We start from the raw sequence: 72,089 nt of genomic DNA, 5'->3' as shown, positions 1-72,089 counted from the left end.
CAAGAGAAAAGGGACATTGTCAACCCCCACTGAGCCTTGAAGGAGGGGAGTGATTGGAGGTTGCTGACAAAGGTGAAGATAAACTTCTGAGTTCTCTTGCTCAGTGGGAATCTTAGCCATCCTTGGACAGAAGGGCATAGCAGAAGCAAATCATTGAATCATCCCTTGGATAAAGTTCCAAAATCTATTATCCATTGTTTCTCTGCTTGGGGACTCTTGGCTGGAATCAGTTAATCAGAAACACTTCTCAATAGGAAAAAATGCTTTTAATTTTAACCAGATTGTATTAATTAGTGACATTTAAATGGAACTTGCTATGTCTTCTTACAATACTACATTTCCAAATGTACTCTGTTTTGAAGTGAGGTGTTACTTTATGGTATTTGTTCATTAGTTCATTTATTCAATAAGTACTTTTTGTTAACCATATGTATATCTTCTTTGGAGAAATGTCTATTTAGTTCTTTGGCCCATTTTTTGATTGGGTCATTTATTTTTCTGGAATTGAGGTGTAGGAGTTGCTTGTATATTTTTGAGATTAGTTGTTTGTCAGTTGCTTCATTTGCTATTATTTTTTCCCATTCTGAAGGCTGTCTTTTCACCTTGCTAATAGTTTCCTTTGTTGTGCAGAAGCTTTTAAGTTTAATTAGGTCCCATTTGTTTATTTTTGCTTTTATTTCCAATATTCTGGGAGGTGGGTCATAGAGGATCCTGCTGTGATGATGTATGTCAGGGAGTGTTTTGCCTATGTTCTCCTCTAGGAGTTTTATAGTTTCTGGTCTTACATTGAGATCTTTAATCCACTTTGAGTTTATTTTTGTGTATGGTGTTAGAAAGTGTTCTAGTTTCATTCTTTTACAAGTGGTTGACCAGTTTTCCCAGCACCATTTGTTAAAGAGATTGTCTTTAATCCATTGTATATTCTTGCCTCCTTTGTCAAAGATAAGGTGTCCATATGTGTGTGGATTTATCTCTGGGCTTTCTATTTTCTTCCATTGATCTATATTTCTGTCTTTGTGCCAGTACCATACTGTCTTGATGACTGTGGCTTTGTAGTAGAGCCTGAAGTCAGGCAGGTTGATTCCTCCAGTTCTATTCTTCTTTCTCAAGAAAGCTTTGGCTATTCGAGGTTTTTTTGTATTTCCATACAAATTGTGAAATTATTTGTTCTAGTTCTGTGAAGAATACTGTTGGTAGCTTGATAGGGATTGCACTGAATCTATAAATTGCTTTGGGTAGTATACTCATTTTCACTATATTGATTCTTCCAATCCATGAACATGGCATATTTCTCGATCTATTAGTGTCCTCTTTGATTTCTTTCACCAGTGTTTTATAGTTTTCTATATATAGGTCTTCAGTTTCTTTAGGTAGATATATTCCTAAGTATTTTATTCTTTCCGTTGCAATGGTGAATGGAATTGTTTCTTTAATTTCTCTTTCTGTTTTCTCATTGTTAGTGTATAGGAATGCAAGGGATTTCTGTGTGTTGATTTTATATCCTGCAACTTTACTATATTCATTGATTAGTTCTAGTAATTTTCTGGTGGAGTCTTTAGGGTTTTCTATGTAGAGGATCATGTCATCTGCAAACAGTGAGAGTTTTACTTCTTCTTTTCCAATTTGGATTCCTTTTATTTCTTTTTCTGCTCTGATTGCTGTGGCCAAAACTTCCAAAACTATGTTGAATAGTAGTGGTGAAAGTGGGCACCCTTGTCTTGTTCCTCACTTTAGAGGAAATGCTTTCAAATTTTCACCATTGAGGATAATGTTTGCTGTGGCTTTGTCATACATAGCTTTTATTATGTTGAGGTATGTTCCTTCTATTCCTGCTTTCTGGAGAGTTTTTATCATAAATGGATGTTGAATTTTGTCAAAGGCTTTCTTTGCATCTATTGAGATAATCATATGGTTTTTATTTTTCAATTTGTTAATGTGGTGTATTACATTGATTGATTTGCGGATATTGAAGAATCCTTGCATCCCTGGGATAAAGCCCACTTGGTCATGGTGTATGATCTTTTTAATGTGTTGTTGGATTCTGATTGCTAGAATTTTGTTAAGGATTTTTACATCTATGTTCATCAGTGATATTGGCTTGTAGTTTTCTTTTTTTGTGGGATCTTTGTCAGGTTTTGATATTAGGGTGATGGTGACCTCATAGAATGAGTTTGGAAGTTTACCTTCCTCTGCAATTTTCTGGAAGAGTTTGAGCAGGATAGGTGTTAGCTCTTCTCTAAATTTTTGGTAGAATTCAGCTGTGAAGCCGTCTGGACCTGGGCTTTTGTTTGCTGGAAGATTTTTTATTACAGTTTCAATTTCCATGCTTGTGATGGGTCTGTTAAATTTTCTATTTCTTCCTGGTCCAGTTTTGGAAAGTTGTACTTTTCTAAGAATTTGTCCATTTCTTCCACGTTGTCCATTTTATTGGCATATAATTGTTGATAGTAGTCTCTTATGATCCTTTGTATTTCTGTGTTGTCTGTTGTGATCTCTCCTTTTTCATTTCTAATTTTATTGATTTCATTTTTCTCCGTTTGTTTCTTGATGAGTCTGGCTAATGGTTTGTCAATTTTATTTATCCTTTCAAAGAACCAGCTTTTGGCTTTGTTGATTATTGCTATGGTCTCTTTTGTATTTATTTCTGCCCTAATTTTTAAGATTTCTTTCCTTCTACTAACCCTGGGGTTCTTCATTTCTTCCTTTTCTAGTTGCTTTAGGTATAGAGTTAGTTTATTTATTTGACTTTTTTCTTGTTTCTTGAGGTGTGCCTGTATTGCTATGAACTTTCCCCTTAGGACTGCTTTTACAGTGTCCCACAGGTTTGGGGTTGTTGTGTTTTCATTTTCATTTGTTTCTATGCAAATTTTGATTTCTTTTTTGATTTCTTCTGTGATTTGTTGGTTATTCAGCAGCGTGTTGTTCAGCCTCCATATGTTGGAATTTTTAATAGTTTTTCTTCTGTAATTGAGATCTAATCTTACTGCATTGTGGTCAGAAAAGATGCTTGGAATGATTTCAATTTTTTTGCATTTACCAAGGCTAGATTTATGGCCCAGGATGTGATCTATCCTGGAGAAGGTTCCATGTGCGCTTGAGAAAAAGGTGAAATTCATTGTTTTGGGATGAAATGTCCTATAGATATCAATTAGGTCTAACTGGTCTATTGTATCCTTTAAAGTTTGTATTTCCTTGTTAATTTTCTGTTTAGTTGATCTATCCATAGGTGTGACACTTATTCCAAGGGCTATTTCATACTCTGCACAAAATCACGAATCACATTGTTGGTACTTACATTACTAGAGTTCCTGTTATGTCCCTGCCAACAAGTTACTGTGTGATTTGGGGAATTTGCATAAAATTCTTTGGGCCTCATTTTTATCATGTGTAAAATTATGGTCTTTGATCAGAAATAAAATATATTTATATATTTTAAAGTTCTGTAGACATTTTTGTAATACTTAGTACTTCCTTTCTCTCTCTCTCTCTGTACTAGGTCTTACTATTTTAGCAAGTAGAATATGCGTACCACATGAAATATGATGTTAAAACTGTGATTTTATGCACATGTTTGGTGGCGTTAGTGGTAAAGAACCTGCTTGCCAATGCAGGAGGTGTAAGAGATGTGGGTTCAATCCCTGGGTTGGGAAGATCGCCTCAGGGAGAGAATGGCAACCAATTCCAGTATTCTTGCCTGGAGAATCCCTTGGACAGAGGAGCCTGGTGGGCTAAGTCCATGGGGTTGCAAAGAGTCAGACATGTTTGAACGACTAACACTTTTAATACTTTAACTTTTCTCAGCATGGATTATCATTTTTTCAAAGGAAAAGTAACAGTGCATAAGTTATAAGATAGTTGAAAGGATTAAATAAAATAATATAAGTAAGCTGTTGATTGAAATGCCTGAAATGTTGCATTTCTTTCCTTTTTCCCTTGACCCTCTCCTCTCACTACGCACTTTTTTCCTTTCCTCCTTCTCATACTTCTTCCTTCCAAATGTACTTTATATGAAAGTTCAGGGCTTATGTTTCAGGAATACTTTTTAAAGGGAAATAAGAACTATGTTCCAAAAAGTTTAATGGTGAGAACCACAAGGAGATGTAGGAGTGCAGGAATTCCTGTCCACTGTCATTGTTTCTCCAGAGGATGGAAGAGATGAGCTAATGTAATGTGTCACCTCTAATCTCCATGATCATTGCTTCTGGAACTGATACAAGGGCCAGATGTGGTTCAAAGAGAAAGTGTGCACTTGGCTTTGGAAAGCCTTAGAGCTTTTAACAACAAGAATGTTTGATTTAACCTTAGAAAGAAACCCAGGGGACTCCCAAAGACCTGCTCTGTGTCATTTTGCCCATAAAGAATGTTTTGGAAGAGGAGAGATGAGATTGGAGGGAGTAGGAAAGGAAAAGTGTAAGTATAGTGTCAGAGTGCTTCTTATAAAAGTATAGTGTCAGAGTGCTTCCTGGCATTCTCAAGTTGTCAAGCTGGTTATGAAGAACTATGAGAAGATAATGAGAATGGCTGGCACTTTCGGAAACAAGTGACCTAAATCTTCTCTCATTGTCCACTTAGAATAGAGTCTATTTAGAGTCAGCTGGAAGTTTCCTAAGCAGAGCTGTTGCCTTGGACATCTACAGGAGCATCATTTGCATTGTAATCTATGTGAAAGTTATCCCTGGGGTTGTGCAGTTGTGCAGTGCAAAGCCTGATATATACATATTAAATCCAGCACCTCGTTTGTAAGTAAAAGAGCTTTGAGACTCAGAAAGGGCAAGTCCTGGGCCAAGGTCATGTAGGCAGTTGCAGAATTGAATAAGAAGCCAAATTTCTATACTTTCAGTTTAGTGATCTTTCAATTAAACTCCCAGACTTTGGAGTGCAGTTCTCTAAGAACCATGCAGTTGTTACAGGTACAAGGAGTTTTACATATATTTGTTTCCCAATACATGCTAAAAGTACAATTATTATCATGTACTAAACTTTTTATAGTTTTTGCATGAAAAAATGATTCCTCCTTTAAGATAAGGTTAGGAAGTACTGCTGAAATCATTTTGCCTGTCAAACTGCTAGTTTATATTGTTGTTCAATTGTTGTTTTTTTTTTTTTTTTTTTGCTAAAAAGAGAATATAAACAATACCTTTGTAACACAAGATTTTGAGATATACCTATCAGACACATCCTTCCTGTATGATGATAGAGAATCCAATGAGAGTATTTTACTGTATCTTGAAAATACATCACAGTATTCCATTCATGGAAAATGCTTCAGATTCAACTCTAACTCTGTAAATAACTGTGTGACCTTTGACAAGTCACTTACCCTCTCTCATTTATTTAATAGGCAATTATTTAGTGCTCACCAGGTACTAGGAATTTTCCTGGTGTGAAGAAACAGATAAAAGAAACCTTTATAACTTAAGAGAGATTGAATTCTAATGAGAGATAAAGAGAGAGAGAGAGATGAGAAAACATTTGCCATATATCATGGTAAGTTCTGGCATCATTTTTGTAAAAAACTACATTTATTTATTTACTTACTCAGAGGTAAACTCAGAGGCTTTTATGTGAATCCTCATGGACTCACTGAAGGCAGTTCTCTGGATATTCCTATTTTTGAGAGAGAAGGCTCAGAGCTGGAAAGTTCTTTCTCAAAAACACACAGTGAGAGCTAAGATTTGAATTCTGGGTCTGATGACTGAATACTCCATGTTTCTCTTAGAAAATTCTCTCTGGAAGCCAGAGTGGACTGGGGCGGAGAAGGGGACATAAAAGGAATCTGAGCTGGGATCTAGGAGAGAGGAGATGCAGCCATGTAGATGGAGAGGAGCAGGACAAACTGAGATCCATTAGTACTTAGCTGGGAAAGAGAATGCTGAGTGAAGGGAGAGTGGAAGCCCAGAAGGAAGTTGATACCAGTGCCTTGATTTCTGGCTAGGTACTTAGATGGTCAGAAGACTGGTTTTCCAAATCATCAGTGCAGTCTTCCTCACTTATCTTTACTCCACTGAATTTCCTCACTGTCCTAGAGATTCTGTGTCCTCTAAGTTCTAGGCTGACCTCCCCTGTGGGGGACACTTAGAGACAGTGTTCTAAAGAGACTGCTAGAGGGTCAAGTTATGGGGAAGGCTATCCCAGAGCTAACGTGTTCAGGAGGTCTATGCAGCAGTGTGGTTCAAATTATCATAAAAATATATGTTTTAAATTGTATGATGAACTTCAGGCACAGAGATTTGAACAATGATATTTCCAGTTTGCAGCTTTTGGTTATCATTGGTTTGTGCAAGGTCCTCTTATTTAATAAATTTATTCTTGTTCTTTAACCTTTTTTCCTTTTTGTTCTGACAATTTTTTAAAATTTCCTTTTTAAAATTTTTAATATTTTTATAGTTTTTTTCCTTCTTTTTTTCACTGGAGGACAACTGGTTTACAATATTGTGCTGGCCTCATACATCAACATCAATCAGTCACAAGTATACATATGGGCTTCCCAGGTGGCCCTAGTGGTCCTGCCAATGTAGGAGATGCAAGAGATGTGCATTAGATCCCTAGGTCAGGAATGTCCCCTAGAGGAGGAAACGGCAGCCCGTTCTAGTATTCTTGCCTGGAGAATCCCATGGACAGAGGAGCCTGGCAGGGTACAGTCTATAGGGCTGAAAGAGTTGTACATAATTGAGCAACAGAACACACATACATATGTCCCTTCCCTCCTTAACCCCCCTCCCATCTCCCACCTCATCCCAGCCCTCTAGGTTGTCACAGTTTTTAAAAAATACTTCATGTGTACCCTTAGATTTGTATGTGTTCTTGCAAGTTTTTTTTTGTTTTGTTTTGTTTAATTGGAGTATAATTGCCTTTCAATGTTGTGTTACTTTCAGGTGTATAGCATAGTGATTCAGTTATGCATATACATATATTCATTCTTTTTCAGATTTTTTTCCTATTATAGGTTATTATAGCTATTGAGTAGAGTTCCCTGTGCTATAGAGTAGATCCTTGTTGATTTTCTATTTTATGTAACTGTTAACAATGGGAGCCTATAGGAATGAAATCTACCCTAGATCTGGGAAGGGAGGTGGGTTTTAGGATATTCTTCCCAGAGGATCCCATTCAGAAAGTGAATTGTGAAGCAGAATTTGTCCCCGGCAAATGAAGAAGGAGGAAAAGGAAGACTTTGCTGACAGAAGGAGCGCCGTGTTCAAAGGCAGAGCAGGATGAAACTCCGTGTGCTGTCTGGCTCTCCTTTTGAACCTCCTTAGAACCTGAAACTGCTAAGGAGAAGCAAATTGGAAATCTATGAGCTGTTTTACATATTTCAAGGAACTTAAGTAAAATCACATCTCAAACTTAAGGACTGCTGAGGCTAAAGTGTCAAATTGTTTAGCCTTTGGTTTAAAATTGGTTTACATTTTATCAGCTGAGTTAATCTCTCTGTGTATTTTATGTCAATCAGAAGTATCATTTGAGAGTGCTATATAGAATTGATTTGTAATGAAAACATAAACATGTTACTTAATAAATTAAATTTTGTAGACACAGTTTTTTTCAACTATAGGATGAATAGAGGAAGACAATTAAATACATGAAGTCCTAAAGTACTCATGTTTTTGGGAAACAGGACATTCATCAATATGCCTGGATGATAGATATTAATTCAACATGTGGGATTAATAAATAAACAGATATCTAGGTTGTAGGTTATATTGCTTGGAGAGTTTCTTAATTCCTTTGTTGTTCATTAGCTTTCAAATCTAAGTTTAATTTACTCCTTCCCCTATTTGAGATTCATGAATCAAGAAGCAGATGCCAAAAATACATATCAAAATGTCTCGATTGCCATCTTTCTCCTAAAACAATTAAATTTACAATTAAGTAAATTTACCAACCTAGGATACTAGACTTTTGCCTCAAATAAAGACAGTAGAAGATCCTTACTAGGATAAGCCTTCTGTCTATTCTGAACTGTAATTCAGTTTAGTGACAACTTGCTTAGACTATGAATACTTAAGAAGTTCAGGATACAAGACCTGACTTAAAGGGATTTATGAGTAAATTAGGTGCAAATAAATACAGATAAGACATTTCAAGAGGAGAAACTAGATAGTCATGATGCTCCATTCCTCCCCACCCACTTCCAGTTTCCCAATTACCTTCAAACAGATGCAGTCTTTAGTTATGGCCAGAACTGTACCAATACATCACTTTGCCATCTATATTATAGTCTCTGTAGTACTACTTGGTTTTCTTATCTGGTTAAATAGGAATATCAATATAATACTAACTTTGTGAATTAAGGCGGCTAAAAAATATTTTGTACTGTCTTTCTTCCTAATAGTTTTGCAGACACTGTCATTTCACATGATCCAACATTCATGCATTAAGCTTTAGTGTGTACTTTGTCCCTAGTAAGAAACTCACAATCACATAAAGCCATTGCATTCAGTGGTTATGATATTCTTAAGTCCTTTTGAAGACCTTCATCTTCATCACCTACAAGTTCTAGGTGATGCTAATTCTCCTATAGCCCTATCATACTTCCAACTAAACTCCTCACCGTTTTACAACCTATAAACTAAATGGAAGCTATCAATACCAGTAATAGACCAAATATATAATAGTGGAAAAAGATAAGATTAAACTAGTATTGATTATCTTAATTATTCTTGTGTTTAAAACAAAGAAGATATAGGAGACCAAGGTATTTCATTTCCACACATGATGTATTCCCTTAATCTTCAAAACAACACCTCAGCTAGACAGGGATTCTACTTTAGGAAATGTGATCTTCATTCTTGTAGGGTTTGAGTCCTTGGTAGTCTTGCCAATGTGAAATTGAGGTCATTTTCCATTAACCTCTCCCTTGGATGTGATGATACAAAGAATTACTCAGGTGGCCTCCAAGTTCTAGGGGTCTATCCATACTCTCTGCAAGCACTGAATATAGTAGAAGCCAATGACCTCTTTAGACTTAGCATTAACAATTTGGCCAATACTGGCCCTATTTCCCTATAGTTCCATCAGTGGCCCAAGAAGTTAGAAAAGTCCACATGGCAATCTGAACTGCAGTAAGAATTACATTGTACCTAATTGAATATGTCATTCTCCTGGGAACAAAAAAGCTACAGGTCACCAGAGTTCAGAGTTATTGGGATAGGAAACAAAATTTAAAGTGATTGATTCTCAGATCTGTATAATTTGGCTATGTAAGAATCAGCACCAGTTGTATATTTAGTTGTTACGATACTCAGGTTAGCCAAGGTGAGGTGCCCCTGTAAATCTCCTGTTACTTCTAGTATCAAATTTTAATCCTAAATATAGTTCTCGTTTTGTTTATGGATTTCTACTGGCATTTTTATTTTAGGAAGGGATAGGGGTCACCAATGTAAAACAAAACAGAAGTTTCTCATCTCTAATGAATGATACCTGTTTTTTCAGGAGAAGAAAAGTTCCAGTAAATCCCAGTTTTTAGTTCTCAGTTACAATGATGATGGCCTTCCCTGGTGGCTCAGATGGTAAAGAATCTGCCTGCAATGCTGGAGACCTGGGTTTGATCACTGGGTCAGGAAGATCCCCCTGGAGAAGGGAAAGGTAACACACTCTAGTATTCTTGCCTAGAGAACCCGTGGACAGAGGAGCCTGGTGGGCTGCAGTCCACGGGGCTGCAAAGAGTTGGACGCAACTGAGTGATTAAAACTACTACTACTACAGGAACTATTTGGAGGCCCTTAGAAGCTAATTTTCACTGGGATGGGAAACTATGGCAGTCAAATTACAGTATTCAACAATGGAATGAAGAAATAAAGATATGAGTATGATTACCTTTAGGGAAGTGTGTCAGTGTAAAGGGGCAAAATGGGGTCTTAACATGCAGAGATGGAAGTTCAGGTTAAGGTCCTTACAAATGAAAAATGAACAATTACATCTGAAGCCAGAGGTCACATAACTAGAAAAGAAGGAATGGATCAGGAATCATGAGTCCTGGTCTCAATTCCATGGTTACCTGCATGAACTTGGGCAATTTGTTGGGTGTCTCTCTGCTTTAGATTGCTCGTTTGACAATGATAAACTAACTCCTTTCCCCAAAGTTCACCAAAATAATTGCATCTGATCTGGTCTCATACAAGTTTTCTGTGTAAACTGGAAGGAAAGAAGGGGTTATTATTTTTGTTTGAGATCACGTTGTCCTTGATAACCCCTGGAATTCTGCCCATTTAGGATTGAAGTATATAAATAGCTATGAAAAACATCTCTTTGGCTTGGAAGGTATATAATTGGTGGCCTTTCACAAACCTTAGCTAACATCCTACACAGAAAATGTCCTACTGCTGCCAGCCCTGCAAAGACAGCACCGTGTGGCTGAGCAAAATGCATTCTGTTCTGCATCATGCATCATCAACAAAATTGCCACTTAAGGCCTGATTCCAGAATCTTTATTGTTGGTTCTAATTTATGAAGCAAACATCGGAACACAACTTGATTTTTCAAATGCCAAGATGAGTTGGCAGTTGCTAAAATCTTGTTTTCACTTACAAATCGATTGTAGTAGAGCTTAAAGCTATGAAGAATCCACAAAAAGGAGACACCAATGTCCTGTGGAAATTCCTTGATTTATTGCTGTAGCTTTTAAACCTTTGGAAGTGGTGTTTGTGTTAGGATTGGGAGGTATCCTTGCAAAATTATTTTTATATTAGTTTACTATTTGAAAGTGAAAGTCATTCAGTCATGTCAGACTTTTTGTGACCCCATGTCTATACAGTCCATGGAATTCTCCAGGCCAGAATGCTGGAGTAGGTAGCCTTTCCCTTCTCCGGGGGATCTTCCAAACACAGGGATCGAACCCAGGTCTCCCACATTGTAGGCAGATGAGTCACAAGGGAAGCCCTAATATTTGAATGAATGACTAAATAAATAAATAGTGTTAGCACCTGAGTGTACATTGAATTGTTTCATTGATCAAGATAAGGGGTTACTATAGGGCTAGGAGCTATTAGTTATCTGGAAAACTAAGAATTTATTTAGGTCAAAATGATTGACATTATTCAAGAGGAGGAAATTATCAGGACTTCCTGTAGATTGTAGAAAGCATATGTCCATGAATAGTGGTTTCAGAAGGGGTTGTTTGAGACAATCAATCAATCTTCCAACTGTTCATAAGAACTTCTAGTTTGAAATGAGGTTTGGGAAAAAGTTTAGGGAAAGAAGGGGAAAGACTCTTCAAGAGTAGCTCTCTAAGGATCTGGGGATAAGTGCTACCTGAGTTTGATTTTGGCTTAAAGTTTGATTTCAGGGACCACATTACCTCCTTATCTGGTCATTCAAGTCTTTCTATAACCTCACCTCATCTCACTTCCCTTGTTTTCTTTCATGTGGATATCATATGACAACAATATATAGAAATCCTACAGTCTCTACTATATGCAGCCTGCAAGGGGCATTCCAAGTATTACCTCAATCAATTTCTATAAGAAATCAACAATGTGGATTGCTATTGTCCAGTAGCTAAGTTGTACCCAAATCTTTGTGACTCCATGGACTGCAGCATGCCAGGCTCCCCTTTCCATCACTATCTCCTGGAATTTTCTCAAATTCATGTTCATTGAATCAGTGATGCTATCTAACCATCTCATCCTCTGCTGCCCCCTTCTCCTTTTGTCTTCAACAATGTGGATATTATTATCTAAATCTGTTATTATCTGAATGAGGAAAATGAAGTCAAAGGAAGAATAATTCATTGAATGAAAGTCACACAGTATGTCCGTGGCACAGCCAGGATTAAAAATTAAGCGTAAATCCCTGGATTACAAATGTAGAATAGACATGTTATAATATTACTAGTGCTCAAGGAAACTGAAAGAATAAGGCAGCCCTACTTTCTAGCATAATACAGTTGTTTCAAGACTGGTAGAGAAGTTCCCCTTACCTCCCACATCAGCATGAGCAATATATGTGGAAATCCAGAGCCAACCTCCCAGCAGTGGGTTATATACAGTAGTGTTAGTAGGAAGGCCAATGAGGTAGATAAGAAAGAACAACAGGAAACAAAAAAATCCAAGACTAACACATTATGGTCATGACAAGACCAGTTCACATCATTGCTCAATACAGTAAGGGAACAGAATACAGTATTTTAAAACACTTTATAGTGCCAAATAGAAAGAATGTCTCTAGTGGCTGCAGAGGAAACCATTTATGGCTATGCTAGACAGAACAATAGTCCCTCAAAGATATCCATGTCCTAACCCCCAGAATGTATGAATATGTTATTTATATAGTAAAAGAAAATTGGCAGATCTGATTAAGAATGTAAAGATAGGGAGATTTTTCTAAACTATCCAGGTGGACCCAATATAATCACAGGATCCTTAATAAGGGGGAAAGTGACATATGAATGAAAGCAGAATTGAGAGAAAGAGACTGAGGGGAGAGAGGGAGAGTGAGGAAACATTTGAAGAGCTGGGTTTGAAGATGGAGGAAGGGGCTGTGAATCAGGAAATTCAGGTATTCTCTGGAAGCTGGCAAAAGCGCAGAGTGAATTCTCCCCTTCAGAGGAAGACAGTAGTACCAGCACCTTGGTTTTAACCCAGTGAGACCTATTTCAGACTTGTGATCTCCATAAACATAAAAAAACCAGATTGTGTTGTTTTAAGCTACTAAGCTTAGGGTAATTTGTTACTGCAGGAACATAGGACACCCATCCAATGGCCAACAAAAAGACTTAATTTTTGAGACTCCCTGAGAAGAGACACTTACATGTGGGGGCACTACAGAGTTAAACAATGATTGTGTGTCGAGTGAAGGGAAAATGGGGAAAACAATTAATAAAAAGAGAAATCCCTAGAGTAGCGAAGTGAAGTGTTGGTTCTTTGTTTGTTTTACATTTTCGTAATTCCTGAGAGAGCAGTTGTTTGCTGCAGGAATTACTCAAGTGTATCCTACAATTAGAAGAATTCAAAGGAATGACTTCCTGTGGGTGTATCTGATGTGTCAGAAGAAAGGTTTCCCTGTGTGGCTCAGGCATGGAGCCTGAAATGATAGCTGCAAAGCCTGTGGCTTCCACATGTCAACAGGAATGCGTTTCAAAAGTACTGAATAATATTGATCTCAGGAGACAATCAGAGAAGGCTTCCCTGAGTCAGTGCTAAGAGGAAACCTGAAGGATTAATAGAAGAAACTAGATCTAGTGCAAGGGTCTAGGTAAAAACGATATTACAACAAAAGAGGCAGAATGCAAAGCTCAGAGCAAGAAAGCACACGTGTGAGGTCTCAAGTCAATATTCTTGCTTACCATGGCTTGTGGTGCTGAATACAGAGAAGGAGGTGATGGTGAGTGATCAGAGATAAGACTGAAGGCGAAGTAGGTTTCTGGATGTGGAGAGTATCTGGCCACTGGAACTTCTATATTTGAAAGCTCATTTCTGCTAGGTAGTGAGTTTCATGAAGGGAGTGACTATGTTGATCTCATTTATAACTGGATTCTTAGTGTATAGCATAGTTCTTGAAACAAGACTTGCTGCTGCTAAGTCGTTTCAGTCCTGTCCAACTCCGTGCGACCCCATAGACAGCAGCCTACTAGGCTCCTCTGTCCCTGGGATTCTCCAGGCAAGAACACTGGAGTGGGTTGCAGTAAATATTTAAAGAATGAAGGAGTACAAGCTGGAATCAAGATTGCCCAGAGAAATATCAGTAACCTCAGATATGCTATGGAAGAAAGCGAAGAGGAACTAAAAAGCCTCTTGATGAAAGTGAAAGAGGAGAGTGAAAAAGTTGGCTTAAAGCTCAACATTCAGAAAATGAAGATCATGGCATCTGGTTCCATCACTTCATGGGAAATAGATGGGGAAACAGTAGAAACAGTGTCAGACTTTATTTTTTGGGGCTCCAAAATCACTTCAGATGGTGACTGCAGCCATGAAATTAAAAGACGCTTACTCCTTGGAAGGAAAGTTATGGCCAACCTAGATAGCATATTGAAAAGCAGAGACATTACTTTGCCAACAAAGGTCCGTCTAGTCAAGGCTATGGTTTTTCCAATGGTCATGTATGGATGTGAGAGTTGGACTGTGAAGAAGGTTGAGTGCCAAAGAATTGATGCTTTTGAAGTGTGGTGTTGGAGAAGACTCTTGAGAGTTCCTTGGACAGCAAGGAGATCCAACCAGTCCATTCTGAAGGAGATCAGCCCTGGGATTTCTTTGGAAGGAATTATGCTAAAGCTGAAACTCCAGTACTTTGGCCACCTCATGTGAAGAGTTGACTTACTGGAAAAGACTCTGATGCTGGGAAGGATTGGGGGCAGGCGGAGAAGGGGATGACAGAGGATGAGATGGCTGGATGGCATCACCGACTCGACGGATGTGAGTTTGAGTGAACTCCGGGAGTTGGTGATGGACAGGGAGGCCTGGTGTGCTGCGATTCATGGGGTCGAAAAGAGTCGGACACGACTGAGCGACTGAACTGAACTGAACTGAAGCAAAGGATGCAAGGAGAAAGAGCAATGAGGCAAAGGGAAGGAAGAAAGTTATGGAGGGAGAGAGGCAAGCAAAAAAGACCAGGGTGAGGATAGATGTCACCAGAGGAGGCCCTGGGAGAATGTTAGGTATATTAGCTATATCAGTAGAAGCACTTTCTGCTTGCTTTTGTCTCTGCCCTATATTTCATTGGCTCAGTTCTATTAATCTGCTTTGCACAGGGAGCAGTGAGTATAGACAGGCTCCCAGTTTACAGTCCCAGCAAATTCTGTGGACTGTGAAGGAGATACTTACCTTATTTCTCAGTGTTCTGGACAAACGGCACTGTCTCTGAAGAGTGTGTTGATTTACCTCCTTACTCTTCTCCAACCTTTAAAGATTCAGTGTTTTCACTGATGCTATTGGCATTATGTGCAATGGACACCAAGGGACAAAACAATGGACAGGGCCAGGTAGAAAACACTATGGTAGATACACAGTAGGATCAGCTGGGATTCCATCTAGTCTCTTCTCCAAGGAGGGGACAGGGCCTAGTTCTATACCCCCATCAGGAAGGCTGTAGAATGTATGATTGTCTACAGATAAGGAGCAAATCTAACCAGTGAATTTCTGAGCTTGGGGTCATGGTGGACTTTAGTTAATACTGATGCAGGCTATATGGGTGGCTTTAGATGACTTTCTGAGTTACTTTCCTATTTTAATGCTTGGATGACTGAATGAAATGAATAAGATTCTAGAACTTGAAATTAGATTCTTAAGTCACCATAGTATAGGAAAGGATTAACTTAAAAGGTTAAAATCCTACACAATCCCAAGGAAAGCTTGTTTTTTTGGACTGAGACTTGGCTGGCCTGTGAGAGCTGAGAGCTCTGAGCCCTAGAAATGTCTGCCTGGTGAGTGTTTTTATATGTGTGAGCAGACCTTGGGGCATGCTGTAACAGTGTGATGAGAGTTTAACAATGTGATTTACTGTGAACATCTGTTTTGCTTTGGGGTACTGGAGTCTGAGTAGCCCAGCTACTTGTGCATGTGCTACCTACCTATGTTCCTGACTAAACCAACCCCCCATGAAAACCCTGGACTCAGGCTAGGATGAGCTTCCTTGGTTGGCAACACTGTCGCATTGCCGTGCATCCTTGCTGGGAGAACTAAGTGTAACTTGGTGTGACTACCAGAAGGCAACACTCAGAAGCTTGTCCCTGGCTTCTCCCTGACTCCACTCCATGTGCCTTTTCTCTTTTCTGATTTTATCTGTATCCTTTCACTGTAATAAACCATAACCATGAGTGTACCATAACTGTGAGTGTACCGTAACTGTGAGTGTATAGCATAACCATGAGTGTATACCGTAACTGTGAGTGTACCGCAACCGTGAGTGTACCATAACCACAAGTCCTTTGACTCCTCATGGTGAATTTTTGAACCTGAAAATAGTCCTGCAGACCCTAATACAGTGCTTTTATACAAAACATAATAGAGCTTTTTAGACCATGTGTCCTGGTTCTGTATGGTGACAAAATTATAGAAGTCAGAAAGATTGCACAGTTACTTACTCAAAATATTAAGTAATAAATGTATTAGTGTTCTCTCAGAATGAATTAATGCATCTCTATGTAGTGAAGATGGAAAATATCTTAATGGCTGGAGCCTGAATTCTTTTTAGGAGATAACTCTTTGTTTAGGAGAAAGTCTTGAAAGCCATTTCATATATAAAAGAGACACTGAGTATATGAGTATAAATACAGCAGAGAGCCTTACTGACTGAGTAAGAAAATGGGAGGAATGTGCTCCTGAGAGAGGAATAGAAGAAGAAAGAGAGAAAAGTGAGTGATGGGGGAAAAAAGAGTGGGAAAACAAATTCCAGAAAAATGGCATGATGGTGACATAGTCCTGGGGGTGAAGTGGCCATGGTAAAAAAAAAATACCCTGATGGGAAGGCCAAAGGAAAATTTAAGCCCAAGGAAATCTAATATGCAATTGACAATATGTCCTTCATTAAAGTGTCAACACTTTCTTGATGTCCTTGGATATTCAACAGTCAAGTCATCAGTGAATGGGCTTTTTAAAAAAATTGATAGAAGTCTTTTATCTGGAGTAATACAGTTCAAAATAAAGATAGGTAGCACAATAAAAAGTGTAAAACAAATCAAAGAGTTAGTGCAATCCTAAGAACTTTACCATTCCTTTTCCTCAATAATTCTTTTTAAAAAAAATCAGGGCTTTTGATTTTCCAGTGACATGGAATTAGGATGGGCTTGCATTGATCTTAACTCATTGTCAAGGGTCAGGTGGGACCTGAATTATATGTCAGTTACAGCTTAACATAAACAATTGTTGGACTAAGTGCCTGTGAAGAAAAAAGGGGTTATTGAAAATTATTATCTCCTTGACAGCCAGCTTCCTTGTTTGAATTCCCTATATAAGTGGCCAGTCAGGTTCCCCAGGAACCAGAGTCTAGGACTGACACTTGTTTACAGAGGTTTATTGAGGAGTGCTCCCAGCAAAATTTTGTGTTTCTTTACTTACGTGGGGAGAAGACAGGGAAAGCGGGACTGGGCAAAAAGAGGATGAAACCTGGGTAGAGCAGCAACAGTGGTCCCAGCCAGTCCCATAAGATGCTGTGGAGCTAGAATGCCTGTAAGAGATGTCCTGAAAAGAAGTAAGAAGCCAAGTCCTTGTATCCTTACACAGATCAGTACTTGGATCTGGGAGGCCTATAGGAAAGGAAAATACCCTTGTGCAAACCAGCTTCTTGGCAAAGGGCAGTTCTTGGGGAGAGGCTCATTTGTGAGCCTCATCAGGAAAGCACCCTCTGCAGCTGTGAACATGAATGCTCCCATCTTTAAGAAGAGGATCTGGGATCAGATTTTAGGAAGTTTATGAATCCTACTATGTACCTATAACTGCTAAAGAAATTGTTGCCATGCTGCCTGCTGTAATGATGCTCATAGCCCAATAGGGGGAGATAGATATGTAAAAACAAAGACAAATCAACAATTAAAGAATGGTGTGCATGCTGAGAGAAGGATGCATGGAAGCCATGGAAGTGAAGGGAAGGTGGAATATTGTGATTCAGCAGTACTACTGCTGGATATCTACCTAGGGAAAATGAAGAAAACATATGTCCTTGCAAATAATCTGATGTGAATGTTTGTTCATAGCAGCATCATTCGCAATAGATAAAAGTAGGTTAGGCTAAATGTCTATCAGCTGGTGAATGTGTAAGTTTTGGTGTTTCCATTCAATGCAAAGTTATCAATAAAAATAATGAACATGCTATATCTCAGATGAATCTCAAAAACGATGTTATGCCAAGTGAAAGAAATCAAATGTGGAAGAACACATATTTTATGATTCCATTTATGTAGAATGTCTAGAAAAGACAAATCTTATAGAGTTAGAAAGTAGATTAGCAGTTGCCCAGAGCTGAAGAAAGGAATAGGGAAGCACTGTGCATTTTATTTCTTGAGTGATGCAAATATTCTAAAATTAGACTGTAATGTTGCTTGCACAACTCAACAGGTGATGCTATGTTATATAAATCATTCTTTATTGAAATTGTGAATAAAAATGAGAGTAATGTTAAAATATATGGGAGAGACTCATTTAGCTAAACTGTAGTAGGGACAGAGAACCTGTAAGAGAATTACTACCACCTGAGAAAAAATTTTCAGATTAAATATATTTTTCTTCTGTGTAGAGATTCCAGGAAAAGATATTTCAGGTAGAAGAGAAAACATATGCAAAAGTATGAAAGAGTATGTAGTTCACGAAATGTTTGGGGTTTTCTTCTGGTATGAAGGGTGGAAGGCATGAAGAGTAGTTGGCGTATAATTCATACTTGGGAGCCACTTCATGAGGATGTTTTATGTTGTGATAAGAACTCACACATTTCTTATTGTAAGGCCTTTGCACAAACCTGTTTCTATACTTCAGTGTTCTTCCACTGTTTCTGTTTGTTTCCTTTAATGTCTGGCTCATCCTTCAATCCTTAGCTTAAAAATAATGCTTTCCATGATGTCTTCCCTGATCACTTTATCTCAAAATGTTCTGCTCTCTGCCTACCATTAGTTTCCATCAAAAAAAATACTCCTTGTTCACTTATTTTGTTTCTAGCTTTTCAGTGCCTCATCAAGCAGAAAGTGCAGACTATGTCTGTTTTACTCACTGAAATTAGAACACTAAAATTTGGACCCTGATTTTTCTACATTTTAACTGTGTGACCTTGGGACATCTTACTGAACTCATTGACTTTCAGCTTTTCCTTCTGTAAAATCTGGTAGATTTAACATTTTCTATCATTTGGTCTTATTGTAAAGATTAAGTTTTATAGTAGATGTAAAAATGTTTGTAAATGTTAAATCTCTCAGAAAATTTGTTCAACTATTATCACTGAATAATGAATAATATATTGTTAATATAGTTATCAATAATTTATTAGATGTTAACTCTTCTGGTAAATTTATTAAATCATTATAGCTGCATAATAAAGATATTATTAATAAGTAATTAACACATTATTTATTTAGGATTCAGGGTGTATTTTATATGCATCAATTATTCCTCTGACCTGCATCATGCTAATGTCCTCAAGGACACAAGAATTATTTGCTCTCATATAAATGGTCCCAGGGAACTATAGTTTAGGGAGATGTGCATTTGCTTTTTGTATTTTCTAACTTCTTGTTCCTTCATGTCAAGCTTAAAATTGTATATGAACTATAATTTAAGAGACCTAAAGGACAATCAAAAAGATTTTCTTCCATATGGGTGCTGTCTTTAAAATTTTTAGTATTTTAGATGGAATGATAAGCTCTAGAAAGTTAAAATGCCAGGTAGAAAGAGAACAGTACCATGTGAGTGATGCAAATGAAATATATGTTTGGAGAAGGCAGGAAAGTATCATTAGCTAGAGTGAACAGGGAGGGCTTCATTTAAGTGTTCAAAGTATTTGCCGTGACACTTTGATGATGGATGAATTTTCCACCAGGCAGAGTGAGAGGGATGTGGCTCAGTGGCATTCCAGGCAGCAGAAATACCATAAATAGACCCAGAGATGTAGGCAAATGCGAGATCTCTGTCCAGATAAATTTGGACCATGTGGCTAGGAAGATGGCAAATAGAAATAAAGATAAATATGAAGGAATAAAAAGAGGTCAATGGATTGTTCTGTATAGGGTCAACTGATCACTTAGAGATAGCAGTTAAAGTGGAGTGCTTTGCTCATTTGACAAGCGTGTATCGAGTGTCTAATTCATGCCATGCAGAAGCCAGATTGCACCGCTTGTGCATGTTAATCACATTGCATGAGCTCTGTAGAAGTAACATAGCGTGAAAAAGATACAGATGTTGTATATAAGGTTGGACTTTTAAAAATAGGGAACAAAATGGACAAACAAATTGCCATGCACACAGGTGCACCATTTGATTGAATCACTCGGAGAACTACAAATATTTGAGAAGATATCTGAAAATAAAGGAAAACTGTATTTAAAATGGAGTCAGGAATCCCTGATGGGAAGTTTTTATGCACATGTCACTTTTTGTAGTCTGCGTAGCCAGCAGGAAGAAGGAAGACAAGAATTATTTTAACAAGATCTGTTTGTGTAAAATTGTTTGCACAAAATTCTCTTCTTAATTTCCTATCCTTGATGATTAGAATGCTATTTCTAGTGGGGAGGGTGGTTTTCTTACGGGAATTTCATATCCTGAGCTTAACCACACCCCTCCACTCCTCCTCGACAGTGCACTAACCACCACTTGCAGCCAACAGGAAGCTGCCACAGCCTCAAACTCTGGTTCTTCTCCGATAAACTTTTATCCAAAACAAGCCTTCCCAATTTACCCTGCTATGATTTACCATAGCTTGGCTGTCCAGATTTGCAACTCTCTTGCTATTCCCGAGCTTTGCTGGTAAAATAGCTGGATTTGTATTTTTGAGGTTGACAGATGGAATGCTTGAAAGGCAGAGCTATTCTCACAGAGTTCCATACCGCTTTTCAAAAAACAGTTTCTTTTTGTTTAATTAACCATGGATCAGCACCTGGCCATCTAGCACCTTTCAACAGCAAAAGCAGCCACTTGGAATATTTCGAATTCATTAATAAATAAAGAAAATTGAGGTTTCCATTTGCACACTATTTAAGAATAACACAGGCTTTTAAAATTACATTAAAAATGGATTCATTTTAGGGAATGCTTTCAGGCTTTTTAACTATAGCCTTTTATAAATTTAGTTCAGAAGGAATGTTGGTATTTTTTTCAATTAGTATTTTAAAACAAATGCTTTTTTTTTTTTTTTTTTTTACTTTTTACTGACTTCTCTCCTTTAGGGCAAAGTGCTTGTCTCTGCTCATGGGTAGAGTTTGATATGGAGTGTGTTATCCTGTCTTTATGCCTTCTTGTTTTCTCATCAATACATAGCTAAAAGAATACTCACTGCTAAAAATTTTATAGAAAGAATTTTCATGGATACAGCTATTAACCACAAATAATATTTCACTGTCTCCTCTCTTCTCACATCCAATAAAGCTAATGAATGCAGCTCAGGACATATTGAGTTAAGGGTGATTGGTGGGACATTTAAACAGGGATGTTTAGTATGATGTTGAATATTTAGGTCTGACAATCAGGAGAAATAGGAAAATATTTGAGGATCATTGGTTTATGAGAAGCAGAAGCTATCTGTGTGGCTGGTCCGATTACTGACTGAGAATGTAGAGCGTATGGAAGAATACGACTATGATGTAACAGATAGATATAGATATAAGTCTAGATATAGTGATATGGATGTATGTCTATATGTTAGACATAAAAAATAGAGGAAAAAAATAAGAAAAGAGGGTCACTCAAAGAGGATAATGAAATATGTTGCTTTCAGGCCTCTGCTATGTACATTTCTGGACCGATCTCATTAAAAACCTTAGCTTTGGCCACCACTTAGATACCTGAGCTCTGGCGGCAATGACATGATCCTATTATTGGCGTAAGTTCATGTGCCCAACACACAGTAAGACCAAACAAGCCAAAACATTGGAGATTGAAGCAGAAGGTTTATTGCAGGGTCATGCAAGGAGACTGGTGGCTCATGCCCTAAAAACCCCAAGCTCCTTGAGGGTTTCAGCAAAGCCCTTTGTGAGGGAGGTACCTGGTTAATTGTTACAAACTTCTTGGTGTTGAAATCCCATGTTCTTGTCCACATAGGTTGGGTCACGATGTTCTTGTAAGTCTCTGACAAAACAAATACTATTCTCTGTGCTACAACTTTGTTATCTCTATATAAGTTCACAGTCCTGAGAATAGGCTATCTTGTGTATTTCAGGCTATAGGCAACATTCTTTTGCAAAATTTACAGAACCAGCATGACTAAATGTGTGAACAGAGCAGATCTAGTATGGAGTCAGATTTGTTCTTCCCTATTGCAATCTGTGCACCCTATTACAATCCTCCTGTTATAGGCACAGAATAAAAAGAGGTTGCCTAATGAAATAAAATGACTACACCCAAATAATTTATGGGGAAAAAATGGAATGACATATTTTCATTTCTTTTTATTCTCACTGTCCATCTTCTCTACAATATGTTTAGGTTATAAGTTACTTAGCCTTAACTAGAGTTCTGTAGTAGCCTTTTATCTGGGACCCTTCTCCAGAAAGCTATTAGATCACTGTTTTAAACAATTGTTTTTATTCTGCTTTTTCCTTGCTCAAATACATTCACTTGCTTTCCATTCCCTACAGAATCAAGTCCAAAATCTCTGGCTTGGCTTTCATAGCCTCTTTAGAAGAGCCCAACCAGCATTTGTAAACTGTGTTCCAATTGACTTAGCAGAAACCAAGTACCTATTATTTATCTAATACTATTAAACTATTGATAGTAGCTATAGAGAGCTATATAAAGCAGTTACATTCCTACTCTCACAGATCTTAAATAAGTAGAAAATATTGATGCTGAACAAACATTGTGATATGTCCTTATAACAATTAGGATGAAATAAATTCATACTAATTAGGATAAGCATTAGGAAAGAGGAAATACAAGGCGATAAAGCATACATAATCTGAGGATCTAATCCTGGAGGGCAGGAAGTTCTCTGTACTGTCATCATTTTTTAGGGCTAGTTGTCTATTCAGTAGGAGTTAGCCAGACCACAATGGAGAGAATGATGGTTTGGAGTCAAAGTTCAGGTGATTAAATTTTAGATAACAAAGTTGAGACTGAGAAGTTGAAGAAGTTCAACCTTGATACAGAAGGAGTTCTATGAGCCCGGAGGACTTGTAAACCAGGATTAGAGTTTGGGATTTTTAGAGCAATGGAAAGTCACTGCAGAGATTTAAGCTTTGCAGGCAATTGGTCAAAATTGCTTCTAAATGTGATAATTTGTAGTGTGGAAGGCATGATTGTTAAGGAGAATTTTTTTAAAGTTTTTATTTTTTATTGGGGTGTGGTTGATTACAGTATTGTGATAGTTTCAGGTTAACAGGAAAGGGATTCTGCCATTCATATGCATGTATTTATTCTGTCCTGTGCTATGCAGTAGGTCCTTATGATTATCAGTTTTAAATATAGAAATATGTACATGTCCGTCTGAAACTCCCTAATTATCCCTTCCTCCCATTCTTTCCCCTGCTGGCAACCATAAGTTCATTCTCTAAGTCTATGAGTCTTTCTATTTTCTAAGTAAGTTCATTTGCATCATTTCTCTTTAGATTCCACATATAAGGGACATCATATGATATTTCTCCTTCTCTGCCTGGCTTATTTCACTCAGTGTGACAATCTATAGGTCCACCCATGTTGCTACAAATGGCATTATTTCATTCTTTATAATGGCTGAGTAATATTCCATTGTACATATGTATAACATCTTCTTTATACATTCCTCTGTTGGTGGACATTTAGATAGCTTCCATATCTTGGCTATTGTAAACAGTGCTGTAATGAATGCTGGGGTGCAGGCTTCCTTTTGGATAATGTTTTTCTCCAGATATATGCCCAGAAGTAGGATTACAGGGTCATATGGTAGCTCTGTTTTTAAGGAACCTCCATCCTGTTCTCCATAGTGGCTGCACCAATTTGTATTCCCACAGTGTAGGAGGGTTCCCTTCTCTTCACACTCTCTCCAGCATTGTTTATGGATTTTTGATGATGGCCATTCTGACTAGTGTGAGGTGATATCTCATTGTAGTTTTGATTTGCATTTCTCTAACAATCAGCAATGTTTTACATCTTTTCATGCACCTTTTGGCCATATGTATGTCTTTGGAGAAATGTCTATTTAGGTCTCCCATTTTTGATTGGGCTGTTTGTTTTGATGCTGTTGAGCATCATGAGCTGGTTTGTAAATTTTGTAAACTAGTCTCTTGTCAGTCTCATTATTTGCAAATATTTTATCCAAATCTCTGTGTTGTCTTTTCATTTTGTTTATTGATTCCTTTGCTGTGCAAAAGCTTTGGAATTTAAGTAGGCTCCATTTGTTTATGTTTGCTTTTATTTTCATTATTCTGGGAGATGGATTGAAAAATATATTGCTGTGATTTATGTCACAGTGCTCTGCCTATAATCTCCTCTTGGAGGTTTTTTTTTTTTTTAATAGTGTCCAGTCTCACGTTTAGGTTTTTAATCCATTTTGAGTTTATTTTTGTTTATGGTGTTAAAGAATGATCTAACTTTATTTTAGTTTTTACACGTCCAGTTTCTCCTGCACTGTTCGTTTTAGAGACCCTCTTTCCAACACTGTATAGTCTTGCCTTCTTTGTCATAAATTAATTGACCATAGATGCACGGGTTTATTTCTGGGTTTTCTATCCTGTTCCATTGATCTATTTTTCTATTTTTGTGTCAGTACTATACTCTTTTGGTGACTGTAGCTTTATAGTATAGTCTGAAGTCAGAGAGCCTGATTCCTCCAGCTTTATTTTTCTTCATCAAGATTGTTTTAGCTATTCAGGATCTTTTCTGTCTCCATATAAATTTTAAGACTTTTTTTGTTCCAGATCTGTGAAAAATACCATTGTGATTTGATAGGGATTGATTGCACTGAATCTTTAGATTGCCTTGGGTAGTGTAGTCATTTTGAAATATTGATTATTCCAGTCCACAAACATGGTGTATCTTTCCTGTTGCTTGTTTCCTCTTTGATTTCTTTCTTCAGCATCTTATAGTATTTGGAGTATAGGTCTTTTGTTAGGTAGGCTTATTCCTGGTGTTTTATTCTTTTTGATGCAATGTTAAATGGAATTGTTTCATGAATTTCTCTTTCTGATCTTTCATTGTTAGTGTATAGAAATGCAACAGATTTCTGTGTATTAATTTTATAACCTGCAACTTTACCAAATTTATTGATGAGATCTAATAGTTTTCTGGTAACATCTTTAGGATCTTCTATTTATAGTATCATGTCATCTGCAAATAGTGACAGTTTAATTTCTTCTTTTACAATTTGATTTCCTTTTACCTGTTTTTATTCTCTGATTGCTGTATATAGGACTTCTAAAACAATGTTGAATAAAAGTGGTGAGTGTGGACATTCTTGTTTTGTTTCTGATCTTAGAGGAAATGTTTTTGGGTTTTCACTGTTGAGTGTGATGTTAGCTGTAGGTTTGTCATAAATAGCCTTTATTATGTTGAATTGTGTTCCCTCTATGCCCACTTTCTGGAGAGTTTTTATCATAAATGGGTGTGAATTTTGTCAAAAGCTTTTTCTGCATCTATTGAATTGATCATATGGTTTTTATTCTTCAATTTGTTGGTGAGGTGTATCACATTGATTGACTTGCAGATACTGAAAAACTTTGCATCCCTGGAATGAATTCCACTTGATAATTGTGTATGGTCTTTTAAGTGTATTGTTGAATTTGGATTACTAGTATTTTGTTGAGGATTCTTTTAAAAAATCTATGTTTATCAGTGATATTGGCCTGTACATTTCTTTCCTTTTTTTTTATAGTATCTCTGCTTATTTGGGTATCAGGGTGATGGTGGCCTCATAGAATGAATTTGGATGTTTTCCTTGCCCTGTGATTTTCTGGGACAGTTTCAGAAGAATAAGTTTTAACACTTCTCTTAATGTTTGATAGAATTTGCCTGTGAATCCATCACATCCTGGACTTTTGTTTGTTGGGAGTTTTTTTTTTAAATAACAGTTTCAATTTCAGTGATTGTGATTGATCTGTTCATATATTCTATTTCTTCCTGGCTCAGTCTTGGGAGACTACTTTTATAAGAATTTGTCCACTTCCTCCAGGTTGTCCATTTTATTGGCATACAGTTGTTCACAGTAGTCTCTTATAATCCTTGGTATTTCTGTGGACTCACTTGTAACTTCTCTTTTAAAGAGATTTTTAAGGAATCCAGTTCTTTGTTGTCCTTCATTATGTTTTTGGAAATAGAGATGGTAAGACGTTCAACAGATTTAAAAATCTATCTTGAAAGGAGAATTGGTAGGATTCTGTAATTGATCAGGTGTGTTCTTTGTTTGTATTTTGGTCATTTACATTTTCTTGTTCCGTAGCTAAGTTGTGTCTGACTCTTTGTGACCCCATGGACCATAGCCCATTAGCATCCTCTGTCCTCTGCTATCTCCTGGAGTTTGCTCAAGTTCATATCTATTAAGTCAGTGGTCCTGTTTCATAGTCAGTTTCATCCTCTGCCTCCCCTTTCTCCTTTTTCCTTCAGTCTTTCCCAGCATCAAGTTCATATCAGGTGACTGAGGTACTAGAGCTTCACCTTCAGCATCAGTCCTTCCAATGAATATTAAGGATTGATTTCCTTTAGGATTGACTGATTTGATCTCTTGCAGTCCTAGGGACTCTCAAAAGTCTTTTCCAGTACTACTATTCAAAAGCAATTCTTCAGTACTCAAACTTATTTATTGTTCAACTCTCATATACATTCATGACTACTGGAAAGCCATAGCTTTGGCTATATGGGGGATTCCCTATGGCTTAGACAGTAAAGAAACTGCCTATAATGTGGGAGGCCCAGGTTTGATCTCTCGGTCAGGAAGTTCCCCTGGAGAAGGGAATGGCAACTCACTCCAGTATTCTTGCCTGGAGAATCCCATGGACAGAAGAGCCTGAGGGGCTAAAGTTCATGGGGTTGCAAAGAGTTGGACATGACTGAGCAACTGACACTTGGCTATATGGACCTTTGTTGGCAAACTGATGTCTCTGCTTTCTAATATGCTGTCTATCTTTGTCATAGCTTTCCTTCCAGGGAGCAAGCATCTTTTAATTTCATGATCACCATCAACAGTGATTTTAAAGGCCAAGAAAATAAATCTGTCATGGCTTCCACTTTTTCCCCCTTCTATTTGCTATTATGTGATGGTACAGGATGCAATGATATTAGTTTTTATAGTGTTGAGTGTCAAACCAGCTTTTTCACTCTCTTCTTTCACTCTCATCAAGAGGCAAAGTCTTTAGTTCCTCTTCACTTTCTACCATTAGGGTGGTATCATCTACATATCTGAGGTTGTTGATATTTCTCCCAGAGGTCTTGATTCCAATTTGTGAGTCATCCAGCCTGGCATTTCACATGATGTACTCTGCATGTAAGGGCAATAAGTAGTGTGACACTATACAACCTTGACATACTCCTTTCCCAATTTTGAAACAGTCCATTGTTCCATGTCCTGTTCTAACTGTTGCTTCTTGACCCACATACAAGTTTCTCAGGAGACAGGTAAGGTGGTCTGATATTCCCATCTCTTCAAGAATTTTCCACAGTTTGTTGTGATCTACACAGTCAAAGGCTTTAGTGTAGTCAACGACACAGATGTAGATATTTTCCTGGAATTCCCTTGCTTTCTCTATGATCCAACAATTGTTGGCAATTTGATCTCTGGTTCCTCTGCCTCTTCAAAACCCAAGTTGAACATCTGGAATTTCTTGATTCACCTACTGCTAAAACCTAGCTTTAAAGATTTTGAGCATAACCTTGCTAGTATGTGAAATGAGTTCAATTGTACAGTAATTTGAACATCCTTTGGCATTGCTCTTCTTTGGGATTAGAAGGAAAACTGATCTTTCCTAGTCCTGTGGCTACTGCTGAGTTTTCCAAGTTTACATTTCCTTACTTGACCTGTTATATTTTTATTACTAGTAGACAGAGATTTCCAGCAGAGCTAAGAAAATAGACTAAATAATTTATGCTTTTTTTCCCTTCCTACTCTCATATTTGGGTTCTAGACTGGTAATCTTGATTTATGAAAATATCACTCTGATAGGCTGAGTTCAAAAGGAAGGTAGATTTCCATATGTACCATACACACTTACAGGCATTTATCATTAAAAAAAAAAAAATCTTTGTGGTTTTCAAAATGTACCTTAACCAGTATTTTATACATTTACAGTTTAATTTCAAGGAGCATCAGATTAGAACAAAGACAATCTCCACCCAACTGTTAACAGAAACAATACAAAACTGGCATTTCAGGGGCACTTGATTAAGAGTATTCTCTCTAAGAAAAATGGCTTTAAAACAAAGAAGGATGAGTATATCTAGACATGATAAATACCTACTTTAGTTAAGTGATCTTTCATTTTGTTCTTCATAATATTTCATATTATATTCTGCCCAGATATTAACATGAAAGATCCATAACCTATGTGTACTAATGATGCATGGAAACTATTAAAGTTTTTCATGAGCACAAGAAATACTATCAGCTCTCTTCACCATGAAAAATTACATTTCCATTCCAGAAGTGTTATATTTTATAATAGATATATTTGACATGTACTTGAATGGGTTAAAGTGTTGGATCAAGTTCAGTAAGTCACATCTTTGTGCCTGTTCTGAATTCTGTGGGATTTCACAGAGAAATTCAGTTTTCCTTTTCACATTTGCTCTGCAGTTCATTGATTTTTGTACAGTGGAAGAAGCTATTTGGAATGTGAGTGGTTCTGAGCCTACCTCTGAGAAGTCATCTGCATATTAAATATGGGTTTCTTTTAGAAAAAAATAAAATAACCTTGACCTTCTGAATCATACCTATTGGGGAAGGCTATGGATCATGAATTGCTAACCTATTCATATTAATAAACCGTGTGCCGGCAAAAATCATATTCATTTGCATAAGCTTCTTCTCTCTTTAGCCCATGAAATTAACATTGTTTAATGGCTGGAAATAAGATCACCTTTGGCTGTACCAGTTATACTCTCATCTTGAAAGGAAAAGAAAAAGGGGTCTTGACTCAGTAAGCAGAAAACTGCTTTAAATTACAAGTACTTTCATTAGACAACCAATATGAGCCCGTGACAAAAGCAGTGTCATCTCTAGAAGAGGGTAGGAGTCTAGGACCAATCATAGAATAAAAAGCCCTTTACTACTTAATTCCTTGACTGTCATTTCATTCAGTGAATTTTTTACTGAATGCCTGTGTATGTGCTCATTATTGCAATAGTGCCCAGGCCCTGCCTTTAAAGACATCACAGTTCATAGTATGAAAGCAGCACCTGACTTTGTCCTAGAGACTTTAGGAAAATTGTCACAGAGAAGGTGACATTCATGTTGGGCTATGAAGGATGAGTAGGGATTCTCAGGTTTAGAAGGAGAAGAACACTGTAGGCAGAAGAATGCACGTGCCATGAAAGTATTTGAAGAAAGAGCAGAAGTTAAGTGATGCAAAGCTGGCTACATATTTTTCAAAGCTCAGTTGCAAAATGAAAAATGTGGGATTGTTTGATTTAAAGAAAAGTAGTAAAAAATGCTATTAAAGGTTTCTTCCAGTCTTTCTCTTGACTTGTCATGGTGGTTTTCTTTAGTTTTCCTAAGCAAAAAAAAAAAATTAAATTTTAACTATTATCATGAATTTTTCCATTCACCTTTATATTGCACAGTTGTTGCTGTTATTTAGTTGTTAAGTCATGTCTGACTTTTTTGTGACCTCACAGACTGTAGCCTGCCAGGCTTCTCTGTCCATGGAATTTCCCAGGCAAGAATACTGGAGTGGGTTGCCATTTCTTTCTCCAGGGGATTTTCTCAACCCACATTTCCTTTATTGGCAGGCAGATTCTTTACCATTGAGCCAACAGGGATGCCCTTATTGCACAATACCAGTTTTATATCAGTTTTAAATGCAAATATTTAACTCATATGTGGAATCACCAAAATGACACAATTCTTTCAAAGAAAATACATGCATATATATTTTGTTCTTATCATGACAATGGAAATGCCACAGAAAACTAACTCAGCTGTTTTACATCTTGATCTATGCACATTTTATCACTACTCTCAACCTTCTACTTACTGAGCAGTTAAAAAGACTAAAAACTATAGGTTTTGCTATGTTCTTTCTACATGTTTATATTTAGTAGTTAGCTGGTTAGTATAGGGAAGTAACAAGAATAAGAAAGGATATGATAGGATTTCTTGGCTCTTTGTGCTTTTAAAAATGCCATTGCCTTCTTTTTTGCATTTCAAGTGAGTTCTTGTTCAAGCAAAGTGTGGACTCTCAAGGCTATCATAAACCTGTTTACTTAGTTTAAGTTGTAACACACATACTTCATGTTTGCTTTAATCCTACAGAAATGCCACACATTGTGGGTTCTCTGGAATTCTGTGTTCTTTGGAGCATCACAGATGCTATTTGTGGAGAAAGCATTAAGAACTGCAGACAGGCAGTGTGTATACCTCCTCTGCTCATGCACATGTTCCGTTGTTCCGTTAGACTTCACTTATAAAACAGATGTTCAAAAGGAGGAATATTAGGCAGTTCTATTTCCAGTTTTTTAAGGAATCTCCACACTATTCTCCATAGTGGCTTTACTAGTTTGCATTCCCACCAACAGTGTAAGAGGGTTCCCTTTTCTCCACACCCTTTCCAGCATTTATTATTTCTAGACTTTTGGATCGCAGCCATTCTGACTGGTGTGAAATGGTACCTCATAGTGGTTTTGATTTGCATTTCTCTGATAATGAGTGATTTTGAGCATCTTTTCATGTGTTTGTTAGCCATCTGTATGTCTTCTTTGGAGAAATGTCTATTTAGTTCTTTGGCCCATTTTTTGATTGGGTCATTTATTTTTCTGGAGTTGAGCTGTAGGAGTTGCTTGTATATTTTTGACATTAGTTGTTTGTCAGTTGCTTCATTTGCTATTATTTTCTCCCATTCTGAAGGCTGTCTTTTCACCTTGCTAATAGTTTCCTTTGATGTGCAGAAGCTTTTAAGGTTAATTAGGTCCCATTTGTTTATTTTTGCTTTTATTTCCAATATTCTGGGAGGTGGATCATAGAGGATCCTGCTGTGATGTATGTCAGAGGGTGTTTTGCCTATGTTCTCCTCTAGGAGTTTCATAGTTTCTGGTCTTATGTTTAGATCTTTAATCCATTTTGAGTTTATTTTTGTGTATGGTGTTAGAAAGTGTTCTAGTTTCATTCTTTTACAAGTGGTTGACCAGATTTCCCAGCACCACTTGTTAAAGAGATTGTCTTTAATCCATTGTATATTCTTGCCTCCTTTGTCAAAGATAAGGTGTCCATATGTGCGTGGATTTATCTCTGGGCTTTCTATTTTGTTCCATTGATCTATATTTCTGTCTTTGTGCCAGTACCATACTGTCTTGATGACTGTGGCTTTGTAGTAGAGCCTGAAGTCAGGTAGGTTGATTCCTCCAGTTCCATTCTTCTTTCTCAGGATCGCTTTGGCTATTCGAGTTTTTTTTGTATTTCCATACAAATTGTGAAATTATTTGTTCTAGTTCTGTGAAGAATACTGTTGGTAGCTTGATAGGGATTGCATTGAATCTATAAATTGCTTTGGGTAGTATACTCATTTTCACTATATTGATTCTTCCAATCCATGAACATGGCATATTTCTCGATCTATTAGTGTCCTCTTTGATTTCTTTCACCAGTGTTTTATAGTTTTCTATATATAGGTCTTTAGTTTCTTTAGGTAGATATATTCCCAAGTATTTTATTCTTTCTGTTGCAATGGTGAATGGAATTGTTTCCTTAATTTCTCTTTCTGTTTTCTCTTTATTAGCATATAGGAATGCAAGGGATTTCTGTGTGTTGATTTTGTATCCTGCAACTTTACTATATTCATTGATTAGTTCTAGTAATTTTCTGGTGGAGTCTTTAGGGTTTCCTATGTAGAGGATCATGTCATCTGCAAATAGTGAGAGTTTTACTTCTTCTTTTCCATTTTGGATTCCTTTTATTTCTTTTTCTGCTCTGATTGCTGTGGCCAAAACTTCCAAAACTATGTTGAATAGTAATGGTGAAAGTGGGCACCTTTGTCTTGTTCCTGACTTTAGAGGAAATGCTTTCAAATTTTCACCATTGAGGATAATGTTTGCTGTGGGTTTGTCATATATAGCTTTTATTATGGTGAGGTATGTTCCTTCTATTCCTGCTTTCTGGAGAGTTTTTATCATAAATGGACGTTGAATTTTGTCCAGCAATCCCACTGCTGGGCGTACACACCGAGGAAACCAGAAGGGAAAGAGACACGTGTACCCCAATGTTCATCACAGCACTGTTTATAATAGCCAGGACATGGAAGCAACCTAGATGCCCATCAGCAGATGAATGGATAAGAAAGCTGTGGTACATATACACAATGGAGTATTACTCAGCCATTAAAAAGAATGCATTTGAATCAGTTCTAATGAGGTGGATGAAACTGGAGCCTATTATACAGAGTGAAGTAAGCCAGAAGGAAAAACACCAATACAGTATACTAATGCATGTATATGGAATTTAGAAAGATGGTAACAATAACCCGGTGTACAAGACAGCAAAAGAGACAGTGATGTATAGAACAGTCTTATGGACTCTGTGGGAGAGGGCGAGGGTGGGAAGATTTGGGAGAATGGCATTGAAACATGTAAAATATCATGTATGAAACGAGATGCCAGTCCAGGTTTGATGCACGATACTGGATGCTTGGGGCTAGTGCACTGGGACGACCCAGAGGGATGGTATGGGGAGGGAGGAGGGAGGAGGGTTCAGGATGGGGAACACATGTATACCTATGATGGATTCATTTTGATATTTGGCAAAACTAATACAATTATGTAAATTTTAAAAATTAAATAAAATAAAAAAGGAGGAATATTAGAAATTTCAAGAAAGCAATAACAGAGCATTAACGAAAGAAGTCCCCTGAGGACAGGACCCTGTGTGAATACAGAGGTTGAACAATCATGAAGCTGGCTATGATATGATAACTATAGGTTGCATGGAATAGAAAGAGTTATATTGGAAATTCATTTGGGCCCAGATTGTATGGTACATTACCATATATGAAAAAGCTATGATTTTAGAATTGATATTGTTTGATATAAGGAAATAAAATATTTGTATGATAGCAGTACTATGTCAGATTTGTGTTTACAAAGCTAACCCTAGAGGCAGTGTACAAAATGGATCGGGATGGTGGCAGAGATGTTGGGGGTTTAATACTGCCAGTTGTAGGAAGACTGTGAAATTAAGGACATGAATGACAGTTCTGAGAGAGAGAGAATCCTTAAAATTTAGTTACTGAATTTAGGAAATAAGAGAGGGGAAGAAGCATGTGAACAAAACTAATTTCTGGAGTAAGCTTAGCTCTTAACTTTCAGCCTGCAAATCACATCTTTCAGCTCCAACTCTCCTAAATTATGATCAGTAAATGTGCAGCATTATATGTATTTCTCTCCTTTGAAAATCAGCAAAAATTGGTGGCAAGTGCTTAGATTTTATAACAGATCTCATTTACTGACAACCCCCTATCCCCTACTCATATGTTTTAATTGAGCTCAGTGGAACCTTTTAAAATGGGTGGATCAAGAATGCTGTTTTGACTCTGAGCTTTTAATAGATAGAACATATATTTTGAACACAAAGAGTAATGACCTGGCCATATTCCAAAAGCCAGAAAATATACTATGTATGCAAAGCAAGACTTAAAATCCCATTGTTTTCTGTAGTTTACAGATAATTAGGAACTTAATTATTATCAAGACATTTCAATTAAAGAAAATCCATTTCCTATCTTGAGTCAATGATTAAGAATGAGAAATATGAGTGATGTTGCCCTTCCAGCTGCCAGGATCAGCTCTCTCCTAGCTGGAATGGGTGAGATGTGTTCATTATTCAGTTGGTAGTTTACTGCAAAGAAGATGTTAATTGAAAAAGGTGACATATTCAACTTTTCATTTTATTAGCCAAGATGCTTTCCTGGGACTTTTTGTTGTTGCTTTTTTTTTTTTTTTCAGTTCAAAGCATTCTTTAATATGTTGTCTCTTATTGTAAAGATATTTTTATTAACTTTTTTAAAAAAATTGGCAATCTATCTCCTGTAAAGACAATAGTTTTGAACCCTGGTTGCCTGTTAGAATCACCTGAGGAGAAGTGTCACAATGTACCTTTGTCCCAGCCCTCAGTCAGTCAGTCAGTTCAGTAGCTCAGTCATGTCCGACTCTTTGCGACCCCATGAATCACAGCATGCCAGGCCTCTCTGTCCATCACCAACTCCCAGAGTTCACTCAGACTCATGTCCATTGAGTCAGTGATGCCATCCAGCCATCTCATCCTCTGTCGTCCCCTTCTCCTCCTGCCTCCAATCCTTCCCAGCATCAGAGTCTTTTCCAATGAGTTAACTCTTCGCATGAGTTGGCCTAAGTACTGGAGTTTGAGCTTTAGCATCATTCCTTCCAAAGAAATCCCAGGGATGATCTCCTTCAGAATGGACTGGTTGGATCTCCTTGCAGTCCAAGGCACTCTCAAAAGTGTTCTCCAACACAATTCAAAAGCATCAATTCTTCGGCACTCAGCCTTCTTCATAGTCCAATTCTCACATCCATACATGACCACAGGAAAAACCATAGCCTTGACTAGACGGACCTTTGTTGGCAAAGGAATGTCTCTGCTTTTGCATATGCTATCTAGGTTGGTCATAACTCCTTGGAAGGCTTTCCTTCCAAGGAGTAAGCATCTTTTAATTTCATGGCTGCAGTCACCATCTGCATTGATTTTGGAGCCCCCCAAAATGAAGTCTGACACTGTTTCCACTGTTTCCCCATCTATTTCCCATGAAGTGATGGGACCAGATGCCATGATACTCATTTTCTGAATGTTGAGCTTTAAACCCACTTTTTCACTCTCCTCTTTCACTTTCATCAAGAGGCTTTTTAGTTCCTCTTCACTTTCTGCCATAAGGATAGTGTCATCTGCATATCTGAAGTTATTTCTCCCAGCAATTAGGCCAATTAAATCAGAATTTCTAGGAGAAAGTTCTGGGTATTTTTGTTTTATAAAAAGCTTCCCAGGTGATTCAAAAGCATAACCTGGGTTAAAAACAACTGTGATGATTTTTTTTTCTTTTTTTAAAATCTTCAGAGTCATGATTTTCATCCCAGTTCAAAGAATCTGAAAGAAGTAAAAGAGGGGGAAAAAATGATTTCAATCAATTGCAGGTAGAAATAGTTCAACCAATAAAGAAAACAAAGGATTTTGTTGTTGTTGTTGTTATTCCCTGGTTTTGTTTTTCTGTTTGTTTGCTTTTTCCAAATAGAACAGTTAACAAAAGTGTTTCTTTAATAACGGTTGATCTGAACAAGGATCAATAACAATGTCTTTTAAGGCATTAATCACCTGATATCTCAAATTTATTATATCCCTATTAATACATGGAGTTTTCTTTTGTATTTTCTTTGCTTAGAACCTTCCTTAATTTTCTGTCATAATACTAGTTTAGAAGATATAAGAACACCATTCTCCAAAAGCTTATATTCTCCTTTTATTAGTATTGAGCTATTTGTAGAATTCTCTTTTTTGTTCAGATAGATTTTAAAAGGCATAAGCATGAAAATGATTATTTTCCTAAGGATGGTTACAGTGGTAAAGCAGTCAGATATTGCTGCTCCCAAAATCTCAGTAGCTTATATCAACAAATTTGTATTTTTCTCACTCATGGACCTATGAGTCACGTGCAGTTCTGCTGATCTTGGCTGAGTTAGGCTGGGCTTAGTCCTAGGCGGCAGGTCAAGTCTGAGTCTGCTTCACATATTTCCTTCTGTAGCTAAATCAGGAGCAGAAGAGAACTGGGAAATGAGCTGATCACAGGGGTCAGGAGAAAAAGTAGAAACACATGATGCCTCTTAAGCCCTCAAATTGGTACAGTGTGCCTTCTGCCCTCATCAATTTGCCAAAGAAATTCTCTTGACTAAGTTTGATATCAATCTGTTAGGGAAAGACGACAAAGAGGCCTTGCAAAGTCACATGATCAAGAGTTTGATGTATAATTTTATTAAAGAATTGGGAACTGTAATTCAGTCCATCCCCAAAACATGGTTTGCCTTTAAGAAGTTATTTAGATGTATCAAAGATAATTTCAAATGAATGTGAAACGTACAAACCAAAAAGTGATTATTCTGGGGTGATGGTCTGAGATCATGCCTGGGATATCAGTGAAGTTGAGAGCGGCATAGACAATTTAAAGAAGGTGTTGGAGACACAGATCCACTGGTGCTCAAAACCCAGTGCTACCATATATTTTGGTGATGTTAAAGCAGTTTCCTTAGTCTTTCTGGATCCATTTTCCTCAGCTGTAAAAAGTACGTAATAATACCTACCTGATTTATGAGGAAAATCTAAGACAATGTACTTGAATGCATTTGGCAAGACTTAAAATACAATAAAAAAAGAGAAGTTTTGACATACTTATCAGTTTTACTTAGTTATTTCAGAGTTCCAATTTGAAATTACTTTTAGTTATGTAATTGAGAGTGCCAGATTTCCCCCTAGACTTGCTTCAAGTATGACAGATGAAGAGCTCTGACAAGGTCACAAAAACTCTATGATCCCTAAAGCAGAGGTCACAAACTTGTAGTCCATGGATTTGATTTGACACACACATTATTTTGCAAAAGGCACTCTTCATTACAAGTATTAAGAAGTCATGAGGTTCCTCATTAGAATCAAGATTTCTGGCTTCTTTTGAAATTTCAGAATATTAAGCCTTCTTAGCCTACTTCCTCACGTGACAGAGCAGCTACTTTTTTCTTTAGGGGTATATACTTTCCAGTTTTCCACATTTCCTATCACCTCCTATTGTATTATACCCACCCACTTAACTTATCTCCATTGTCTTTTTGATTTTTTAAACAGGGCTAATATTGAACTTGGACTTCCCTGGTGGCTCAGTGGTAAAGAATCTGCCTGCCAATGCAAGAGATGCAAATTTGATCCCTGTTGGAAAGATCCTCTGGAGTAGGAAATGGCAACACACGCCAGTATTCTTGCCTGGGAAATCCCATGGACAGAGGAGCCTAAAAGGCTACATACAGTCCATAGGGTTGCAAAAGAGTCAGAAACGACTTGATGACTAAATAAGAACAGCAAAATGTTGAATATGTTTAGCTACTAGAACCCATCAACCAGAAAGAATACTAGTTATTGGGTGCAGAAGCAGTTTTCTGAGGCACATCTCATTGTGATGCCAGATAGTAACTTTTAGGTTGTTATGTGGGAAGATTCAAGGGGTTCTTGGGCATGGGGCTGCAGTGGCTGTGGTGATGAGGGAAGTCTAGCGGCTCAGTGTAAGAGTCTTTATCAAACACTAAAAAAGCATCTTAACATTTTAATGACACTCATGCCTCTGTGGTATATAAATGTAACTCTGAGTATCAGTCCTATTATAAGATCTTCATTTCAATCCTAGAAGGAAAGGATATGAATTAGGAATAGGAATTATTGAGAACCTAAGTTCAGGAAACTTAACTAGTTTCCTTGTGAGTAAGGCTAGTATATAGAAAATCAAAAGGAATAGTTGCTTATTCTGAAAAAGCTATTTGCTTCTCCTGTTATGCCAGTGTTCTTCTGCTGTCTGCCTTAGAATAGTCCTTCAGTCATTCATTAAATGAGCTTCTCTTTGGATCTGAGAACTCCTTGGTTTTCCTCTGACTGGTTCATCTCAGACTATCTCCTCTTGCTGGTAAGAGTTTGGGTGGTGTCAGTGAGACGCAGATGCTTGGGAAACTGCTGGACTGCTCTTGAGTTTTTATAAAGAAGATAGAACTGATTTTTATAGTGTCTCTTAATGAAATATAATGAGTTTTGCATTGAAAGTTATAGATCCTTTATGAAAGTCTCTATGAAATATCCACTTCTGGTTTATAAGTTGTTTAATCTTGTCATCCCCCAAAGAGGTAAGCATGCTATTTCATTTATGGGATGTAATATCTTTTCCCATGATCATTTTGACGATTTTGTGCTTATAGCAAGAGAAATGAGTTTTTTAAAAAATGTCAATTTTATGATTCTTCAAATAACATATTTCTCTGAATTTCCATTTTTAGATAGAGTGTGTCATTTAGACAGAATAGTTCATTTTACAGTGAAAAAAGATCTGATGTTATAGTGAAAAAGAGCAATAATTCAGTACCACACCATGATGTGCACCAGAGAGGATGGAACAGGACATTTTGGAGAACCTCCAGCAATAGCTGTAGTCAGTTCTTACTTTATATGCCTCAAACTTGGCACCAAACACTACCAGTTCACTTTCTTTAGAACTGTGCAGCCTCAGGGCACTGAGCTCAGTCTTTGTAAGGGGAAAGTAATTTGCGATATTCCTCCGGGACCCCCTACAAATATAAAGTTTGGGATATTTTCTTGAAAATTACAGTAAAGCAGCTGTATGATATGGCCTGCATTGATTTAAAGTCTCCGTGAGATCAAGGAAATTACCTGGCATAATAAACCCACTACTCCAGGTTTCTAAAAAACAGCAGTAGTGGGTTTTGTGAAACTACAACAGGTAATGCAAAGGTTTCCTGCTGGTTTATGTTCTCTACCAGCACAACTTCTCTGCATGTAATTGTATCTGGGATGACTCTCCATATTATGAGAGTCTCCGTCTCAGGTGGGGAACATAAGATAAATAAATAACCCTACAAATTTGTGAATATATTATTGTCTTTCTTTCTTTTTCTCTGGCCCTTGCCTCTTCCGTTCCTCATTTTTCCTGATAGATTGTCTTTCTTCCTCATTTACTTTTTGCCTATTTCTTAAACTCTTCTGGTTTTTGTTGAACAAAATCTGAAGCAATTGGAAATGAAGTTCTAGGACCGTGCAGGTGAAGTAAAGTGAAAGAATACCCATGATTGTGGAATGTCTTAACCAGGTTATCTTATCTCCCTTTACAAACTTACATGCCAGGTATTCTTATTGCTTTCCTTTTATCACTAAAAGAAATTGAGGCCAACGGACTTCAAGTTAAAAGGCTTGAGCCTAATATTTGTATCCAGGTCTATTTTACATTAAGTCTTTCCCCTTGACTTCCCATACTACATGTTGAGAAGGAACTGAATGAGAAAAAAAAAATTCATTCTTTCTTGTGATTTTTCTTCCACTTTTTTGATCTACTTCCTCTCCTCTTTTCATTTGACCTTTCATAATGTCTAGGCTGAGTGGCCTGGAAACGTAAACCTTATGATTAGTAGTATGTTAAGGAGCTCAAATTTAGGTATAAAGTGAATGAGCAATGGAGTGTTATTTTATTTCTGAGAGCAAAGAGTAGACCATGGGTAGACAAATCTATTCCCCAGATAAGTTTAGAATTAATTGAGTCAACCTACTGGTGAGCACCTACCATGAGCAAAATACCCTATTGAGAATACAGAGATAAAAAGATGAGTAATACAGAGTTTGTCTCTTCGGGGAGTTTATTCAAATAGGCTAACACATATGGATATCCTAGTCTGTAATACAAACGAACTAAAATGGATGCTGTTGTTGAGATAAATTAATGGGTAAAGAAACACAGAGGAGAAATAAAAATCATTTTCATCAGAGTTAATTGTGGCCCATTTGTCAAAAAAGCTAGTGTTTAAAATTTTCCTTGAAAGATCAAGAATTTGATGGGAGGTAAAGATGGATATTAACATCTCCAACTGAGAATATACTGTGCAATAGAAAATATGAGAAGCTGTTTTGGTTTGGCTGGATCATAGTAGGGTGGCATAATAGAAGATAATACCAGAAAAGTGAATTGATAGTGGGTTCTGAAGAACCATTTATTAATAAAAAATCTGGACTTTAACCAAGATACAATTGGGAATTATTGAAATGTTTTTAAGTTATAAAATAACATAATTTAAAGTGAAGTCGCTCAGTCGTGTCCGACTCTTCGCGACCCCATGGACTGCAGCCCACCAGGCTCCTCCGTCCATGGGATTTTCCAGGCTAGAGTACTGGAGTGGGGTGCCATTGCCTTCTCCAAACATAATTTAACCTGCACCAAAATTTAACCTGCACCAAAATAATTCTGACAGTGTATGAAGGATGTATAGGGGGAGCCTGTGCATGGGGAGACTTGTTAGGAAGCAATTACAATAGCGAGGGTAAGAGAAGAGAGATGATACATTAGTTATTTTTTGCAGTATAGCATATTGTCCCTAACTTAAAGCACTAAACATACATTATCTCAAAGTTTCTATGGATCAGGGATCCCAAGATGGCTTCCCTGGGTACCTATAGGTCAAGGTTTCTAATGAGGCTGAAATCAAGTTGTTGGCCCTGGTTGCAGTCATCTCAAGGCTTGACCCAGGGACAGTCCACTTCTAAGTTCATTCACCCCATAGCACAGAAGGTTTGGTAGAGCTGGAGATGAAATACATGTTGTAAGATAGCATGGTTAAGTGACATGCTACAGGATCTTGCTCATGTATTAGTACTTTTGGATAACACTTTCCATGACTGGTTGAAGACATGGTACACAAGCTTGTCAAATCTGTAGATGACAAAATGCTGGGATGGATAGAAAATATTTTGGACACAAGAATCAAAGGCATCCAAGACTACAATGGTGTTCAAAATAAGATAAAATTTAGGAAGGATCAGTTCAGTTCAGTTCAGTTGCTCAGTCGTGTCTGACTCTTTGCGATCCCATGAACCGCAGCACACCAGGCCTTCCTGTCCATCACCAACCTCTGGAGTTTACCCAAACTCATGTCCACTGAGTCAGTGAAAGGAAGGATACACATGAAATTTTCCACTCAGGCTCAACATTTTCCTGCACAAAATCCGCATGAGAGAAAGGGCAATTTATGTTGAAAAAAGAAGCCTTAGGGGATTTAACTGCCTCAAAGGCAACTCAGCAAAAAGGAAGAAAATTAAGCCTGACTATCAGCTAGACCTGAATTTGGAGTCTGTTTTCAGCACTTGGCCAGATACTTTGACCCTCTGAGCCTGAGAGTTTAGTTATCTAAAGTGGAGAGAGTAATAATATTTGCCTTAATTCAGAGACTTCTCAAGCATATTTTGTGAATGTGAGAAACACAAGTAAAAAAAACTTTATAAACTATTATATAGCATTAGAGGCCCATTTCATCATCTCATGTCAAGCACATAGTAGATAGGCAATGTGAAGAGTGAGCTTAGAGCAGGGTGGTTCTAGAATAAACCTAATATTCACTGGGTAATATATTTCCGTATGCTCCCTCTGTGACTGATTTTGAGACTGGCTGTGGTTGCAAGCATAAATTCAAATTGGCATCCTTGTAATGCTTGTGGTTAGACTGAGATAACTTTTTGAGGAAATCTAATAAGAGGAAGAACAGCTATAGACTCCAAGAGGAGTGAGGGATCGAAAAAACAAAATATTATAACAAAATTTCATACTCAGAAAGTCTGTGGACTCACTATTGTCCTCACTTTGTAGCTAAGAAAACTAAGGCTTAGTTTAAATACATAATTTATAAATAGATATTCAATTGCTAATTAGCGAGTTTTAAAGTTTTGATGCCAAAACTCTGTGTTTGTAAGTCCTTCTGTTTCTACCATAAAGACGACACTGAACAACGTATGCTTTTAATTCGTTACTCTCTGTGTTAATATCACCTCTTCCTGGGAAAGAAGGGAAAGAATAATTACTCACAGAAGGATTGCCAAAGGTAGTGATAATGGTTCTTGTTTTAAGCAATAACCTCTTCTAAAAATGAAAGATTTTAATGACATGTGAACATTCCTACTCTCATACATCTTATAGCTGTGATCTCCATGGGATTCCAGAGGGTGAATCAGGTTTAGACATTTTAAACAGTATTTTATGGAGGCCATGAATCATTCAAATAGGTGGTATAATATCTCAAGTCCAACTCCAAGGAGTCAAATATGATAACATTGACATAAGTTATGGGTCCTCTTGGACCCTCTGAATTACAACAGTGTTTGTGGTTGAACCCTCTTGGTTCAACCTTTATCTATGCCATAATCATTCATATTCTAGAACAAAATATCAGGGCCTAGGTTTAGTAGCAAAAATAGAAGAACTTGTCTATGTGGTCAACTTGCATTCCTAGTTCAGAGGGCCAAAGTCTTTTTGGGTGACATAATAGGTCTTTAAATCATGGGCCAGTCAGCAAGTCAGACATCCTCAAATGGTACTGGGTACCACAGACATCTACTCTCTCAGTCAGTCCCAGCTGCTATAAAAATATGCCATAGCCTGGGTGATATAAACAATAAACATTTACTTCTCACAATTGTGTAAACTTGAAAGTCTGAGATCTGGGTGCCACTATGGTAGGATTCTGGTAAAGACCCTCTTTGTGGTTTGTTGATTTGTAGATGGCTTTTTTCGTGCTATGTCCTCACATGACAGAGAGACCATCTCTCTTGTGTCTTCTTATAAGGTCACTAATCCTACTCATTAGAGTTCCACCTTTATTACCTAATGACCTCCCCAAATCCCCATTTCCAAATACCAATACATTAGGAGTTTAGGCTTCAACATATGAATTTGGGAGTCATAAACATTCAATTCATAGCACCCACCTACCAAGATATTGCTTATATCTATAGATACCCTCCCCAACAAATTGCCACTGTCAAGCGTATAACAATCCTGTGAGTCCTAGCCCAATTTTTTTAACTATACTCATCTTATACACATTTTGGGCTGCTGTACAAAAATATAATAAAATAGCAGGCTTATAAACAACAGACATTTATTTCTTGCAGTTCTTGTTCCTGGGAAGTCCAAGACCATGGGTCTGGAAGATTCTGTGTCTGGTGAGACCCCATTTCTAGATGGCTGTCTTTTCATTATAAGTTCTTATGGTAAAAGGGCAAGGGAGCTTCCTAGGGACACTTTTATAGGGACACTAATTTGATTCATGAGGGCTCCACCCTCATGAACTAATTACCTCCCAATGACCTCATCTCCAAATACCTTTCACCTTAGAGGATAGGTCTCAACATGTGAATTAGGGGGTGGGACACAACCAATAAGACCATAATAATATTCCAGTCTAGAAAGGAGTATAAAATGTCCTAACATAAAAGGGAATTTGAGATGACACCAAAGAGCACTATTTCTAGGTATAGAAACACAGCATACTAGAGAGCTAGAAAAGCACTCTCACAGGTTTCAAAGGAATAAAATTCAAGGGTAAGCACATTTGAAATACCTCCTGATTTTGGATATCAGTTCCTTGTTCCGAATACCCAGTAGAGTCCATACATATTCTATCTTTCTAAAATGTTCTCTGTGTAATATTTGTGAATGTGTAAAGTCCTATTTACAATGTAAAGAACTGTTTAAAATTTTGGAGTTGTTATTTTCATAATCATAACTTTGGCTAGGAGTAGAGTGATATGGTGAAGGCAATGGCACCCCACTCCAGTATTCTTGCCTGGAAAATCCCATGGATGGAGGAGCCTGGTAGGCTGCAGTCCATGGGGTCGCTAGGAGTCGGACATGACTGAGTGACTTCCTTTTCACTTTTCACTTTCACGCATTGGAGAAAGAAATGGCAACCCACTCCAGTGTTCTTGCCTGGAGAATCCCAGGGATAGGGAAGCCTGGTGGGCTGCCGTCTATGGGATCGCACAGAGTCAGACAAGACTGAAGCAACTTAGCAGCAGCAGCAGAGTGATATGGTAATAGAGTTGGACAACATTGAGAAAGAAATTGATTCCAGAAGTCCTCTGAAAAGGATTAATCATGGTAGTGAACAGTGTCATTATTCCACACCTCCAGAGACCTTCCTTGCATTTCACAGAGATGAACCCCAGGAAACCAAACCAAAAAGGGAACTCAGATCTCCTCTCCTGCTACTAAGGAATTTGGCATCAATAAATGTGGCTTATTAGAATGAACAAATCAACTGAAAGTTGTTCTGATTCTAATTTGTTACTCGACACATCAAGTTAGACTCTGTTTTTGAGCTCATGTTTTAAAAAAGAATAACATGAGTGAGATTCTCTTTTGAACCCTTGAATTCTGGAGAGCATAAGGTGAATTAGGAAACAACCAGCCTTATCAAACCTGAAAAAAAGCCAGCATGAAGTTACATCACTGGTTCATAAGATGATTTTGTAACTTCTCCTGTTTTCCATGTAAGATAAAATAATCAGTGAGTTTGATTTTTTTTTTTAAGATTTTTGCATGTGATACCATGCAATGTTTGTCTTTCTTTGGTTGCCAGGGCCTGAGGGCTGGTTAAATAGGATTAAAAGGGTAAAATTTTTCAGTTGCAACATGAGTATATTCTGATTATCTAATGTATAATGTGGTGACTGTAGTTGATAACACTGTATTGTATACTTAAATTTATTAAGAGTAAAACTTAAATGTTCTTACAAAAAGAGAAGAAAGGTAGGGTAAATATGTAAGATGATGAATGTGTTCATTAATCTAGTGAGAAGAATCTTCAGAATGTATACCTATGTCAAATCATCACATTCCATGCTTAAATCTCTTATAATTTTATTTGCCAGTTATACCTCAATAAAGCTAATGAATTAATGAGAAACCAACCAACCAGAACATTTGAGTAAATAGAATATCTTATATACTTCCTCACAGTTTTCTTTTTTTGGGGGGAAAAAAAAGACAAATATAATAAGAACATCTCCTGGATATTTTAAAGCTTTTTTCCATAACTGTGCTAACAACAAAATAAGAATTTTAAACTAAAATAATGAACTAAAGACATAATTAATTGTGCAAACTCTTCCCTTAATCAGAAATTTACCTCCTCTCTAAGTAGCTTATTCAACAACTGGGTTGTTGGAAGTAGCATCAAATGCTACAATTCAATCTATCCCCTTAAAAACTTCTTTCTAGTCCACCTAATTCTGCCTTCTGCCCTCTGGTGTCATAAACTCTGGTCAGGCCTTGGTGCCCAATTATCTACTGACACTGTTTCTTTCAACATCACCAACGACCTCCATATCCCAAATACAGTGGCCAATTTTGTTAGTTGGCTTGGGCTGTCACAACAAAGTTCCACACACTAGAGGTTTAAATAACATAAATTATTTTCTCATAGTTGTGAAAGCTAGAAGCTTGAGGTTAGAGTATTGGCCAGGTTGATTTCTCCTGAGGCTTCTCTCCTTGGCTTGTAGATGGTCATATTTTTCCTGTGTCTTCAGGTGGTTTTTCCCTTGGCAAATGCCTGTGTCCTAATCTCCCCCTCTACTAAAGACACCAGTTCTAGTCAGTTAAGTATTTATCTACCGAACTCATTTTAACTTAATTACCTCTTAAACACCCTATCTCCAATCCTCTGAGGTACTGAGGATTAAGACTTTGACATACAAATTGTAGCCTCACAATTCAGCTCACAACACCAGTTTTTTAGAATCTCATCTTATTTGACTTTTTTTTTTTTTTAATTTGACTTTTTATACTTCACTTTCTGGGTATCGCACCCTCCTACCCTTTATGATGTTTTTCTTGGTTGGTCCTTTTGGATCTCCTTACCTGAATCCTCCATCTTTGTAATTTCTAAGTCTTAGATGTCCTAGGAGACTTTAATCAATTCTGTCTACAATCACATGCCTGTGCACACTCAGTTGCTCAGTCATGTATGACTCTGCAACCCCATGGACTGTAGCCCACCAGGCTCCTCTGTTCTTGGGATTCTCTAGGCAAGAATACTGGAATGTGTAGCCATTACCTTCTTCAGGGGCTCTTCCCAACCCAACGATCAAACCCACATCTCTTGTGTCTCCTGCATTGGCAGATGGATTCTTTACCACTCCGTCATCTGGGAAAGCCTCCATCTACACTTGGTGAACTCATCCTGTCCCAGAGATTAAAGCTATCTCTATATGCTGCTGCTGCTGCTAAGTCACTTCAGTTGTGTCTGAATCTGTGTGACTCTGTAGACGGCAGCCCACCAGGCTCCCCTGTCCCTGGGATTCTCCAGGCAAGAACACTGGAGTGGGTTGCCATTTCCTTCTCCAATGCATGAAAGTGAAAAGTGAAAGTGAAGTCACTCAGTCGTGTCTGACTCTTAGCCACCCCATGGACTGCAGCCTACCAGGCTCCTCCATCCATGGGATTTTCCATCGCCTTCTCCATCTCTATACGCTAATGACTCTCAAACATATCTACAGCTGAGATTTTCCCCTGACACTCATTCTTCTAAGTCATAAACCACGCTACCTAGTTACCTCATTCAGAATTAAATTCTTGGTCTAAATCCTACCTCAAACCTGCCCCTTATGAACCTTCTCCATCCTAGTAAATGACATGCCAATTCACTCAGTTGCTTATGTTCAACATTTTGGAGTTATATTTGACTCAGTTCTTTTTCTCATATCCTTCTTCAGTTCCAACAACAATCATATTGGTTTCACTTCTGAAGTACATCTATAATTCATTTGCTTCTCAACACCTGTACCATTATTCCTTTAGCAAATATCTCTCAGTTGGAAAATTTCTCTACCCTCCTACCTCATCACCTTTTCCTACTATAATCCTCCCTTATAGTCTGTTTTTGTACAAAAACCTTAATGATTCTTCTTAAACCTATTGAATGATATGACTTCTCTTTTCAAAGCTTCCAGCATCTTCATGTCACACAGAGTAAGTTTTAAGCATGGTATACAGTTTTCCAATTGCTCTCAGTTCAGTTCAGTCACTCAGTCATGTCTGACTCTTTGCAACCGCATGGACTGCAGCACGCCAGGCCTCCCCGTCCATTAACAACTCACGGAGCCTACTCAAACTCTATCCATTGAGTTGGTGATACCATCCAACCATCTCATCCTCTGTCATCCCCTTCTCCTCCGGCCTTCAATCTTTCCCCAAATCAGTTCACTTCAGTTCAGCCACTCAGTCATGTCCGACTCTTTGCAACCCCATGAATTGCAGCATGCCAGCCACCCTGTCAATAACCAACTCCCAGAGTTCACTCAAACCCATGTCCATCGAGTCGGTGATGCCATCCAGCCATCTCATCCTCTGTCATCCCCTTCTCTTCCTGTCCCTGGTCCCTCCCAGAATCAGAGTCTTTTCCAATGAGTCAACGCTTCGCATGAGGTGGCCAAAGTACTGGAGTTTCAGCTTTAGTATCATTCCTTCCAAAGAACACACAGGACTGATCTCCTTTAGAATGGACTGATTGGATCTCATTGCAGTCCAAGGGACTCTCAAGAGTCTTCTCCAACACCACAGTTCAAAAGCATCAATTCTTCGGCACTCAGCTTCCTTCACAGTCCAACTCTCACATCCATACATAACTACTGGAAAAACCATAGCCTTGACTAGATGGACCTTTGTCAGCAAAGGAAAGTCTGCTTTTGAATATGCTATCTATGTTGTTCATAACTTTCCTTCCAAGGAGTAAGCGTCTTTTAATTTCATGGCTGCAATCACCATCTGCAGTGATTATGGAACCCAGAAAAATAAAGTCTGACACTGTTTCCACTGTTTCCCCATCTATTTCCCATGAAGTGATGGGACTGGACGCCATGATCTTCGTTTTCTGAATGTTGAGCTTTAAGCCAACTTTTTCACTCTCCACTTTCTCTTTCATCAAGAGGCTTTTTAATTCCTCTTCACTTTCTGCCATAAGGGTGGTGTCATCTGCATATCTGAGGTTATTGGTATTTCTCCCAGCAATCTTGATTCCAGCTTGTGCTTCTTCCAGCCCAGGATTTCTCATGATGTACTCTGCATAGAAGTTAGATAAGCAGGGTGACAATATACAGCCTTGACAAACTCCTTTTCCTATTTGGAACCAGTCTGTTATTCCATGTCCAGTTCTAACTGTTGCTTCCTGACCTGCATACAGATTTCTCAAAAGGGAGGTTAGGTGGTCTGGTATTCCCATCTCTTTCAGAATTTTCCACAGTTTATTGTGATCTACACAGTCAAAGACTTTGACATAGTCAATAAGGCAGAAATAGATGATTTTCTGGAACTCTCTTGCTTTTTCAATGATCCAGCGCATGTTGGCCTTTTGATCTCTGGTTCTTCCGCCTTTTCTAAAACCAGCTTTAACATCTGGAAGTTTACGGTTCACATATTGTTGAAGCCTGGCTTGGAGAATTTTGAGCATTACTTTCCTAGCCTGTGAGATGAGTGCAATTGTGCGGTAGTTTGAGCATTCTTTGGCATTGCCTTTCTTTAGGATTAGAATGAAAATTGACCTTTTTCAGTCCCATGGCCACTGTTGAGATTTCCAAATTTGCTGGCATATTGAGTGCAGCACTTTCACAGCATCATCTTTTAGGATTTGAAAATCTCAACTGGAATTCTATCACGTCCACTAGCTTTTTTATAGTGATGCTTCCTAAGACCCACTTGACTTCACATTCCAGGATGCCTGGTCTAGGTGAGTGATCACACCATTCTGATTATCTGGGTCGTGAGGATCTTCTTAGTACAGTTCATCTTTGTATTCTTGCCACATCTTCTTAATATCTTCTGCTTCTGTTAGGTCCATACCATTTCTGTCCTTAATTGAGCCCATCTTTGCATGAAATGTTCCCTTGGTATCTTGAATTTTCTTGAAGAGATCTCTAGTCTTTCCCATTCTGTTGTTTTCCTCTATTTCTTTGCACTGATCACTGAGGAAGGCTTTCTTATCTCTCCTTGCTATTCTTGGATCTCTGCATTCAAATGGGTATATCTTTCCTTTTCTCTTTTGTTTTTCACTTCCCTTCTTTTCACAGCTATTTGTAAGGCCTCATCAGACAGTCATTTTGCTTTTTTTGCATTTCTTTTTCTTGGGGATGGTCTTAATTTCTGTCTCCTGTACAATGTCACAAACTTCCATCCAATTGCTCTACCCCTTATTTTTTCTAATCTAGATATTTAATTTGTTTCTTAACACCTAAGCTTTCTTATGAGTATGCCAAGAATATTGCTATGTCAGGGCCTTTCATTTATTTTTCCCTCTGGCTGAAAATCTTTTACACTGGTATCCATACAGCTCCCTTCTCACTTTATTTGGATCTCTGCTCAAAAATCAATGACAAGCCTTTTTCTTTGACATCATATTTCGGATCTCTATCAGTCTCTTTCTTCATATGCTGCCATGTTTTTAATATTCCTTATTACTTTTAAGTGCATTTGTATTTATTTGTTCACTGCATACCTCCCTTCCTTAGAATGTCAGTTTTAAAAGTTGATAGTCATTCATTCTTATTCACTCATTCATTCATCCAGTTAGCAAATAATGGATACTGAACAATCTGGAGATAGAATGGCATGCACTATTGAGTGTTATTGTGCACATTTGTTGTTCCATGTCCAGTTCTAACTGTTGCTTCCTGACCTGCATATAGGTTTCTCAAGAGGCAGGTCAGGTGGTCTGGTATTCCCATCTCTTTCAGAATTTTCCACAGCTTATTGTGATCCACACAGTCAAAGGCTTTGACATAGTGAATAAAGCAGAAATAGATGTTTTTTTTCTGGAACTCTCTTGCTTTTTCCATGATCCAGCAGATGTTGGCAATTTGATCTCTGGTTCCTCTGCCTTTTCTAAAACCAGCTTGAACATCAGGAATTTCATGGTTCATGTATTGCTGAAGCCTGGCTTGGAGACTTTTGAGCATTACTTTACTAGCGTGTGAGATGAGTGCAATTGTGTGGTAGTTTGAGCATTCTTTGGCATTGCCTTTCTTTGTGATTGGGATGAAAACTGACCTTTTCCAGTCCTGTGGTCATTGCTGAGTTTTCCAAATTTGCTGACATATTGAGTGCAGCACTTTCACAGCATCATCTTTCAGGATTTGAAATAGCTCAACTGGAATTCCATCACCTCCACTAGCTTTGTTCCTAGTGATGCTTTCTAAGGCCCACTTGACTTCACATTCCAGGATATCTGGCTCTAGGTCAGTGATCACACCATCATGATTATCTGGGTCGTGAAGATCTTTTTTGTACAGTTCTTGTGTGTATTCTTGCCACCTCTTCTTAATATCTTCTGCTTCTGTTAGATCCATACCATTTCTGTCCTTTATCTAGCCCATCTTTGCATGAAATGTTCCCTTGGTATCTCGAATTTTCTTGAAGAGATCTCTAGTCTTTTCCATTCTGTTGTTTTCCTCCATTTCTTTGCATTGATCACTGAGGAAGGCTTTCTTATCTCTTCTTGCTATTCTTTGGAACTCTGCATTCAGATGCTTATATCTTTCCCTTTCTCCTTTGCTTTTCGCTGTATGCAGGTTGGGAAGCAACAGTTAGACATGGACATGGAACAACAGACTGGTTCCAAATAGGAAAAGGAGTACGTCAAGGCTGTATATTGTCACCCTGCTTATTTAACTTCTATGCAGAGTACATCATGAGAAACGCTGGACTGGAAGAAACACAAGCTGGAATCAAGATTGCCGGGACAAATATAAATAACCTCAGATATGCCAATGACACCACCCTTATGGCAGAAAGTGGAGAGGAACTAAAAAGCCTCTTGATGAAAGAGAAAGTGGAGAGTGAAAAAGTTGGCTTAAAGCTCAACATTCAGAAAACGAAGTTCATGGCGTCTGGTCCCATCACTTCATGGGAAATAGATGGGGAAACGGTGTAAACAGTGTCAGACTTTATTTTTCTGGGCTCCAAAATCGCTGCAGATGGTGACTGCAGCCATGAAATTAAAAGACGCTTACTCCTTGGAAGGAAAGTTATGAACAACCTAGATAGCATACGCAAAAGCAGACATTCGTTTGCCAACAAAGGTTCATCTAGTCAAGGCTATAGTTTTACCAGTGGTCGTGTATGGATGTGAGAGTTGAACTCTGAAGAAGGCTGAGCACCGAAGAATTGATGCTTTTGAACTGTTGTGTTGGAGAAGACTCTTGAGAGTCCCTTGGACTGCAATGAGATCCAATCAGTCCATTCTGAAGGAGATCAGCCCTGAGATTTCTTTGGAAGGAATGATGCAAAAGCTGAAACTCCAGTACTTTGGCCACGTCATGCAAAGAGTTGACTCATTGGAAAAGACTCTGATGCTGGGAGGGATTGGGGGCAGGAGGAGAAGGGGACGACAGAGGATGAGATGGCTGGATGGCATCACTGACTCAATGGACGTGAGTCTAAGTAAAGTCCAGGAGTTGATGATGGATAGGAAGGCCTGGTGTGCTGCAATTCATGGGGTCGCAAAGAGTCGCACAAGACTGAGCAGCTGAACTGAACTGAACTGAACTGTGCACCTTTGTAAATATTGTGGATTCACTAATGAGTCAGACTGAGTACATGTTGTTCCTTTAGATACACTCAGTGAAGATCATCATCTACCTGCATTTATGACCCAACGAAATTCTTATACAGTTCCATAAGGGACAGAGAAAAGAGTATTCTCTCCAGATTACTTGTGATAACAGTGAGTTGGAGAAAATTCAGAAGACTACAATATGGAGAGTGGATAGGTAAAACATGATAGACGAATGTTATGAAGAATTACACCACAGTTAGAAAGAGTAGAGAAGTATACGGAGCACTATGAATGGATCTCAGTGGTATAGTGTTGAGTTAAAAGAGCAAGCTGTTTAATACTTTTTATGTGAATTGAAAACATACATGCACAAATACCAATACAATTTTTGCAAGTGCCCACAAAAAGAAAAATGATATATTGAATACATTAGAATGCTCCCATAGAGGGAAGGGAATGAGATTGGAGGATGAGGGGAAAAGGCAATGAAGTGAATCAACAAGTGAGCAATGAGACCTAAAAGAGTAGTGGTGAGTGGGCTGATAATATTAATATGTCATGATGAACTTAATTGACACTCAAAGTCTTTTCATTTCCAGGATAAGTAGGGCTCTTTGAGCAGCTCATCAGGTCTCAGTTTACAGAACCCATAACCTCCTGGATCATTTCTTCTGAATCATTTCACTCTGACTCCTGTTTATCTAATAAGTAGACACATTTTCCCAGAATTCCTACAGCCATGTATGAAACAATATTTCCTAAGATTCAAATTCACGTCCTTGAGATCTTAGGAGAGTCTAAATTTGAAGATAAGGAGTCAATTGTATTCTTTATTCTGTACTTACTGAGGCAGGGGAATGGTTACTAAAATGTTAATAAAAAAATTCAATTAGCTAGATGCTGTGAACTTTCCAGTTGACTGGTATTTTATGGTATGTGACTTAAAGTTAGAGAGCACACTCAACAATCATGAGCAGCAGTAAAAATGAGTCATGTAGTGACCCAGACCACTGAACACTGATTTCTTAGAAGACAGAGTAGTGAAGTGGTTAAAAGCAGGGTTGCTGGATTCAGCCTGCTAGTGTTTGAATTCTGTTTCATCTGCTTGCTAACCATGTGACTGTTATGCTTATATAACCTCACAAGATCTCATTGCCTTTATTGTTAAAAAGGAATATAAAGAAATTGAGGTTGCTCAGTTCAGTTCAGTTCAGTCACTCAGTCATGTCCAACTCTGTGCAACCCCATGAACTGCATCACGCCAGCCCTCCCTGTCTATCACCAAATGCTGGAGTCTACCCAAATCCTGAGTAGAGTCTGTGATGCCATCCAACCATCTCATCCTAAGTCACCCCCTTCTCCTCCCGCCCTCAATCTTACACAGCATCAGGGTCTTTTCAAACAAGTCAGCTCTTCGCATCAGGTGGCCAAAGTATTGGAGTTTCAGCTTCAAGATCAGTCCTTCCAATGAACACCTAAACTGATCTCCTTTATCATGGACTGGTTGGATCTTCTTGCAGTCCAAGGGACTCTCAAGAGGCTTCTCCGACACCACAGTTCAAAACCATCAATTCTTCAGCACTCAACTTTCTTTATAGTCCCACTCTCACACCCATACATGACTACTGGAAAAACCATAGCCTTGACTAGATGGAACTTTGTGGACAAAGTAATGTCTCTGATTTTTAATATGCTGTCTAGGTTGGTCATAACTTTCCTTCCAAGGACTAAGCATCTTTTCATTTCAGTGCTGCAGTCACCATCTGCAGTGATTTTTGGAGCCCCAAAAAATAAAGTCTGATACTGTTTCCACTGTTTCCCCATCTATTTGCCATGAAGTGATGGGACCAGATGCCATAATCTTCGTTTTCTGAATGTTGAGCTTTAAGCCAACTTTTTCACTCTCCACTTTCTCTTTCATCAAGAGGCTTTTTAGTTCCTCTCCACTTTCTGCCATAAGGGTGGTGTCATCTGCATATCTGAGGTGATTGATATTTCTCCTGACAATCTTGATTTCAGCTGTGCATCTCTGAACCCAGCATTTCTCATGATGTACTCTGTTTATAAGTTAAATAAACAGGGTGACAATATACAGCCTTGACATATTCCTTTTCCTATTTGGAACCAGTCTGTTGTTCCATGTCCAGTTCTAACTGTTGCTTCCTGACCTTCATATATGTTTCTCAAGAGACAGGTTAGGTGGTATGGTATTCCCATCTCTTTCAGAATTTTCCATAGTTTATTGTGATCCACACAGTCAAAGGATTTGGCATAGTCAATAAAACAGAAATAGATATTTTTCTGAAACTTGCTTGTTTTTTTGATGATCCAGCAGATGTTGGCAATTTGATCTCTGGTTCCTCTGCTTTTTCTAAAACCAGCTTGAACATCTGGAAGTTCACGGTTCACATATTGCTGAAGCCTGGCTTGGAGAATTTTGAGCATTACTTTAGTAATGTGTGAGATGAGTGCAATTGTGCAGTAGTTTGAGCATTCTTTGGCATTGCCTTTCTTTAGGATTAGAATGAAAACTGACCTTTTCTAGCCCCATGGCCACTGCTGAGTTTTCCAAATTTGCTGACATATTGAGTGCAGTACTCTCACAGCATCATCTTTCAGGATTGAAAAATCTCAACTGGAATTCCATCACCTCTACTAGCTTTGTTTGTAGTAGCGTTTCCTAAGGCCCACTTGATTTCATATTCCAGGATGTCTGGCTCTAGGTGAGTGTAAGTTATCACACCATCGTGATTATCTGGATCGTGAAGATCTTTTTTGGACAGTTCTTCTGTGTATTCTTGCCACCTCTTCTTAATATCTTCTGCTCTGTTAGGTCCATACCATTTCTGTCCTTAATTGAGCCCATCTTTGCATGAAATATTTCCTTGGTATCTCGAATTTTCTTGAAGAGATCTCTAGGCTTTCCCATTCTGTTGTTTTCCTCTATTTCTTTGCATTGATTGCCGATGAAGACTTTCTTATCTCTCCTTGCTATTCTTTGGAACTCTGCATTCAAATGGGTATAATTTTTCTTTTCTCCTTTGCTTTTCACTTTTCTTCTTTTCACAGCTATTTGTAAGACCTCCTTGGACAGCCCTTCTGCTTTTTTGCATTTCTTTTCCATGGGGATGATCTTGATCCCTGTCTCCTGTACAATGTCATGAACCTCCATCCATAGTTCATCAGGTACTCTATCAGATCTAGTCCCTTAAATCTATTTCTCTCTTCCCCTGTACAGTCATAAAGTATTTGATTTAGGTCATACCTGAATGGTCTAGTGGTTTTCCCCACTTTCTTCAATTTAAGTCTGAATTTGGCAGTAAGGAGTTCATGATCTGAGCCACAGTCAGTTCTCAGTCTTGTTTTTGCTGACTGTATGGAGCTTCTCCATCTTTGGCTGCAAAGAATATAATCAATCTGATTTCAGTGTTGACCATCTGGTGATGTCCATGTGTAGCATCTTCTCTGTGTTTCTGGAAGAGGGTGTTTGCTATGACCAGTCCATTCTCTTGGCAAAACTCTATTAGACTTTGCTTCATTCTGTACACCAAGGCCAAATTTGCCTGTTACTCCAGGTGTTTCTTGACTTCCTACTTTTGCATTCCAGTCCCCTATAATGAAAAGGACATCTTTTTGGGGTGTTAGTTCTAGAAGGTCTTGTAGGTCTTCATAGAACCATTCAACTTCAGCTTCTTCAGCATTACTGATTGGAGCATAGTCTTGGATTACCGTGATATTGAATGATTTGCCTTGGAAATGAACAGAAATCATTCTGTCATTTCTGAGGTTGCTCAGTCATGTCCAACTCTTTCCGACCCCATGGACTGTAGTCTGCCAGGCTCCTCTATCCATGGGATTTTCCAAGCAAGAATACTGGAATGGGTTGCCATTTCCTTCTCCAGGGGCTCTTCCCTAGCCAGGGCTTGAACTCGGATCTCCTGTATTGCAGGCAGACTCTACTGTTGAGCCACCAGGGAAGGTCTAAAAGGGATAAAATCCTAGTTCATAGGTTTGCTATGAGAATTAAGTGAAATATTCCACATAAAGCACCTAGAATAATGCTTAATATCCTGTAAGTACTCAATAAATGTTGGCTTTTTCTTTCCTAAAATCTCTCATGCTTTTATTGGACAGTATTTAGATTCCACTCCCAACCCAAAGTGCTGTGTTTGATGCTGAGAGAAAAGAACACCAACAGCTATATTTTTTGATAGTCTCATAATCTAGTGGATATGATTAATACATACACAAACTCTTACTGTACCTTTTATTTGAACTCAGTTTATGCAAGATGCTGGACATAACATATTAATTCTGTGTGAAGGTGTTAGGAAAACTTTTAGAAGTGATGACCCTTAGAGATAGGACATTCAGGCAGATCTTAGGGGATGTAACCGTAAGTTAAAACAGGTGTACTGATACCTGTGTAGGGAGCACTCATTTAAGAACATCAATTGAGCAGATTCTCTTCCTAAGATGAGTCACCTACACACAAGGAATAACTCAAAAGAGAGAGAAACGAGAAGGAAGAGGGGAGGGAGAGAGAAAAACAGAAAGAGAGTGAGATTAAGGGAGATGTGTGTGTAACAAGACAGGCTAAATACTTTCTAATTTTTTTCAAAATAAAGACAACTAAGAAATACAGGGTTTCCCTGGTGGCTCAGCTGGTAAAGAAATACTATGACTATCAATACACTATAGATTCACTGAAAGGGCTGGTGGTAAGGATTTTAGATGTAATGGAATATGACATTTTCCATTTTATTTATTTATTTTTGGATCCGAATTTTCCTCCCACAAATGAAATCTTATTCAAATAACAGAGTTGTTAACAAGGTTAACTGTTTCTCAGATTGATGCAGGGGTAGGAGACCCTGAGCCCTGCTTTCTCAATCTCTCTTAGCCCCATACTTCAATTGGTCCCTGAGGTGACACTATGAAACTCTAAGGCTCTGTAGAAGACAGTTTTTAATCATAGCCCTAGTCCAACTGCCTCATTTATTGAAGGGCAGACTAAGTCACATGATGAGGGTAAGTAGCTTGCTGTAGGTCCCAAAGTAGAGTGGAACTGTTTTCTTGATTTCTCCTCCAAGGCTTTTGTGGGAGGGACATTGTAAAGCCTGCATTTTAAGCAAATCACCATCTTCCCACTTTGTTTTTACATCCAGTGTTTCATCAAAATAAAGTTTGGACTGTTACTCCAACCCTTTCATCTCCAAACAAAGTCCCAGGAGATTGACTGTCTCATGAGAAAATATACAAAGCTTTTCATCTGGGAGCCTGATGAGCCACCTGTCAAATTTGATTAAATAGGAGTGGTAGTTGGCCAGAGTGGATTCCTTGAAGGCACCAAGAAACAGAAATCTCCCATGTGGAGATTCAGCACAAAGTTCCACTGGGGCTAAAATTCATGTCTGGGAGCCAGGTCATAACACACACACATTCATGTCTGGTGCTCAGATGAAGAGGCCATTGCGGTGCTTTCTGAAGACCATGTAAGGATGTATAGGAGAGGAAAACAGAGAAGGTTGAGCTCTGTCATGGCCAGAAGATGTCAAAAACAATTAGGGAGGATTGGGGAGGATGTGCGCTAGTTTTAGAAAGAGGAAAATGAAATCAATGGTCTCTTACATTTTTAACTCAATTTTAACTTTACCCCAGTGGTATATTCAGCTGATTTAGAATTATTTTCATGATCATTTTCTGAACCCTTACTGTGTCCAAATATTTGTGTGGTAAACTTTGGGTGATCAAAATATGTTACTTCCTTCAGGAATTACCTTTGCAAAGGAAGTAAAATCATTCTCTTGAAGAAATATCTGCCCTCCCATGTTCATTGCAGCATTATTCACAGAAGCCAATAGGTGGAAACATGTCTTGTGTCCATCAACAAATTAATGGATAAAGAAAACTATTTATATTTACATATACACACTGATAAACACACACACACTGGAGTATTCTTCACCCATAAAAATGAAGGAAATCTTGCCATTTGTGACAACATGGATGAGCTTTGAGGCATTATGCTGTGTGGTAAGTTAGACGGAGAAAGACAAATACTGTATGATCTCCCTTATATATAAGGACTCTAAAAACATTGAAGTCATAGAAACAGAGAATAGAATGGTGGCTTCCAGGAGCTGAGAGGTAAGGGAAATAGGAAGATGTGGGTCAAAGGGTACACAGTATCAATTATAAGGAGGATAAGTCCTGATGGTCTAGGTTATAGTGTGATAACTACGGATAACAATACCATTTTGTTTATATTCTCACCATAACAATAATAACAAAATGATAACTGTGAGATGAAACATTTATTAAATTAATGTTATTGTGGTAAGTATTTTACATGTATCAAATCATCACATTGTATACCTTACATAATGTTATATGTCAACTATACCTCAATAATAGAATTAAATATAGTGAGAGAAACAGACATGTATATAATTTAACTGAAATATAGCTTATACATCTTGTCTTTATATGCTAGTAAGATGCTTCATTTATAGTGTATTTATTCATTAAAGGTATTGATAGTCCACCTGTATTTTAAAGGGATTTTAGACAGTTGCAAAAATGTTTAATAAGTGTATGAATAGAATGGAAAATCAGGATAGAATGGAAATCAGGAACAGAGCAGAAAGAGTAAGATAATTTTACTCTACAGAGGAGAATTCAGTAAGTTAGTTCAAGTTATGATCCCACCACTTATTACCTGTGGGAACATTTATAAGTTATTTAAGTTTCTTCATCTGTAAAATGGCATAATAATAGTATCTACTTCATGGATTCTTGTGAGGAGTAAATGATGTAATACATGTTAAGTTAATAATTGGTCAATAAAGTTTAGACATTATTTTGCTTTGCTTCTGGCAAGATTCTTCTATATTTTTCCCCTTTCGTTTATGGAGTTTTAGATTGCTATTGCATCCTGATGGTATTTTTTAACTTTGACGTGCTCTTTTTCATTTTATGTGTTCCTTTCAGTTGGTAAAAAATCCGCCTGCAATGCAGAAGACCCTGGTTCAATTCCTGGGTTGGGAAGATCCACAGAAAAAGGGATAGGCTACCCACTCCAGTATTCTTGGGCTTCCCTTGTGGCTTAGCTGGTAAAGAGTCCACCCGCAATGCGGGAGACCTGGGTTTGATCCCTGGTTTGATCCCTGGGTTGGGAAGATCCTCCTGGAGAAGGAAAAGACTACCCACTCCAGTATTCTGGCCTGGAGAATTCCATGGACTGAGTCAGACATGACTGAGTGGCTTTCACTTTCACTTCACTTTTACTTTTTTGTAACTTTGCTAATGCAATTATAAGAGTCTTGATTCATAATTAATTTTAGTTTTCTTCTACCTGCATAGATTCTGCTTCTTCTAGTTTGTTTTTTTTAATCAGTTTTTTTTTGTTCTAATTATTATCACTCAGAGTATTGACTTTCAAAATTGTTTGATTTTGGCTCTCAATAAATATGGCTTTTTATATAAAAATTCACTATATAGCACACACATGCACATGCACAAGCATACATAGACACAGATACACGTATTTATAAACCATCTGGAATTAGAAATTCATGTAATAGTACTTTACTATGTGAACTCTCAAATGATAACTTATTATTTAAAAACTTGACTAAAGTGGGGGCTCTAAGTGCACAGGTAGGCATTGTGACTCAGTTCCACTAAACTCAGTGTCCTGACTGGGCCATTCAGTAGATGATGTGCTGTATGTGTGCTCAGTCATGCTTGACTCTTTTGGACCCTGTCGACTGTTGCCCCCCAGGTTCCTCTGTCCATGGGATTTTCCCAGCAAGAATAATGCAGTGGATAGCCATTTCCTTCTCCAGGGGATCCACCTGACCCAAGGATTGATCCTGTGTCTCCTGTGTCTCTTGCATTGGCAGGCGGATTCTTTACTGCTGAGCCACCAGGGAAGTCCTCTGTAGATGATGCTTCAGTGTTAATATCATTGTTTTTCCTTTTAGTCTGGGCATACTCCTCAGTCAGTCAGTTCAGTTTAGTCACTTAGTCGTGTCCAACTCTTTGCGACTCCACGAATCACAGCATGCCAGGCCTCCCTGTCCATCACCAACTCCTGGAGTTCACTCAAACTCATGTCTATCGAGTCGGTGATGCCATCCGGCCCTCTCATCCTCTGCCATCCCCTTCTCCTCCTGCCCTCAATCTCTCCCAGCATCAGAGTCTTTTCAAATGAGTCAACTCTTCGCATGAAGTGGCCAAAGTATTGGAGATTCAGCTTCAGCATTAGTCCTTCCACTGAACACCCAAGACTGATCTCCTTTAGGATGGACTGGTTGGATCTCCTTGCAGTCCAGGGGGCTCTCAAGAGTCTTCTCCAACACCACAGTTCAAAAGCATCAATTCTTCGGCACTCAGCTTTCTTCACAATCCAACTCTCACATCCATGCATGACTACTGGAAAAACCATAGCCTTGACTAGACAGACTTTTGTTGCCAAAGTAATGTCTCTGCTTTTGAATATGCTATCTAGGTTGGTCATAACTTTCCTTCCAAGGAGTAAGCGTCTTTTAATTTCATGGCTGCAGTCACCATCTGCAGTGATTTTGGAGCCCCAAAAATAAAGTCTGACACGGTTTCCACTGTTTCCCCATCTATTTCCCATGAAATGATGGGACCAGATGCCATGATCTTCGTTTTCTGAATGTTGAGCTTTAAGCCAACTTTTTCACTCTCCTCTTTCACTTTCATCAAGAGGCTCTTTAGTTCTTTATTTTCTGCCATAAGGGTGGTGTCATCTGCATATCTGAGGTTATTGATATTTCTCCCAGCAATCTTGATTCCAGCTTGTGCTTCTCCCAGCCCAGTGTTTCTCATCATGTACTCTGCATAGAAGTTAAATAAGCAGGGTGACAATATACAGCCTTGACATACCCCTTTTCCTATTTGGAACCAGTCTGTTGTTCCATGTCCAGTTCTAACTGTTGCTTCCTGACCTGCATATAGGTTTCTCAAGAGGCAGATCACGTGATCTGGTATTCCCATCTCTTCCAGAATTTTCCACAGTTTATTGTGATCCACAGAGTCAAAGCCTCTGGCGTAGTCAATAAAGCAGAAGTAGATGTTTTTCTGGAACTCTTTTGCTTTTTTGATGATCCAGCAGATGTTGGCAATTTGATCTCTGGTTCCTCTGCATTTTTCTAAAACCAGCTTGAACATCTGAAAGTTCATGGTTCACGTACTGCTGAAGCCTGGTTTGGAGAATTTTGAGCATTATTTTACTAGCATGTGAGATGAGTGCAATTGTGTGGTAGTTTGAGCATTCTTTGGCATTGCCTTTCTTTGGGATTGGAATGAAAACTGACCTTTTGAAGTCCTGTGGTCATTATTGAGTTTTCCAAATTTGCTGGCATATTGAGTGTAGCACTTTCACAGCATCATCTTTCAGGATTTGAAAAAGCTCAACTGGAATTCCATCACCTCCACTAGCTTTGTTTGTAGTGATGCTTTCTAAGACCCACTTGACTTCACATTCCGGGATGTCTGGCTCTAGGTGAGTGATCACACCATCGTGATTATCTGGGTCATGAAGATCTTTTTTATACAGTTCTTGTGTGTATTCTTGCCACCTCTTCTTAATATCTTCTGCTTCTGTTAGGTCCATGACATTTCTGTCCTTTATCTAGCCCATCTTTGCATGAAATGTTCGCTTGGTATCTCTAATTTTCTTGATGAGATCTCTAGTCTTTCCCATTCTGTTGTTTTTCTCTATTTCTTTGCATTGATCACTGAGGAATGCTTTCTTATCTCTCCTTGCTATTCTTTGGAACTCTGCATTCAGATGCTTATATCTTTCCTTTTCTCCTTTGCTTTTCACTTCTCTTCTTTTCACAGCTATTTGTAAGGCCTTCTCAGACAGCCATTTTGCTTTTTTGCATTTCTTTTCCATGGGGATGGTCTTGAACCCTGTCTCCTGTACAATGTCACGAACCTCTGTCCACAGTTCATCAGGCACTCTATCTATCAGATCTAGTCCCTTAATCTATTTCTCACTTCCACTGTATAATCATAAGGGCATATTCCTAGGAGGGTGCTATTTCCTGTCAGCAGGGTAAAGGCACAGGCATGTCTGTCAGCCGTGGAATCCTGTCAGGGAAAAGTGCTTGGGTCTCAGCATCCAAATACATGTTATTTCATCTTTTCAATGTCATACATCATGCCATGGGTATCAGTTATTTTGTCTTTTCTATTTTGTTTTTTAATGCCAGATTCCTACCCTGCTACTTCATAAGAGTGGAATGACTCATGTAGAAAGCAAAGGAAACATTTCTTCTCCAACCAGAGACTTGAGAGTGAGAATCTTTGTTGATTGAGGGCAGATAGAGTTCACTTTTCCTCCAGATTGAGTGAAGAAGTGGGTTAATTTGACCATCAGGTAATGTGGCCATTTTATTGCTCTTCCATAAATAGTGGCAAGCATTGAAAATGTGTTAATGGGAAAGAAGAAAAAACATCTCAGTCAATGCAGACTTCTGCACTACAGATTTGTGTTTTTCCTCACAGTCTTTTTCTGGGTAGAGCAGAACATTATATCTGGTTTAAGAGGTACTTTCTGGTTTTGTTGTTTCTCTTTTTCTTCACCACACTCGCAGTTGTACAAGTATCTTGTGCAATTTCAGTGAATTGTTGCTCAGCATAGATCAATACCATTTCCAGTACTGACGATTTCTCAAAGCGTGTACCCCTTTAAAGCCACCTTGTGAACAATTCCATACAAGCTCATTTAAAGCTCCTTCAGAACTTAAGTACTCTGTAGGGATGGTACCTAATCGATTTTCTACAGCAAATTGACCCCCTCAGACCTTGAGCAGGCATCCAAGCTTCCCATAATACAGTGAAATGGGAGCCCCTTAGAATAAATGGTTGTGGTTGGGGGCAAAGGTTCAGAGGTGCTGACGTGAATTGGAAAATTCTGACTAATTCATCCTCTCTAGTAGTATGTTAGCATGGAAACTCATAGTAGTGAAAGAGATACCAAAATGTCTGAATTCCATCCTTTGGTAAAAATTCCAGATCCTTGAATTCACATTTTTGTGATATTTTCCCCTAAACATAGAGAATGTATTCTGATTATATTTGTAAAGAAAATGTAAGTATTTTTTTCATTACAAGAAGAGTATGTGCTAAGTCGCTTCAGTCGTGTCCAACTATTTGTGACTCTATGGACCATAGACCACCAGGCTCTTCTGTCCATCAGATTCTCCAGGCAGGAATATTGGAGTGGGTGGCCATGCCCTCCTCCAGGATATCTTCCCAACTCAGGGATTGAACCTGCATCTCTTGAATCTCCTGCATTAGCAGGTGGGTTCTTTATCAGTAGCAACACCTGTGCATACTCATAAAAAGAAACTGTAAAGCCCCAAAGCAGGGAAATTACGATCCTGCCACATTTTTAATCCATGAAAACATCACTTTTTAATGTGTGTATTTTTAAATTGTTTTCCAAATATAAAATTTTGAATATTTGAAAAAATACAGTTGTAATCTTCCCAATTATAGAATTCAGTTTCTTGCTTCTCCTGCTCCTGTACACTTATTGTAAGATAAAAGCATTTTTAATGATATTGCAAATAAATTATAAATTTAATATTTAATTATATCTCAATATGCTATTGGGTAGATGATTTAATTATTTTTTATTGTGGGACATTTAAGTTATTTCCAATTAAGACTAAAATAATGATATCATTTCACATTTCAGTTCAGTTCAGTTCAGTTCAGTCGCTCAGTCATGTCCGACTCTTTGCGACCCCATGAATCACAGCACCCCAGACCTCCCTGTCCATCACCAACTCCCGGAGTTTACTCATACTCATGTCCATCGAGTCAGTGATGCCATCCAGCCATCTCATCCTTTGTCGTCCCCTTCTCCTCCTGCTCCCAATTCTTCCCAGCATCAGCATCTTTTCCAGTGAGTCAACTCTTCGCATCAGGTGGCCAAAGTACTGGAGTTTCACTAGTGGGGAATAAAAAGACTTCCCAAAACCATCCCCTCAAAATGGACAACCATAAGTTAAAGCCCACTTCTTACCTTGACATTGACATTGAAGTCACTCAGTTGTGTCCGACTCTTTGCAACCCCATGAACTGTAGCCTACCAGGCTCCTCTGTCCATGGAACTTTCCAGGCAAGAGTACTGGAGTGGGTTGCCATTTCCTTCTCTAGGAGATCTTCCAGACCCAGGGATCGAACCCGGGTCTCCCACATTGTAGGCAGACACTTTACCGTCTGAGCTACCTTAATTCTACATAAAGTCCTGATGGATTAATGATTTGATATTTTAAATGGTATCATAAAATGCAAGAAATGTATATGGGTAAATATTTATATAATCTTCATGTAAACAAGAAAACAAAGCAGAAACCAGAATGGAAATAATTGGTAAATTTTAAGGAGAAATAGCACACAAAGCTACCTAAAATATTTTAGAAATCAATAATAAAACAAAGTTATAAAGATGGTTTAAATTTTATGTGTAGATCATTCACTATAGAAAAGATGACCATCACTTTAAATATTCACATATGCTAGTAACAAACAATATATAAATTAAAATAGCAACAGAGCATTTCCCCTGTTATAAAGTTTATAATGGTTAGAACACCTTGTGTTATCATGACTGTGGGAAGATAGGTACTTCTAAACACAGAGTGGAATTGTAAGTTGGTACAACTTCCCTAGAAGGTATTTTGCCAATATATACCAAAGACCCTGAATACTGAGTACTTTTAATTCTTGGAATTCATCTGAAGGACTATTTTCTATTTTTTCATAAACAATCAAAAGCAACCTAAATGTCCAACAACACTGGGTTGTGAAAACATTTTGTTATGACCATACAGGAGAAGGCAGTGTGGTTCCTAAATAATATAATGTAAATTTATGTATAGTGTTAAGAATTTGAGGAAAATTGGTATCTGTTAAGTGCAAAAAGCATTATTGAAGAAAATGTGTAGTATGCTATATTTTGCCTAGAATAATCTTTGGGAAGAATAGGCAAGAAAATGTGGTTACTTCTGGTGAGTGAGATTTTAGCTGGTGTAAATTTATGTACCTCTCACAATCAATATTTCCTACTTTTGTCCCATTAGAATGTACTTTTTTGAATAATAAAAATGTATAAATGAGGTTTTGACATATACTTAAATCTATATGTCCTTAAGTATATTTATTATTTTTTCTTTTAAGATGAATGACCTAGAAGTGGGAAGGTCAGTTCAAAGGATGTGAATAATTTTGAAACTCTTGATACACCTTGCAAATTGCCCTGTATCATAACACCCTCATGGGTATTAACATAGCCATGCCATTTTCACAGTATTCTTATCACCATTGACAAAGTGATTTCTAGTAAGAGTACATTTTAAAATTTTAAATATTTTTTAATCAGTTAACTTTTCACTGTTGAAGTTTTCTTCTTTGAGGGCATATTGATAAACCATTAAGAGCTTATATTGCAAGCAATGCATTTTCAGATAATCATAAAAACAAATCTGGTTTTTTACAGGCCACACAAATACTAGAGAATAATGATGACGTTTCTAGCTTTTTTACCTAAAAGAAGACAGTGGTAGGCAAATTCACTGATATTGATCATTTGTTTATTGTCTGCCTTTTGCAGTTCAGCCATGCCCTTTGGAGGACCTTATATACCTTTTCCCTCTTCATTCCAAAGGAGAAGTCAGTTTTAAGGTAAAGGATATTTTATCGAATCCTGTTTCTAAGAGTTGGTTTTTTCACTGTGCTAAGCAAAGAAGTTGAACATTCTGGACCCTGGCAGCAACTGTCTGGCTTCCCCACCCCCCTCCCTTTCTCTCTTTCCTCTCTGACTCATCCTCATACAGTTAATGGCAAATATGGACTCAATCTTGAGAATGGCTTATATATGAGTTGCCTCCTAGCTCTAGTTCAGTTCAGTTCAGTCACTCAGTCGTGTCTGACTTTGCCACCCCATGAACCGCAGCACTCCAGGCCTCTCTGTCCATCACCAACTCCCAGAGTCCACCCAAACCCATGTCCATTGTGTCAGTGATGCCATCCAACCATCTCATCCTCTGTTGTCCCCTTCTCCTCCTGCCCTCAATCTTTCCCAGGATCAGGGTCTTTTCAAATGAGTCAGCTCTTCACATCAGGTGGTCAAAGTATTGGAGTTTCAGCTTCAACATCGGTCCCTCCAATGAACACCCAAGACTGATATCCTTTAAGATGGACTTGTTGGATCTTCTTGCAGTCCAAGGGACTCTCAAGAGTCTTCTCCAACACCACAGTTCAAAAGCATCTATTCTTCATCACTCAGCTTTCTTTATAGTCCAACTCTCACATCCATACATGACTACTGGAAAAACAATAGCCTTGACTAGACAGACCTTTGTTGGCAAAGTAATGTCTTTGCTTTTTAATGTGCTGTCTAGGTTGGTCATAACTTTCCTTCCAAGGAGCAAGCATCTTTTAATTTCATGGCTACAATCACCAAAGTACTGGACAAAAGTTCTTTCTTTCTGTCCCTCCCTTCCTCTTTTCTTCCTTTCCCTTACTCTATTCCCCTCTCTCCGTCTCTGTCTCTCCTGTGTATTCTGTCCCTCCCTGACTAACTTGCTCTTCTTTGTTCTAGCCTTTCCTCACATTTGCCCTTGGCATATACAGAAGATCAGGTTTGAAGTCAGGCTTATATAGAAAGGAGCTAGGGAAGCTATTAGACTTTATTCAGTTTATGTAATATTGATAAAAAATTTTCCTTTCTGAGGTCCACATTGGCTCATCAGGGGACTACATATGGATTACAAGCAAAAGGCTCAAAGTCCTATAGAACCTGTATATACCTATCCTTGTGCTCTGGGCTAGTTCATAGGAATCTTTACAATACTGGGCTATGCAATTGTAGTAAGGAATAGGAATGCTAACTGCTCACAAAGAGCAGTACTCTCTTCTTCTTGGGCACAAAGCTGAACTGTATTTCCCAGTTCCCTTTACAGTGAGCTGTGGTCATGACTGAATTTGAGCCAAAGCAATGTGAGTAGAAGTGACTAGTATGACTCCCAGGCCATGCCATTAAAACTTCCAAACTACATGTGCTTCATGAATTTTCTGCCTCTAACTGGCATGGACTTATCACCCATGGAGAGCTCTAGATTCATGGGTTAACAATGGATAGCCTCTCAGTTGAATAAAGAGTGTTTACCAATACAAGGATACTCTCACCTGTTATAAGATTTCTTATCAAGGCAGACATCTTGGTGAAGTTGCTTACTTCCTGCTAGGATGGCTCTTGAAAGTCTGGAGAAGGCAATGGCTTGTACTAAGTTGGGGAGAAAGGTTCAGTGGTGGAAAAGGATATATACAGTTTCAAAAAAAGTGGGTATATTAGAGTGACTATAAGGTTGGAAAATCACCAGCCACCATGGTGTATGGAAAAGTCCAGAGTCGACTGCATTTATCAAAACAAAAATAATTATACATGTGAAAGCATCACTGAGAACCTCAGCTGTAGCTGTCCTCTGTAGGCCAAGACTGACACCAGGAGAAGCCATTAAAGAGCTAGCTTCCCTAATAACAATGGGGATAATAGGACCTCAGAATAATAGAGACCAGGTGGAGGCATTTGATCATAAGAAACAAAATGAGTGCAATTATCATAAGTGGATCATCAGAGTAACATCGAAAGGGGCTTGACTCGCAAGGAGCTGGAGTGGTGATTAATAGAACTTGGCATCCCTAAGGGAAAATAAATGGGCAGCCAGTAAGGGAGTTGTTCACTTTATTCAAACGGAAGAAATCAAGGATGGGTGATGAGGAAGGTGATGACAATCTTCTCATTAGAAGTCACAACCTTTTTCATGGTTTCTGAACATGAGCCCTTTTTCAAACCTGTAACTCAATGACTGAAGCAGATATTGCATCACCAGGAAGAAGGACCCTGCAATGTAACAATAATATGCATAGTAATGATTTTCTCTGTTCTCTCTCAATGACATCTACATTTACTTAGCTATCCATATGCTGAGACAAAGGGCAATATCCAGTCATTTCAAGAACAACTGAACATAGAGTCTAAGTTGACATTGATGTCTAGTGACCTGGTGCCATCAGAGCACCCTTGCATACAAGTGGGGATATATGGTATCCAGGTAAAAATGGAATTCTAGTCCAGAACCTATTCATAGAGAATTGACTGGTTTCACAGATTCACATAGTACTTAATTTATTATCTCCAAATGTATACTAGAATTACCCTACTTGGTAGTTGGCGGAGCTCCCTATTTTAGTTCCTGAACTAGTCAATGGGGGAAATTCAATTGGAAAGCTCTGGAAATCCTTCACACCAGGAAAGAAAATAACAACAGAAAACAGTAATAGCCTCACCCTGAATGGAAAATGGTAGAAATAGTGCCCACCTTAATGCATTTAAGGTTTGCAGGTTTGGTGATCCCATTATATTTAGCAATTAATTCACCATTCTCATCATTTAAACAAACAAACAAACAAGGCCTGGAGCATGATAGTGAGCTATCATAAATTTAAAGAAGGACTAGTCCCAACTGCAGCTGCTGGGCCAGATATGGTATCTTTGTAAGAGCAAATTGCTGCTGACTCATATACATACCATAGTGTGTGTCCACTGATGTTTCAAAAGCATTTCCCCTCCGATTTTATCAGGAAGAAGGAATGCAAGCAGTTTGCCTTTACATGGGATGGACAGCATTTTCCATTCATGATTTTTGTCCCAGGATTGTGACAACTCTCTGGGCCTGTCATAATGTTATTCAGAATGCCATTTTAGTTCACTGAATCAGAGGCTGCTGCTGCTGCTGCTGCTGCTAAGTCGCTTCAATCATGTCCGACTCCGTGCAACCCCATAGATGGCAGCCCACCAGGCTCCGCCATCCCTGGGATTCTCCAGGCAAGAACACTGGAGTGGGTTGCCATTTCCTTTTCCAATGCATGAAAGTGAAAAGTGAAAGTGAAGTTGCTCAGTCGTGTCTGACTCTTCGCGACCCCATGGACTGCAGCCTACTAGCTCCTCCTCCATGGGATTTTTCAGGCAAGAGTACTGTAGTGGGGTGCCATCACCTTCTCCAAATCAGAGGCCCTATACATTATATATATATAACCAGATAAAAAAGACATGGCAAGTACATTAGAAACCCTCCTCTATGCAAAAAGAGGCTGAAAGGCAAATCTTACAAAGTCTTAGTGTCTTGAAAAATCATTAGAGTTTTTAGAGGTTCAGTATTCTGGGGCATGCCGGAATAACCCCTGTACATCAAGGCATAAATCATTTTATCTTGGACTTTTCATTACTAAGAACGAAGCATCAGTTCAGTTCAGTCGCTCAGTAGTGTCCAACTCCTTGCGACCCCATGAATCGCAGCATGCCAGGCCTCCCTGTCCATCACCAACTCCCAGAGTTCACTCAAACTCATGTCCATCGAGTTGGTGGTGCCATCCAGCCATCTCATCCTCTGTCGTCCCTTCTCCTCCTGGCCCCAATCCCTCCCAGCATCAGAGTCTTTTCCAATGAGTTAGCTCTTTGCATGAGGTAGCCAAAGTATTGGAGTTTCAGCTTTAGCATCAGTCCTTCCAATGAACACCCAGGACTAATCTCCTTTATGATGGACTGGTTGGATCTCCTTGGAGTCCATGGGGCTCTCAAGAGTCTTCTCCACCACCACAGTTCAAAAGCATCAATTCTTTAGTGCTCAGCTTTCTTCATAGTCCAACTCTCACATCCATACATGACCACTGGAAAAACAATAGCCTTGACTAGACGGACCTTTGTTGGTAAAGTAATGTCTCTACTTTTTAATATGCTATCTGCTGCTGCTGCTAAGTCACATAAGTTGTGTCTGACTCTGTTTGACCCCATAGACAGCAGCCCACCAGGCTTCCCTATCCCTGGGATTTTCCAGGCAAGAACACTGGAGTGGGTTGCCATTTCCTTCTCCAATGCATGAAAGTGAAAAGTGAAAGGGAAGTCGCTCAGTCGTGTCCAACTCTGTGCGACCCCATGGCTCCTCCGTCTACCAGGCTCCTCCGTCCATGGCATTTTTCAGGAAAGAGTACTGCCATTGCCTTCTCCGAATATGCTATCTAGGTTGGTCATAACTTTCCTTCCAAGGAGTAAGCGTCTTTTAATTTCATGGCTGCAGTCATCATCTGTAGTGATTTTGGAGCCCCCCAAAATAAAGTCTGACACTGTTTCCACTGTTTCCTCATCTATTTCCCATGAAGTGATGGGACCAGATGCCATGGTCTTCATTTTCTGATGTTGAGCTTTAAGCCCACTTTTTCACTCTCCTCTTTCACTTTCATCAAGAGGCTTTTTAGTTCCTCTTTACTTTCTGCCATAAGAGGGGTGTCATCTGCATATCTGAGGTGATTAATATTTCTCCCGGCAATCTTGATTACAGCTTGTGCTTCTTACAGCCCAGTGTTTCTCATGATGTACTCTGCATATAAGTTAAATAAGCAGGGTGACAATATATAGCCTTGACGTATCCCTTTTGCTATTTGGAACCAGTCTGTTGTTCCATGTCCAGTTCTAGCTGTTGCTTCCTGACCTGAATATAGGTTTCTCAAGAGGCAGGTCAGGTGGTCTGGTATTCCCATCTCTTTCAGAATTTCCCAGTTTATTGTAATCTACAGTCAAAGGCTTTGGCATAGTCAATAAAGCAGAAATAGATGTTTTTCTGGAAACCTCTTGCTTTTTCCATGATCAAAGTGGATGTTGGCAATTTGATCTCTGGTTCCTCTGCCTTTTCTAAAACAAGCTTGAACATCTGGAAGTTCACGGTTCACATACTACTCAAGACAGGCTTGGAGAATTTTGAGCATTACTTTCCTAGCTTGTGAGATGAGTGCAATTGTGCGGTAGTTTGAGCATTCTTTGGCATTGCCTTTCTTTGGGATTGGAATTAAAACTGACCTTTTCCAGTCCTGTGCCCACTGCTTGAGTGCAGCACTTTCACAGCATCATCTTTTAGGATTTGAAAAAGCTCAACTGGAATTCCATCACCCAGTAGCTTTGTTTGTAATGATGCTTTCTAAGACCCACTTGACTTCACATTCCAGGATGTCTGGCTCTAGGTGAGTGATCACACTATCGTGATTAGCTGGGTCATGAAGATCTTCTTTGTACATTTCTTCTGTGTGTTCTTGCCACCTCTTCTTAATATCTTCTGCTCTGTTAGGTCCATACCATTTCTGTCCTTTATCGAGCCCATATTTGCATGAAATATTCCCTTGGTATCTCTAATTTTCTTGAAGAGATTTCTAGGCTTTCCCATTCTGTTGTTTTCCTCTATTTCTTTGCATTGATCACTGAGGAATGCTTTCTTATCTCTCCTTGCTATTCTTTGGAAATTTGCATTCAGATGCTTATATCTTTCCTTTTCTCCTTTGCTTTTCACTTCTCTTCTTTTCACACCTATTTGCAAGGCCTCCCCAGACAGCCATTTTGCTTTTTTGCATTTCTTTCCATGGGGATGGTCTTGATGCCTGTCTCGTGTACAATGTCACAAACCTCAGTCCATAGCTCATCAGGCACTCTGTCTATCAGATATAGTCCCTTAAATCTATTTCTCACTTCCACTGTATAATCATAAGGGATTTGATTTAGGTCATACCTGAATCGTCTAGTGGTTTTCCCTACTTTCTTCAATTTAAGTCTGAATTTGGCAATAAGAGTTCATGATCTGAGCCACAGTCAGTCCCAGTTGTTTTTGCTGACTGTATATAGAGCTTTTCCATCTTTGGCTGCAGCGAATATAATCAATCTGATTTCAGTGTTGACCATCTGGTGATGTCCATATGTAGAGTCTTCTCTTGTGTTGTTGGAAGAGGGTGTTTGCTATGACCAGTGCATTTTCTTTGCAAAACTCTATTAGTCTTTGCCCTGCTTCATTCCGTACTCCAAGGCCAAGTTTGCCTGTTACTCCAGGTGTTTCTTGACTTCCTATTTTTGCATTCCAGTCCCCTATAATGAAAAGGATGTATTTTTTTAACGTTATTTCTAAAAGGTCCTGTAGGTCTTCATAGAACTGTTCAACTTTAGCTTCTTTAGCATTACTGGTTGGGGCATAGACTTGGATTACTGTGATATTGAATGGTTTACCTTGGAAAAGAACAGAGATCATTCTGTTGTTTTTGAGATTGCATCCAAGTACTGCATTTTGGATTCTTTTGTTGACCATGATGGCTACTCCATTTCTTCTAAGGGATTCTTTCCCACAGTATTAGATATAACGGTCATCTGAGTTAAATTCACCCATTCCAGTCCATTTTAGTTTGCTGATTCCTAGAATGTCGACGTTCACTCTTACCATCTCCTGTTTGACCACCTCCAATTTGCCGTGATTCATGGACCTGACATTCCAGGTTCCTATGCAATATTGCTCTTACAGCATCAGACATTGTTTCTATCACCAGTCACATCCACACTGGGTATTGTTTTTGCTTTGGGTCCATCCCTTCATTATTTCTGGAGTTATTTCTCCACTGATCTCTAGTATCATGTTGGGCACCCACCAACCTGGGGAGTTCCTCTTTCAGTATGCTATCATTTTGTCTTTTCATACTGTACATGAGGTTCTCAAGGCAAGAATACTGAAGTGATTTGCCATTCCCTTCTCCAGTGGACCACATTCTGTCAGACCTCTCCACCATGACCCGCTCATCTGGGTGGCCCCACATGGCATGGCTTAATTTCATTGAGTTAGACAAGGCTGTGGTCCATGTGGTCAGATTGACTAGTTTTCTGTGATTGTGGTTTCAGTGTGTTTGCCCTCTGATGCCCTCTTGCAACACCTACCATCTTACTTGTGTTTCTCTTACCTTGGACGTGGGGTATCTCTTCACACAGCGGTATCACAACAGATACCCCTGCATGGGGTATCACGCAGAAGTGTGGCCAAGAGGAGCTACCCCTCACCCAAGGTCAAGGGTGGCGGCCAAGAGGATCTACCTCATGTCCAAGGAGCAGCAGCTGTCTGGGTGCAGGAGAGCCAAGAGGAGCTACTCCACCCTCAAGGTCAGGAGGGGCGACCTTGAGGAAATACCCCTCATCCAATATAAGGAGCAGCAGCTGTGCTTTACTGGAGCAGCCGTGAAGAGATAACCCACATCCAAGAAGGAAGCATAACACTTGGTAAATGCCTCTGCATTCTGGAAGCACATATTTTATATGTATGCCTC

This window comes from Bos indicus, chromosome 3 (genome assembly GCF_029378745.1).
Source record: "Bos indicus isolate NIAB-ARS_2022 breed Sahiwal x Tharparkar chromosome 3, NIAB-ARS_B.indTharparkar_mat_pri_1.0, whole genome shotgun sequence".
Taxonomy (NCBI): domain Eukaryota; kingdom Metazoa; phylum Chordata; class Mammalia; order Artiodactyla; family Bovidae; genus Bos; species Bos indicus.
The sequence above is the reverse complement of the archived record's forward strand: the minus strand, read 5'-3'. Positions refer to the sequence as shown.